The 58,326-nt window shown below is 34.3% G+C and overlaps 2 protein-coding genes across 10 annotated transcripts; both read left to right on the forward strand.

The window, feature by feature from the left end:
* The first annotated feature begins 21,246 nt into the window (after nucleotides 1–21,246).
* LOC108329395 (diphthine--ammonia ligase) lies at nucleotides 21,247–28,763 on the forward strand. 2 transcript variants are annotated; one of them, XM_017563572.2, is made up of 12 exons: nucleotides 21,247–21,412; nucleotides 21,496–21,567; nucleotides 22,055–22,134; nucleotides 23,402–23,627; nucleotides 23,749–23,781; nucleotides 24,166–24,248; nucleotides 24,388–24,460; nucleotides 24,758–25,091; nucleotides 25,199–25,530; nucleotides 26,360–26,697; nucleotides 27,502–27,859; nucleotides 28,232–28,763. In XM_017563572.2, exons 1-12 carry the CDS (start codon nucleotides 21,335–21,337, stop codon nucleotides 28,448–28,450), a joined length of 2,226 nt encoding a protein of 741 aa, XP_017419061.2. In that variant the 5' UTR covers nucleotides 21,247–21,334; the 3' UTR covers nucleotides 28,451–28,763. The 2 variants fall into 2 exon arrangements, with proteins under 2 accessions (XP_017419061.2, XP_052729354.1); XM_052873394.1 differs by lacking the exons at nucleotides 24,388–24,460; nucleotides 24,758–25,091 and having other exon boundaries at nucleotides 24,166–24,202.
* A 14,692-nt stretch (nucleotides 28,764–43,455) lies between these two features.
* LOC108329332 (probable inactive leucine-rich repeat receptor-like protein kinase At3g03770) lies at nucleotides 43,456–49,011 on the forward strand. 8 transcript variants are annotated; one of them, XM_052873178.1, is made up of 9 exons: nucleotides 43,691–44,197; nucleotides 44,379–45,813; nucleotides 46,725–46,858; nucleotides 47,093–47,333; nucleotides 47,438–47,640; nucleotides 47,762–47,814; nucleotides 48,070–48,181; nucleotides 48,302–48,581; nucleotides 48,838–49,011. In XM_052873178.1, exons 2-8 carry the CDS (start codon nucleotides 44,478–44,480, stop codon nucleotides 48,566–48,568), a joined length of 2,346 nt encoding a protein of 781 aa, XP_052729138.1. In that variant the 5' UTR covers nucleotides 43,691–44,197; nucleotides 44,379–44,477; the 3' UTR covers nucleotides 48,569–48,581; nucleotides 48,838–49,011. The 8 variants fall into 8 exon arrangements, with proteins under 8 accessions (XP_052729142.1, XP_052729143.1, XP_052729138.1 ...); XM_052873182.1 differs by lacking the exons at nucleotides 43,691–44,197; nucleotides 48,838–49,011 and adding an exon at nucleotides 43,456–43,684 and having other exon boundaries at nucleotides 48,302–48,757; XM_052873183.1 differs by lacking the exons at nucleotides 43,691–44,197; nucleotides 48,838–49,011 and adding an exon at nucleotides 43,456–43,665 and having other exon boundaries at nucleotides 48,302–48,757.
* The last annotated feature ends 9,315 nt before the right edge of the window (nucleotides 49,012–58,326 follow it).

The raw sequence follows: 58,326 nt of genomic DNA on the forward strand, positions 1-58,326 counted from the left end.
TTAAAATAATTATAATGTTATGTCTAATTAAATGTATATGTTTTCTAAAAGAAAGTAAGATTTTTTATGGAGTATAGATCTCATTTAGAAAATGGTCATGAGTAGTAACTATTTTTAAGAATATTATGTTAATTAAGTTTCATCAATGCATAAAAATTTCAATTATAAATATATTTTATGTTAATTGAGTTTCATTTATAAAAATCATCTTTTTGTACACTTTTTTTAAAATTTCCTTTGTTTTCTCACTCACTTTTTGAACTCCTTTTTCATTTGTATGACGATACATTAATGAATTCACAACAAAGAGATCTATACTTTTGATCGATCAAAATTTAAAACAAAGTAAGTTCACTTTTTTATATATATTTGAGTTAGTTTAACAATTTGATGCACACGTAGTTCTAAGATCATGCACGTGACTCAAAATAGTTTAAAGTTAATTTGTATTTAGTTGTGATCATTATGATATGCTTAGATCTATGATCTGATGTATGTGTAGGTAGTTAGAGAATTATGTGAGAACTAGAGCTTTAGAAGCTGCTTTGAGTGAGGAGTTTTCCATATTAGGTAATGGAAACTAGTTTAGATTTAAATATTACTACTATGTGATGAGATTGAATTATGTGATGGTGAAATACGATGCTTTATCATGTTCAAATCTAATTTAAATTGAGTTTCTATATATTGATTTTAGTATGTATTCTGAGTTGTTTTTACATTTATGGTAATTTTGATTGGTCGTGTAACCTGGTTAGTTTTATCTTAGGCATTGATATATTTATAATTTGTGCGTTTTCATCTAAAAAACGAGTGAAATATTTGGATAGATTGGTTGGGAGGATGATTGTCAGATCTGGCTTTATAGAATTATACAGACTCTAAGCATGTGTCTCATTGAGCAAGAATGCAAAATCTACATTCTAGAGAGCTTTAGTCTCCTTAACTCATTGGATGAGCTACAACTCATTAGGCGAGCTCATCAGGAGTAGTGTCATGTCAGGCCGTAGGCTCGCCGGGAGAGTAAAGGAATGATTGAGCGAAAATAAAATGAGTGAAAACGTGAAAGCAAGGTGTGTGCTTGGTCATTGGACAAGAAGAACTTTTGTTGGGCAATTTTTTTAGGGAATTTAGTTCTAGTGCTCCCTCATTAGGCGAGGATGCACTTCACTAAGTGGGAATTTTATGTAAAAAAGAAGGGCTCTAATGATACATTTTTGCTAGGTGAATAATGTAGTCATTAAACGAGTCTCACTCTAGTATGGACTCGTGATAATGCTAATTCTTACCATTATCTAAGCATATTTTAGTAGCAAAATCAACTCCTTTCTAACTTGTAACTTGCTTAATCCTCTTCTTTTGTCTCGTTTTCTAAATAAATATGTTTTAGGCTACATTGGTGTAACTTCATCACTAATCCCATTATTTTGTAGCTAAAACTATGCTTGGAAGAATCTCCAACAATGTAGAGAACTGAATCAACCACAAAAGCAAGCAAATCTGTAGAAAAAACTAGAAAAAGAAGCAGTGCAGCAGAGTTAGGTCCAGGCCCCATTTTTCCATGGGCGCTTGAGCGCCAGTGCACCAGCTGCTGAGTTTGACTGACGCGCGCCCGAGCGCCCACTTTTTAGGGTCGCTTGAGCGTCATTTTTGCTAACATGGCAGATTTGCTCTATTTAACTCAAAAACGTGAAGAGCTTCAGGTCTTTGGTTCTTTGGAGGTGCGATTCTTCTGCTAGAGCTCACACTACAAAAAAGTAGGGTATTACCGAAGGCCATAAGCCCTCGGAAAATGGCACAGGCCGTCGATAATGGGTGTTTACCGGGCTTATCGACGGCCAAAAATCCTTCGGTAAATCCCTTGTCGCTAACAATTACCGAGGGCTTCCGCCCTTCGGTAATTACCGAGGGCCAAAAGCCTTCGGCAATCACCAAGGGTCAGAAGCCTTCGGTAATTACCGAAGGGAAGAAGCCCTCGGTAATTTCCGAAGGGCGAAAGCCCTCGGTAATGGCCAGACAATGGTATTTACCGAAGGGCAGAAGCCTTCGGTAATGACCTGCTGTGGGCATTTACCGAAGGGCAAAAGCCTTCGGTAAAATGCAGAGCAGTTTTCAGAGAAATGGTATTTCTTGTGCAACCCACACCTGTATATCAAATTTCAATTACAAACAGACCTGCATATCAGTTTTCAAGCACATACAAACATCCATAATGTGCATCTCAAAGATGCAATCAATTATCAATATCCATTGAACATCAATTAATCCATAGAACATCCATTAATGTATAAATTATGTAATTATAGTTCAAATATAAAACAATGTAACAAAAGGATGTTCTAACATCCAAAGTCTGGAAGTAGATCTAAGTAACACTGAAATGATATCAAGTCTAAAATGTTCTAATATCTAAATGTTTGTCTAACAAAGTAATAAGAAAATAAAACTAATAATGTACATAACTATCATCAGAATGATCTTCATCATCCTGCTCTTCTACTGATGGCTGGACTGGTGTGGGTTGGACTGATGAGGGTTGGACTGATGAGGGTTGGGCTGATGTGGGCTGATGAGTGGCAGCAGGTGATGAGGAGGGTCGTGACTGGGTCGGAGGGATATTTTGTACGTCTTGTGAGGTTTGAGGCAAGACTCTCATGACCAGGGCCTTAAAGTTTGTAAACTCTGCTCTGAGATCAGTGATCTCCTGGTCACGTTGATGGAGTTCCTGCCTGAGTTGAAGAACGACCTCGTCAGGAGTACTGGTGGAAGAAGAAGGCTGGTGCTTCAGAGTACCTCCTCTGGATTCTGTATAGTTTGCAGCAAGCTGTCCTGCACCATATACTCGTCCTTTTTTCTTCCCACCAACGATGTCGATCCAGCACTGTGTCCTACGGATGTCATCATCTGCATTACTGGCATCATCCGGTGTAGGAGCTGACTCATGTTCAGATCTAACCTGTGAAAGTCTCATAGAAAAGTCTTCCTGTTGAAACATTAAAAGCAATGTCAGGGAACGATAGTATAACATAAATGAACAATTCGTAATAGTAATAGTGTTATTTGCTTACATGAGTCTTCCGAGATCTTTCATCAACAAATTGATTAGTTCCCTTCCGAACATGAGTCTGTGCAAAGACCTCATCAACATGCATCGCCCGTCCTAGAGCCTGTGCCTATAACATAATTAAGAATTACAAGCGTACATATGAAATAGAATATATATAACTTATGTATGAAAGAAAAAGTTATGTAAAGAGATTATACCATACGAATGGCATGCTCATGAATGGTGATCGACCCACCAGTATGCAGGGTGCCACCCCTTTCAGACGCTCTATTCCGCTGGGCTTTGGCACACTTATTGCGGAACTCTACTGTATTCCAATGGGCCAGTAAAGAGTTCCAAATTTATTCACCAAGCCAGTTAGGGCGTTGTCCTGCATTGCGGGCATCCCTAAACATCTCTGACAGCCGATGAGATGCTTTCATGTGGAAATTTCTGTGTATTTGACTTTCATGTTCAGGTTTCCACTGAACCTTCATCTGTAACATTAAAGAAAACAAACATTGATTACAAAACATAGTAAAATAAGACGGACATTAGTGTAATAGATTGCTCACCTGAAAGCGCTGCCAGATTGGCTTTCTGTCGTCATGAGGTATTGCTCCCCAAGTAGGCCATGGACTTAAAAACTGTTGCTTAATTGAACGTGTGATGGCCTGGGATGCAACCCTAGATGGAATAAACCTGCATAACAAAAGTCATTTCAATTACAATATAGTTTAAAGATCAAATGATATCAACAGATTATAAACTTACCCTTTACCATAGGGCTCAATCCATGGTCGATCATGGAGGGGCGGGTCAATATCTTCAGCATCACCACTTGAATCTGGATCAGCAAGTGGTGTGCCAGTCTCAGAAGGAGGTACAGAAGATGAGGAAGGTATAGAAGTAGGGTCAGGGAGAGGAGTGGGGGTAATAATAATAGGGGGAGGAGCGGGGGGTGGCAATAACAGGAGGAGGAAGAGGGTCTGCTGCAGGGATAGTAGAAGGGTGTGCTGCAGGAGGAGGAGAAGGGTCTAGTGCACGAGTAGTAGAAGGGTGTGCTGCAGGAGGAGGAGAAGGGGCTGCTGCAGGTGTAGGAGGCTGTATAATAGGGGTAGGAGGAGGCCCCACAGATGATGTACTACCTGCAGCAGTGGTAGGTAGTCTAGCAGGCACCCTAAGTACATACTTTGGTGCCTGCCGTTGCCTCTTTGTAGGCCTTGCAACCCCTTTTCCTTTATCAGGACGCTCTGAACCTTGTCCTGTCATTACTGCATTCAAATGGTTACAAATAAAGCGAAAAGATATAAATAAATAAAGAAGGATCAATTGTTTTTAAAGTCAATGTATAAGTAATTGCATACAACTTTAAGATGGTATTTTAGATAACGGTAATGAAATGATAGTCCAATTTGCTACAAAAGATGTTGAACATTCAATCATCGTCATCATGATCATCATCTTCATCTTCATCTTCAGCATCGTGTTCTTCTTCTTGTTCTTCTTCTTCATCGTCATCATCATCATCATCTTCTTCTTCTTCATCTTCTTCTTCTTCTTCTTCTTCTTCTTCCTCTTGTTCTTCATCACCTTGTATTGTTGCTTCTAATTCATCTCCATCACCATCAGGGTCGACCAATGCGGTTATACGTTCAACTTCGATAATTTCTTGTGGTTGTGACATTTGGTCAAGTTGGTAGGCTACATCTTCCTCAACTTCATTTGAGTCTATGCGACCTCTAGGCTTCGTTTTTATTGCTACGGCCCAACCACGCTTGTCAATATTGCAAAATGGTGGATATGGCACATAATAAACCTGTCTGACATTAGATGGTAGAATGAAAGGATCAAAAGGCCCATATCTTAATCTCTGGTTCAGTTCGACAATATTAAAGCGTGGATCGACTCTAGTACCAGCTCTAGAAGGATCAAACCATTCACAATAAAAAAGTACCACTCTGTTTGGAGAAGTAGTGTTGTTGTACTCTAACTCATATATTTTATGAATGATGCCGTAGAAATCATCATAAGACCCCTCTGTTAGGCCCTTGACATACACACCACAATTTGATGTTTTCTTTCCTTTAGACCATTCATGTGTATGGAATTTGTAACCATTGATGAAGTAAGTGTGCCATTCTTTGACACATCTCATTGGCCAATTGGAGAGATGTCTTAACTCTTGAACCGTGAGAGTTAATGCCTGATTAAAAACCTACAAAGGTACTAACAAAATTATAAAAGCAATAGTCAAATTAACCTTGCTCTAAACGTAGGAAAAACTACGGACCTGATTTCTAAACCAATGGGGAAACTCTGAGTGTATTCTAGCAGAAGTATTTCCTTCTGCGACTTGCTCAGCCACAACAAATGAGCTGGTACAAATGAAATTCATTAGTGTATAACAATTAAACCGTTTGATAGATTAGAGATGGATGATGACATACTCAAGGTACGGCTTGACTTCACTGCAATTGATCAAGACATGGACATGAGCAGAGTTGAATTCAGCATCAGTTAACCAATGAGTGAATTCTTTCCCTGCGTGACGGCCTGATTGTCGGAAAACTGATAATGCACCTTCACGTGGTTCAACTTGCCATTGCATTTCATTTCTGACATGAGTGGGGGACAACATGAAGTTCTTGAAATAATGTGAACAAAAATAAGTTGTCTCTCTGTGCAAGTAAGCTGCACAAATTGAGCCTTCCACTCTAGCTTTATTTTTAACTGAGCGTTTGGATTCTCCCATAAACCTTTCAAAGGGATACATCCACCTGTACTGCACGGGTCCCCCAAGCCAAGCTTCATATGCAAGATGAATTGGAATGTGCTCCATTGAATCAAAGAATGCAGGAGGGAATATTCTTTCCAATTTGCAGAGAATAATCGGGATATTTTCATCCATCTTTTTAAGGGAATCTTCCTTTAGTGTCGTGCAACACAAATCTTTAAAGAAGTTACTGATTTCTATCAGTGGATTTAACACGTGCATTGGCAAACAACTGAACGCAAGAGGGATGAAAGTCTCCATGAATACATGACAATCATGACTCTTCAACCCTTGAATGGTACCGTTCTGAACATTGGCACATCTGGACAAGTTAGAAGCATATCCATCTGGCATTCTAAGCTCCTTGATCCATCCACACACTATTCTTGTCTCGTCTTTTGACATGGTGTAATTTGCTTTTGGTTTAAATAATCGGCCGTTACCTTGTGCCTTCAACTCTAAGTCTTTTCGTCCACAATACAAAGGTAAATCTTTTCTTGCTTTCTCATTATCTTTTGTCTTACCTTTAACATTCATAATTGTGTTGAAGACATTGTCAAAGAAATTTTTTTCTATGTGCATAACATCGATGTTGTGTCTTAGCAAGTTGTCCTTCCAATAGGGAAGTTCCCAGAATATGCTTCTTTTAGTCCAATTATGCCATTCCCCAAACCCTTCTAGCCTATTCTGACCAGATTCAGTCACTTTTGGATAGTCTTTCACTCTTCTCCACACGTGTGATGCAGTCAACTTTGGCGGGGGCATATCCGTTTCAACTTGTCCTTTGCGAAATGCCTTTTTGTTTCTTCTAAAGGGGTGATCAATGGGCAAAAACCGTCGATGGCAGTCAAACCAACTACTTTTTCGGCCATGACTCAATTGGAATGACTTTGTATGTTCCATGCAATGTGGACAAGCTAATCGACCATGTGTGCTCCAACCAGATAACATGGCGTACGCTGGGAAGTCATTAATAGTCCACATCAAGGCTGCCCTCATAACGAAATTTTGTCTCCTTGAAACGTCATACGTCCAAACACCATTCCATAACTTCTTCAAATCATCAATCAAAGGCTCCAAGTAAACATCAATCAATGATTTGGGATTAGATGGACCTGGTATTATACACGATAAAAACATGTAAGGCTTTGTCATGCACATCTCAGGTGGTAGATTGTATGGGGTAACTATCACGGGCCAACATGAATACGGTGATGCAGACGCCTGAATGTACGGGGTAAACCCATCAGAGCATAGACCAAGTCTGACGTTACGCGGTTCACTAACAAAGGATGGATGTTTACGATTGAAGTGCTTCCAAGCTTCACCATCAGAAGGATGACGCAAAAGTCCCGGAGTTTTGTTACCATCATGCCATGTCATGTGTTCTGCTGTTTGCATTGAAGTAAACAATCTTTGTAATCTTGGAATTATAGGTAAGTAGAACATGGACTTTAATGGAATTGGTTTTTTTTGCCTCCGTCCAGCATGCATTGTCTGATATCGAGGTGAGCCACAAAACTTGCATTCCACCAACAATGCATCATTTTTGCCATTGTCATTGTCATAGAATAACATACATCCATTAACACAACAATCAATCTTCTTGACATCCAATCCCAACTTTGAAACACATTTTTTGGCTTGGTAATAATTCTTCGGCATTAAATTGTTTGGTGGTGTCAAATCTAACATAAGTTTTGTATAGAAGTCCACTGCTTGAATGGGAACGTTCCAATTAGATTTCCCAGCCATGAGTCTAATGCACACTGACAATTTTGACTCAGATGAACCTTCAAATACAGGTAGATTTGCCTGTGTCAGTAAATTGTAAAACCTCTGCGTCGTTTCATTTGGAGGCTCTTCATCATGACTATCGTCTGCTTCTTCAGCATGGTGACGAAGAGCATTGTCGACCATCTCTTGCATATAGGCAAATTGATCTATCTCAGATGTATGTACAATAGTATTCGAACCTGATGCAAGCCGTTTTTCAGCTGCAGTGGAGGTCGAAGGAATTTCTTCACCATGAAATGTCCAAACCGTGTAGTTAGGCATGAACCCTTTTTGGTAAAGGTGAACTTTGACGACTTCATCTTTCAAAATCATTGTACATTCGCACTTGATGCATGGACATCGAATCCCTCTATCAAGGGCATAATATTGATATCGTCAGGCCGTCTCCATGAACTCTTCAACTCCGATGACAAAAGATTCCTTCAAACCTCTCCTTCCACTATAACAACGGTCGTACATCCATGCACGATGGTTGGGAAATTGGGCCATGTTCTGTGACAAGGCAAACAAATAAAAACTTAGCCAAAATAGCAACACTCCATGTGACATAAGTAATAAACCTATTACTACTAAAGTCAAACATGGAAGGCAATTTCAACACTATTGTCATAAGCATTCAATAAGGGCATCCAAAGAGAAGTCCTCAGTATTGAAATGCCCCTGACATCCTAAGTGATTGTAAATAAAATTTGGGGGAGTCAATATTTTGACATAACTAAAGTTCTCTTTTATAGAGTACTTTCATATATTTTGTCAATTGTAAGTGGTTGAGGTAGTGTTACCCTTCTCATTCTAGTGAGAATTTTTTTAACACCATAGGACTTTAAATGACTAATTAAATTAATCAATTCGTAGCCTAATAAATCAACATACAATATATACGAACATACAATATATACATCAACATACAACATATAGATGAACAGTCACTGATGGTCTAAATGCAGGTTTGCACTTTTACTGTATTTTAGATACTAGTTTTAGGTTCAAAGTTGTCAAATTATGAGTTTAAGCTACTACTTTTAGCTACTTCATCTATTATCTATTCGGAATTAATAATAGCTATATTATGAGCATGGATTTATCACTTTCCAAAACTCCTAAAAGTTGAAAGAGAATTCATCATTACAAACTACACTTTTAATATATGAAGCAACTTCAATAAGTTGCTTCTGTCAGAGATGTTATAAATGGTAAAAACCCATATGTAGTTGCATCTTTAATTATTACCCATATTGTTCATAATATGCACTTCCATTTTCAATTATAATATGGTAGTTAGTGACAGCAAACGCTGCATCTAGAGCATTTCCTAGATTATATATATTTCAGTGCCTACTTCGTTTATAAACTTTTCTTAATTTCCTATTCAATCTTTGGCCATCTAAGTTGTGAAATTGAAGTCTAAAATTTTGTGTTGTTTAGTAACCATTTATGGTGAGTTTATGATATACTTTGGTGCTAATCAGGTGTTCCTTAATGTTGTTTTAAACTTAGAATCATCCAAGCATATTACAGGTTCTTTGTACTTTAATGTTCTATTTCACATAAGCTTTTAATTCTAACCTTGTTCTTAGTTGTTTTGTGTAGTTGTGTTTGCATACATATAGGTTCTGCTGTACTCACACCAAAACTAGGCTCTATCTATCACATATGTAGGATACTAATTGAAAGAGAAAGAAACAGAAAACAAAGAGGGAATAACAACCATACACAAGATAGAAATAGGGAAATGAGAGAAAGCAGGACATCAAAGACTTGTCAATTTTCGTGCTGATGTTATTCTTTGCTAATTGGCAGTTTAAAGAAGTCCTAAATGTTGTTTTAAACGTGTTAGAACAATCAAATTGAAGTTGGATTCATCTATGTGTAAAATAGCAGATTCCATCCTCAATTTTTACTGAAATTGGGAAGTAGAAGGGTGAATATGCGAAACAGTTTGTTTTGAACCCGATTACAGTTATAGTCAAGTTTCCATTCATGAATTAAAGTTGTTGAATGTATTACTACAGTCTTAGAATTAAGTGTCCAGGAATTCAGTTTTAAAACCACCAATCTTGGGTCAATTGTTTTGGTGCACAACTGAAAAACAGAAACTGATTTGCTATTTTGTCATCCAAATGCAATATGGATTGTACCAAGTCCTGGTTGTTTGCTTTCATGTGAAAATAAATTATCAAAATAATTAATGGAAGGTTTTTGAGTAATCAAAAATCAATAACATGAAAACTGATTTTCATTGAGGCAATTCATGAAACAGTTTTGAAAAAACTTGGTTTCAATCTGAATTAGGATGTTCTTGCTTTCCTAATTTGTTCTACAACCATTCCTAAGGTCTAATTGTGTGCCTCCTTCATTTGTACACCCTTTTTCATTGCTTTAAACATCTTTGGCTTCCTCAGGCTGAATTTGAAAACCAATTTATGTTGTATATTCTGGTGCAGTTAACTAATTTGTTTGGTGATTATTTTGGTTGATTTCAAGGGTGTTGTGAACTATAATTGGAGCACTGAAGTTGGACAACCTTTCCCTACCAAGGTAGCATCTTAGGAAGTGGAGAGGAACCTGAATTTTAGAATTCAAGTGTTTTATCAATAATGCAAAAGTGTCAAAATTGGCAACTCCTATAGCCAAATTTTTAGATACAACCCAAACAGTTGAGTGATGGTGAGAATTAGTGTATATCATCGAAAAGAAATTCTACACTGTATTTCAAGTGCTGAAACAGTTCAGAATTCTACACTGTATTTCAAGTGCTGAAAAATCCATTTTTCCTAATGTGAGTGCATTATACAGGACAGAAAACACTAATTTTTTGGAGCATTGTGTGGCTAACTTGGCCTCATATCTTTGGCAATAACAAAGACTGTTATGTGGACAATTTTTAAACAGGTAACAGACCTTTCTGATTTTAAAAGAGAAAACAGTTTACACTGAAGGCAACTTCCTTTCATTCTAGTCAAGTTGCTTTGATGTACAAGACATTACTAAACTGAAAAGGGTAACTTAAACCTACACATTCTATGATCTTACAAACATGGTAAGATGTCTCATGTGGCTAATTCTGACTGATTACAACAATGGAAGAGGCCATTGTACATGCTTTATTTTGTCAACTTCATCATGCACATATAAAAGAACCAAAACCTATATCTTACATATATGGCAATCAGTTTCAAACCATTCACAACAAACTTTGACAAACCTCAATGTTTACAGTATCATAAAACTTCAATCAACATAACTTAAGGTTCAAACTCATGAAATTTCAATCATGCAATTTAAGTTGAGGTCCCCATACCTTTGCCTTTGCTTTCCTTTCCTAGTTAAGTCTTCTCCGTAGACTCTCTTCCTCCCTTTGTAGCCACAATCCAAACTCTTTTAAAAGCTCACCCTAACACAAGAAATGGAACCTTTTTAATCATTTGACATTTACTATGATCAAAAGTTAAAGAACTCTCTCAACCATATAAAAACAAAGCATGGAAATTAACACAGGAGATAAGGCAGCTGCATTTGGTTTTGGACATCTCACTCATATCATATCTCGTACTAAAACATCACCAATCACCACCAAAATAAAGATTCAAAGTAAGTCAGGGACATCAACAAAACCAATTCAGACTTTAGACAATGTAGTTATTACCTTCTAATCTTATCAAAATCATTTTAGAGTTTACACAATTCAAACAAAACCACTTGTTTCATAAATTAAGCAGTTCAGTAGTTTTAAGTATGGCACTATATATTGTATCAGCACCTTCAGAAGTTCACTGAACTGAAGTAGTGGTACCATTGAGTTAGAGAGCCACAACAGTGAGGTTAGAAGATGCAGAATTAAAATTACAAATTACATCAGCAAGTTTGGTATATGATAAACAACTGATTTAATAACATAAGTCATGCAGATTTCAAATTACTCACAAAGGCAATGTTCCAAACCTAATTTTACTTCATATATTCAACTCAACCATCCAAATTTTGATTCATAAATTGAAACAGGTTGCAAACCAGGTATTTGACTCAAACATACCACTAAAAAATTGCTCAAATAAGCACAATGACAGTATACATGGCTACCAATGGTCTAAATGCTACAACAAAAAATTTAACACTTTAAAGATTGACCAAATATAAAGCACATCGCCCAACTGCTATACCAGCAATTTTGAGCTATTTCTGAAGGTGCAACCAAGCTTTTACTTTAGAAAAAAATAGCTTAAATGGTATGAACTAAGTAATGGGTAAAATCACAGTCAAGAAACCGGTTGGATTGTCACTAAATGGTTCAAATTATAACACCTTATGGGATGAACCAGGAAGGTGAATTTGATGATGTGAATTACACACCCCAGCTCTGTATAAACATATCATTGCTAATTTCTGTGTGCTTACTATTGATGAATCACTTAGATGCACCAAACCAAAATTTGACTCAACAGAATACTTGGATTGAGAACAAAACAAGTAATATAACATGACTTTGGACAGAACTGGACAAATTTCAAAATAAAATTCCTCAAATCAGAATGAACTGACTAAAAATGGGCAAACCAAAGCAAATCAGGGTTGGCACACAAGAATAGACATAATCAGAACCTAAGAAATCAAAATTCCATGTTCAAATGATGAACAAAAGCAATGCAACAGTTAAGGAAACAGAGTTCACAAATTCCAAAATAGAAGAACCAGACACTAAGTTGGACTGAGTAGCTCCATGGTTGTTAATACCACATGATGTCACGTCCAGTCAAAGATCCTTGGGTGCCAGGCTTCATAGATCACAACTCTTATTGATTGTGCATTACTTTATTAGTGATGGGCTACTGGTTGTCTATTGGGCTTCAGCCCAAGTCATCACTTTTTAGAGAACTTGCCTAGACAATTAACTGAATTCAACAAATGTTTCTCTCTTTACAAATGGACTACAAATAGATAGGCTAGCACTTATGGTACAAAAGATACGTAACAACTAAACTTTGGTATTGTGGCATGTGTGCAGGGGATTTCTATAAGCTCTAGTAAGGAGAGTACTTCGAATAGAGGGTACCTTAATTGCTAGACACAAAGGGAGATGACAGAAAATTATAGCTCAAACCACGGTGGCTAATATTACTTGACTGTCATATGCAGAGATTTCTACACCAGCAAAATCAGACTTGTACTCCACCATTTCAAATGATAATAAAACTAGTTAAGCTACTTTTTGAAAGGACTCTAATTTGGCTCCTAGTAGGTCCAATTGTTAACTAATTAATCACATCCTTTAATTAAATAAAACACTTTAATAATTTGTGGAAGAGAAATAACAAAATAAGGATAACATGGTCTTTCCTCTAATATTTTGTCCACAAATCATTTACTTAATCATATAACTTCCAATTCACAAACATTAAGTCCTTTGCTCTTTTGCTCTTTAACCTATACTGCATTTCCTCATTATTTAGTCTAACCACACCTAATTATTTGATTTTTTATACATTATGTCTACCATTTTTCAATTTTTAACATCAACTCAACAGGATCTTATTCACAAATTTTTTCATTGTTTATTTAAAGATTTCTAATTACATTTCAGAATCTAAGTCATACCAAGAGAAGACTTAGTACTCTGGAAAGCTTATTAAAAGGGAGGCCATATGATAGCAACCACGACCCTACACATACAGGGGTTATTAAATTGGAATACAATTTATTGACCAAATCTGTCTTTGGTGTCAACTAATTCCTACGTATATTCATGCTCACAAGGCCAAGATTTTAAAGAAAACATAAATGAAGTAAACCTTGGTTTTCCTTATGAAAATATCTGAAAAAATACAGACTAAGGAGACTCCTTCACACAACTGAACCAACTAATAAGAATGACAAATGAGGAAGGTCACCAGACATGTTTCAGTGGAGACAAAACCAAGGACAAAGTTATACCAAACTTCAACCATGTACGAAATTATTACTCCAATCCATGCTTACTTAAGGCAGAAAACACAAACAATGAAATGTAAAATCTTCCTCTTCAACTTCAATTTATTCATAGCGGTTCCATCATATAAGCATAATAAAACAAAATTCCTCACAGTAGTAAACTATTCTACACATCTACGAGAATCGCTTCATCCAATCTAATTGTAAAAATAAACATAAGGCTTACACAGACACAGAGAACATACCTCGACGCAATGGTCTCCCAACAGCCTCCCTTGACGAACACAAGCACCCTCCTGACAGCAACGCCCACACACCGTGATCTTAACGGACCACCCACCTGACGGCAACGCCAACGCACTGGTGGAAGAAACACTCCAACACCACTACACTGGAGGTTCGACAACTGAAACCTAGGAACACAATGCCACCGGACGGAAGGGATACGGAGAGGGAGAGGGAGACAAACGTTAAACAGAAGTGAGAGGGAGACAATGGGAAGCACAATGGGGCGAGAAATTTCAATTACAACAGAGAGGGAAAGAATGGGAAACAAGACGAGAAGGTAAGGGTATAGGGTTCTGTCTAACAAAATTAGGGACGACCTTTGTTTAAGAGGTCGAGCCACTTACCGAAGGTCACTAACCCTTCGGTAATTCTCTTTTGACCTTCGGTAACTATATTTCACTATGTCCGTCTGTAATGATCATTTTGGCCGTCGGAAATACATTTTTACCGAAGGCCTACAGGCCTTCGGTATTAAGCCGCCGGTATTAAGCCAAAATCTGGTAGTGTCATGGAGGTCGTGAGGAGCTCTTGGGAACATCTCCTCCTCTTCCTTTGGGTCTCCTTCTTCTTCCATCACCATCTTTGTAAGATCTAGGGTTCTCCATGGAAGTGGAGAACCAGATTCATCTTGTTAGGGATTATTGTAGCCTATGAATTCTTGTGTAATGAATGATTGATTTGATTATATATATGTCTTTTCTATCAATTGCTAGTATTCTTATTTCCAATCTTAAAGCTTGCATGCAATAGGAATGTTCATGACTTGAATTTGGGGTTTCATGGATTATGGTGACGTAAGATAAAACCTTGAACTGAAACAAGAGTCCTTGTGGTCATTGATTCTAGGGATGAAAGATGATTCACATGTTGTCTTAAGATCCTAGCTCTTTAATGCGGGTTTCCTTGTTAGATTTTCCAAGGGATTGGAGTTTAATAGGAAAAACCTAGGCTCTTCCACCTAAAAGATTAGGGCTAGAGTGTTCTTGTGCATTGACTTTAGTAAATTGATGGAGAGGAGATGAAATTGGGTAAGCACAAGAGTGAAATAGGTGAAAACTAACCTTAGCAATGTCATTTCATACCATTTCTAGTATTGTCCATATCTAAGTGCCTTTAATGACCAAAGTCCAACCATTGTATATTTATGAATTTATCTTATTGCACATATATGTAAATGAACGTTGTTCTATTTAGTCTATATAAGTTGTTAATCACACAATTCTTTAGTATTACGAGTCTCTTGGGAAAACGATACATGGTCTTACCATGGTTTATTACTTGAAGCGATTCAGTGCACTTGCCGAAATCACCCAACAACTCGTTAAGCGAGACATGCATTTGCTAAATGAAAATATGTATTATAACCTTGTAAAGTCAGTCTTAAATTCATGTATTATATGGTGCTAATTGGTACAATTTATGTGGATTGGGAATGTAGTGATTATTAAGGTGAGAATACTATTACATGGTAGTGTGAGAAGTATATTGACGACAAATTTCATAATGATATTATTTTGACTCTACTAGTATTAAAATCATGAAGAGGAACATACTTAGTTGTGAGAGTCGAGATATATTCTTATTTGGAGATTCGATAAGAGATTGGATCTCGTATATATATAATTTACCTTATCATACTTTTTGGTCAAGATGCCATCTGTCCATGTGATATGATTTCAAATACAAGAGAAGCAAATATTTAGAGATTTAATGTTAGCATCACCGTGATATAACTATAACTTCTAATTGGTAGGAGTGAATGAATGATGATAGGTGAGTCAGACTAGTTGTGTATAAATGAGTGAGGTGGACTAAGCCATGATAAGCTTTATATATTTTATGTTTTTTTATTATGATGTGTGAATTGAGAAAGAATGAGTTTTTTTATTATTAAATGATGTTTAACTTATAAGTAATACAATTTAAATTTATTCTAGCTTACCTTGTTATGTATTGTGTTGTGGTTCGTTCACCTACTATGATATTGTATTATACGTCAGCATATGATAGTGTAAGTGGGAAAAATGAATAATGATGAGATTGCAAAAGGTTGAATAGTGAATAATTATTACTTTAATATATAATTTTTGTATTGTATAAATCCTTCTAAGAAGGATTAATTATATATATCCTTCTAAGAAGGATTAATTATATATTGAAAGTTTTAACTTGAGTTTTCTTATGGAAGATTGTAAATACATTTTATATACTTATGTTTGTTTAGGTTTTTTTTATCAATTATATAATACTATAATTAGTAAAGTAATCTTACTAAATTGAAGTGTTATGTGTCTTTTAGTAAAAAAACATTTTCATAAAAATGTGTTTATATATATATATATATATATATATATATATAAATATATATATATATAAATATATATATATATATATATATAAATATATATATATATATATATATATATATATATATATATATATATAAATATATATATATATATATATATATATATATATATATATATATATATATATATATATATATATATATATATAAGTGATACAAATCTCACCTTAACCGATTGGACTACCCATTAGTGTATAATCTAATGCATGTGATGTATATACCTGAGCTAGAGAGAAGCGTGTTTGAAGTTCTACATCAATTAAAAATAAAATCAATTTACAATATATAAATGAATACAAACATCACTTTACAGGCCGATTTTATTATGAAATTAAATTAGACTTAAATGCACCTCTTAAAATATATATATATATATATATATATATATATAGTGATCATCTCATATTAAATTACTATTACTACAAATTCATTTATTTATATAACATCTTATTTTTAAATTTATCTAATTATAATTTCCTTTTTAATATTTCATATTGAAAATACAAATATTTTTTTAACATTATTTTTTAATAATATTATGTTTTCTTAATTATATTTTTAAAAGAATATTTAAGCAACTTATTATTTAACAAAATATAAAGACAAAATTGATATCAATTTAATTTCAAAGGAGAGATAAATATGGACATTTTCCTTCAAAAATAAAAACAAAAGCCAATATAAACTTTTCCTCAAAAGCCAATATAAATATGGACATTTGTGACATCTATAATGAAAACTAATTCATGATTAGTTAGTAGAGTGACATGTCTTTAAGGAGCACCTCAACTGTTGATACTATGGAAGATTCTCTTTATTTAACTTCTTTAAAATTTCTTTTATTTTCTTGGACTTTGTTCATGTTGTTACTATCCAATATTGTTTTAATATAAAAAAGGTTTAATAGGTTCGGAGGTCTCTATTTATGCAAATTTGTATCAATTGGGTCCTCGTATTATGAAAGTTTTCAATTGGATCCCTGTTTTGGTAAAATTTGAGTCAATAAAGCCCTTGCCGTTAAATGCTATGGATGGCGTTAATTTTCTTCTAATGTGACATACTGAGGTGTCCTTTAATTACGAGGTGGCACGACATCAGAAGAGTCTTGTTGACCAGCTTTGACTGATTCATAACGTGACTAGTGAAGACCTGCCACATGTCAACCCCTTTCCCACCCAAAATTAGGGTTTCAGATAGTGGAAAGGAGGAAACCTAGAAACCCTAGCCGTTAGCCACCTTGAAGCCACCACCGTCAACCTTCAAATCGCCGCTATCCACCATCGCAGAAACGTGAATCGTATCAGCCACCAGAATCGCGATTCCTTCGTCCTCCGCTGTAACACCCAAATAATTTAAAGGGTATTACTGATAGTAGAGACTAAATTAATTTGATATCTCATATAAACAATCAAACTTTATTTCAATTACTCAAAAGTACAATACCAAACTTACAAACTTTAAACAATATAGTCTTCACCATTGAAATTTCAACTTATAAGTTTTACACAACATAATCTTCCCAATACAAATTTATTCTTTTTACAAAAATCCCTGAAAGTTTTTCCCCGCATCTCTCTCATCTCTAAGCGTTTTCAACCGCATCTGCAACATTATCTAATCACATATAACATGAGTTATATGATCATAGTACAAACAAATAAGGGTAAGCCAACCATATCATAAAATCATTAAACTTGTAATAAAAATATTATGATCATGTATTTTTGCAATTGATAAAATATCATTATTCCGAGGTCATTAATTCATCATTATCAAAATCATCTTTCTCATTTCCATAAATCTTACAAGTGTACCATGCTTACTCATGAAGCCTTATGGTCAGACCGCTCTCTGCCTGCTTCCTTAAGCCTCACTTATATACTATGTCTTACTTTCTGAAGCCTTATGGTCAGACCCCTCTCTGCCTGCTTCTATAAAACTTACGAATCATATGTTTATGTCAAAGCCTTATGGTCAGACCACTTTCTACCTGCTTTCATAAACCTCAGGTGTTACTTTGCTCATACCAAACTCTCATGGTATAACTCGAACATACTACTCCCGGTAGTAAACATCATTTCATAAGTAATGATTTCTCATATTCACTCCAACATTTCATAAAACCAACAATTCATACCCTCTTATCCACCTAACTCAATCATGTTCATTCTTTAATCATGAATTCATAATAACCCGTTTTGGTATCAATAAATTAAACATATTGCCAGATATCATGCTTCATATTATAAACTCATTTTACCCATAACGAGTATAACTCAACATATTTTCACCAAACAAAGATCATGGATCAACCAAAATATATCAACATATCTTAGGAACTACATATTAAAGTTTGGGCTCAATGTAATGATAAATAAAATATATATGAAATTTTTTACCATGATAATATTATGCATCTACAATCAACTTGTTTTATTTTATTTTCATCCTAGTATAGATTTTTCTTTACCCCAATTGGTCACCGGAGAGGACCCAGATGTCTGAACGCATCAAACTCACCTTCGACGCCAGCACATATGACTAGTCACAACTGACTGGACCAGGCCAGGGCTGCTCTATGATCAGGGATGTGCCAACTCAGGTTTTTAAGGTTCCTCTATCCTACCAACAAAGGGAGGCCCTCAATAATTAACAATTTATTTATTTATCTACCTTGTTCTCTTATGCTCTAAATCTAATATGCCAAATTTTAATATTTTTACTTCCTCTCACAACAACCTCAAACAGTATCTGTATATCTATTTAATAACCATATACAAACTATTACAGAACCCTTACTCCAGACCTTCCAACAAGATCAATTTCAGCCAACAAGCTCATTCAAAACAGATTAAATTCATCACATCACAACATGTACAATTTAACAGTTTCAGTTATAACACTCAATATAATAAAAGTCATAAAACAGTATCGCAAGAGAACACCAGTTCAACATTCGTATATTTATAAATTCATACAAAAATAATTAGTTGCTCTTACCATCAAAATAATATTAATATAAAAATTCAGGGGAAACAAGAAGTTGAATCTGGCAGAGCCGGTTTGACAACTTCTCATCCTTCCAGAAAGATGCAATAAAAAGAATAGATAAAACAATAAAATTTCTGGGGAAACAAGAAGTTGAATCTGGCAGAGCCGGTTAGACAACTTCACATCCTTCCAAAAATACAATATAAATAAGAAATAACAGGTATGGGGAAACAAGAAGTTGAATCTGGCAGAGCCGGTTAGACAACTTCTCATCCTTCTAGAAATACAATAAAAAGATATAAGAAACAACAAAAGCTTTGGCGAAACAAGAAGTTGAATCTGGCAGAGCCGGTTAGACAACTTCTCGTCCTTCCAAAAATACAATATAAAGATATAAGAAACAACCATAGCTTTGGGGAAACAAGAAGTTGAATCTGGCAGAGCCGGTTAGACAACTTCTCGTCCTTCCAAAAAAATACAAAAGAAACAAATAAATATTCTCATTCAAAATTCAAGACCATACAGCAACAAAATACTACATATTCAAGATTTAGGATTAGAGACAAGCAAAGTCTAAGAGTGGCTTCCCTTACCTCTATTACAGACTTAATCTCCTCGCTCTCTGAAAACTTCCAGAATATCCCCTTTGCAATTAGAAATTCTTCCAACTCTCTTCTCTCAACATTTTTCTAAGTTCTTTGGTGTAAATTTTCAGCCTCCCCCCTTGGCTATTTATAGTAAAAAAATTTACTATTCATTTTTACTATTCATTTTTTTTTATTCATTTTACTATTACAAAAATAATTTTTTATTTGCAAATTGGTGAATTCTGATATCAAAGCTACGTGTAACACTTATCCTTTCCAAAAATAATTTTTTTTTACTATTCACAATTTACTATTCACTAATTATTTTTTTTTATCTAGTATCTAACTTACAAATATTTTCAAGGATCTTACATCCGCCACCAAGCGTGATTCGATCTCCTTCCTCGCAAGCTTCGCCGCAACCTCCCCTAAACCAGAGATGCAAGCCTCTCCGAATCGCGGCTTTTTTTTCGCATCTCGCAGCTGCTTCGCCAAACCTTAGCGCCACAAAACCGCCGTGAAGACGCTGTCATGATCGCAACCACTAACCTTCATCACCCTCGCACCTGTCAGAGAAAACACGCAGAAACCCAATCACAGAGAAAATCAAAATCGCGCAGCTGTTCGAAAGCCATGGCGCGAATCATCTTCTCCTTCGTTCATCTCCACCTGTAACCACAATCAGACCTGCAAACAAACCCAGAAACAGAAGAGAGCCATCTCCATTCGGAAATTCTGGTGCGAGAAGCGGAGAAAGCATTTTCCCATTCTAACGGCGCGTAGGCAGAGGCACAAGGAGAAGCCCTTTCCCATGGTGGCGGTGAAGACTGGTGCCACGATTATGATTGCGGCGGCTTCTGCGAAGATGCAAAGACGCCAATGGTGGCCGGTGAGGCTCGAGTTGGCGACGCTAGTACGGCGGTGGTTGACGGCACGGTGGTTGAAGGGAATTATTGAAGAAGAACGATGATACCTCGTCATTTATTTTAAATATTTTTTAAACTTAAAATCAAATAAATCCACATCATTATGCCACCTCGTAATTAAATCACACCTCAACATGCCACATTGCAAGAAAATTAACGTCATCCATAGCATTTAACGGCAAAGGCTTTATTGATTCAAAATTTATCAAAACAGGGACCCAATTGAAAACGTTCATAATACGAGGACCCAGTTGATACAAATCTGCATAAATAGAGACTTCCGAACCTATTAAACCTATAAAAAAATGAAAGCCACACACTACACTTTCTATTTTTAGTAAACTTAGGTTTTTGAGAAAACTATAATTTATTCCAACATATTTTTTTTTATTACGTCTAAAGTCAACGCAACGAAAGCGTATTTAATCCTTATAATTATAATTAAATTTAAGTAGTTTCTTTTTTATAAGAATTATTTACTAATAGTCATTTTTTTAAAGTAATTTATTTTTAAGCTTAAATAAACTATTAGGAAGCAGAAAAAAAAGCAAACGCAGCGTTTTAGTGCTGCTCTGTTCGTTCAGTGGAGCCCTAAAACGACACACTTCAGTGGTGTAAGCGGCGACGACGATGAAGGTGGTGGCGCTAGTTAGCGGCGGCAAAGACAGTTGCTATGCCATGATGAAAGCTATTCACTATGGCCACGAGGTTTTTTTTTTCCTATTTTCCCCAAACATTTTTCATTTTTATCTATTTGATGTATTTATCTGTTCTAATTGGTGTTACAATAGATTGTTGCATTGGCCAATTTGATGCCGCTTGATGATTCTGTGGACGAGCTCGATAGTTACATGTACCAAACTGTATGTTTCTTTTCCATTTTCCTTTTTTGTTATTTCCATTGCTCAGTTTTCTAACTTTATAGTAACTTTTATTTTGGGTTGAAATTGAAAAGAAAACGGACTTCTTTTTTATACGCGTTTTGTAACTGAAGAAGCAATGAGATAACAGATAGTGTTAGCATTGCTGTTACATTAGGGTTTTCTTAAACTAAGCAAATTGAATGAGATTAGGAATTATTCTATTTTTCCTCGTAACATTAGAATTTAAAATTTCATTTGGTCCTTTGTAATTCAAGCTGTCTTTTGGATAGGAATTACTTTCCTCATAATTTTTTGTTATTTCTTCTCACTTTGGTATTACATGATTTTTTTAAAAAAATGTCAAGTGGTGAACTTAATTGTTAGAGAGTCACCATCTTAGACCTCTGCTTGTATCTAGTTATTTACTGGAAAGTGTTGTTTCCATTCATGTATGAAATGAAAATGGACTGCTCAATGTTTTCCACAGGTTGGACATCAAATTATTGTCAGGTATGCTGAATGCATGGGATTGCCATTGTTCAGGAGGCGAATACAAGGCTCCTCAAGGCAAGTCTTCTAATTATAAATCTTTTGATACAGCCAATTATTTTATTTAAGGGAAATCAGTAGGTTGGGTTAGCTTAGTTAATTAAAGGTAATTAAACTCCTATTGACATTCTATAGTTATCAATACCAAATAGCTGTGTGGAGTGACTGACCCCAAATCTGCAACATCGTGATACAAGTACTGGGCAGATGGTGATATTCGGAAGTTTCAAGATGAATACTAAATAATTTGAACTATAAATACTTAAATGCTCAAAACTAAAAGGTATCCAAAAGGGGAAACATAATAATCATTAATGACTGAAATTCATAATTTGAAGCTAAACATAAGTAAATAATAACAGAAGTCATGGAATAAAGAAACTTTAAGCCTCTGAGAAAGAGACCTCTGATGAATCCTATGCTTCAAATGTAGACTGAAATCTGAAAAAATCCCCCCAAAAAACGGTTCAGCATATACACAAGCATAGGGGTAAAGAGGGGATTTCCCTCTACCCACCATATTCACTGAAATGACTGTGGTTTCCTGGGTAGCTACCACAAATGCTCTGCTACAAGTTTGGAATAATGTCCCGAGGCTACTCTGCCGCCAAAATGCATTGTTGACAACAATGAGGCACCCACACTTTAATCTGCTTTAGGTATTTGTATCCGATACCAATAGTCTCTGATATTTGAACACTTTCCTTAAATGTATAGGTGAAGTATTCCAGGATTGTAAAAATTTATGAAATTTAATACAAGTACATGAGACAGAGCAACATAAAAACAATGTTCCTTGGTGAACTGAAAGTGGAACTTGTTGATAATTTCAAGAAAGGAGTGAGATTGATGGTATTATTCCTATTCATAGACAATAAGAAGTAATTTATGATCACAATAGGTTATAAACCTTTTTGTTTATAAATGTCTAAATTTTTTAGTTTGGATTTGCAGAATTTCAAATATATATTTATTAATTTTATAATTTTATATACATATCTATATATGTATCTTAAATGTATCCTATCCTATATATTTTCAGATTAATTATACCATTGTACCTTTTGAGCATTCAAACTAGCATTTCTACCCAGTAGGTTCTTGATAATCTGCTAGAATAATTCCCCACTCTCCCACCCTTTTCTATCTTGATTAATTTCCTCAACAGTTATGTTTTCTAATGACTGTTTTTTGGTTAACCTTTTAAGCTATGACCTATACCGTTGTTAAACCATCTTAACTTGTAACGTTTGGTATAAACCTTCTTGTGATAATTTCTTAATAGGCATCAGGAGCTTGGTTACAAAGAAACTCAAGGTGATGAAGTCGAAGACCTGTTCACTTTGTTACGTGAAGTGAAAAGGAAGATACCCTCAGTTACTGCAGTGTCTTCTGGAGCCATTGCATCTGACTATCAGAGATTGCGGGTGGAAAGTGTTTGTTCAAGGTTAGGCCTTGTTTCTTTGGCATACTTATGGAAACAAGATCAGTCATTGCTTCTCCAGGAAATGGTAAACAGTGTTTTGGACTATTGTCACCATAATTGATAGCATACATGTATGTGATTGTGTAGTAGGATTTTAATATTCTCCATTGTTCATATAATTCTAACTCCAATTTGGTTCTGGCCAGATTACAAGTGGAATTGTAGCTGTAACCGTGAAGGTATAACTTGTTTAACTTTGTTTCTAATGCTTATTGCTTTATGTGGTTTTTCTTTTTCATTTGTAAAATGGGAGGGGATTCCTTTGCTCTTACTCCTCTGTGTTTCTTACTTACTATTTGTGCAGAGTAATCAAATTGTGCTTTATTGAGCATCATGTCATTCTAATATCAATTGATGGCATGAATGCTAATGTAATGATTTCATGCAATCTTAAAAATAATGAGGTTTGTTTGAATATATTGTGGTGAGTTACATGTTGCCAAAAATGAAAAGTTTTACATCTGAAAACATTTTCTTCAAGTCAAGAAATATGTTAAACTTGTTTTTGTAATGTACTAGAATAATTGATAGTTCTAAATTTAATGTTTCATCTATGCTTGAAGGTAGCTGCCATGGGTTTGGATCCTGCAAAGCACTTGGGTAAAGAATTAGCCTTCTTAACTGCTTATTTACATAAATTGAAAGAGTATGTCAGAAGTTATTCTCCCTCCTTTTTCTTTGTGTATTATCTGTTTAAATACTTTTAAAGTTTCTAGAGTAAATGACTCTACGATCTTTTCATGTATTTATTTCACCCTATCCTTTATTGTAACTTCTTTTTCCAGATTATATGGAATCAATGTTTGTGGTGAAGGAGGGGAATATGAAACATTAACTCTTGATTGTCCTCTCTTCTTTGTAAGTTCATACAACCACTTTTTGTGGTTTATTGGTTTCACGCTTTAATTTTTGCACCAACTTCTGAATTGACCATTGTCCATTTGATCTTTAGTTGGCATGTGTCAAACTGGTCTCAATTTTCACTCGTACATTTTGGTTTCAGTTTTGTGGTTCTACCAAATATTGTTCTGGAGAATCTTGTGTATTTGATTTTCCTTCATTCATTTGATGTCAGTTTTATGGTTCTACCAAATACTGGTTTCAATTTATTATCAATATTTTTCTTCTGTTTTCTATATTCATTACATTTTTCAGAATGCTCGCATTGTGCTTGATGAACATCAAGTTGTGATGCACTCTTCCGATGCCATAGCTCCTGTTGGAATCCTTCATCCCTTGGCATTTCATTTGGAAAATAAAGCTGATGTTCAGCATTTAAAATCGCAAGACAACTTACATGACATTTGTACACAGAAACTAGGATCTGTGTATGAAGTACACGACAGTCTAGAAGGATGTGAGGCCACATACAAGCCTCTAGATTATAGAGCCGACACAATGGATGACATAGAACATAAATTTAACATCTCAAGAACAAATAACAAGGGCACATTCTCTTTAAGTTTCTGGTTGCAAGATTCATGCAATGGTCATAGATCTCTACTTTTTCTATTGTTTTTAAATCAATTTGTTTTTCCTCTTACTTTCACAATATTCTGTTCTTTGACCCAACTTTGTCTTATTTCCTTAGTGCAGGTTTGCAAGAAGACTTGAGGATTGTCTTAGGGAAAATTGAATCACAGTTATTGGGCCTTGGTTTTGGATGGGAAAATGTCCTCTATATTCACCTTTATATTGATGACATGAATAAGTTCTCTGAGGCAAATGAGACGTATGTAAATTTTATAAGACATGAGAAATGTCCATTTGGCGTTCCGTCTCGTAGTACTGTTCAAGTGCCGCTTATAGAATCAGGTTTCAGCAGCGCATACATAGAAGTTCTAGTATCAAACAATAAAAGTAAAAAGGTTTTGCATGTGCAGAGTATTTCCTGTTGGGCACCTAGTTGCATTGGGCCATACAGCCAGGTATACCACATTGTTCTCAGCAGCAGCCAATTATTTATCATCAGAACAAGTAGTTTGTACATGTTATCTGTATCCTGTTTATGGAAGTTGACTTGGGATGGGACACAACAGAAAGCAGTTCAATTTGGGGCTGAATGCTGCTTATTTAAGATTAAAGTGATTTTAGTGTATGTTTAATGTGACAAAACTCAAACAGGAATTGGGCAGTTAGTTTTGTTAAAATTAATGTCAAACTTTATGCTATTGGCCCAAGAGTATCATGCTGTTTTCATACCAAGTTATTTGGTCCGCCTAAAGGGAGTTAACTTTTAATTCGAAAGATTAAGCGTATAGAAAAAGATTTCATTCCTTTCTATTGTTCTTATAAGTGTGAAATGCATTTATTCATTTATATATATATATATATATATAAATAACAATTTGCAGAACTCTGTCTAATTTCTATAAGCTTGCTCTTAAAGTTTCCCAAGTTAAAAATAGCTTAATCTTGATTTTTTTTAACTAATTTTACTTGGTACCTAAATATTTGGACCAATACCTTTGTTTTTTAGCTGTAGTATCTGATTAATAACTATAAGCTGTTTTGAGCACAAAATTAACTAATCCAAAATCAAATTAATACTTTAGTTGCTTGAACTTTATTTCTACTTTATTCAATCTGTCTTGACTTGAGAGTGGGATTCATTTCTAGGTGCCCTTATTAAAAAGGGATGGTAATCATCTAATTGAATAGTGCTAGTTCTGCTTGTTTGCTAACCTCGTAAAGTGTCCATATTTTAACATTTTATTATACACATACCATTATCACATTTCAAATGTTTTCTTTCAGGCAACCTTGCATGAGGGTATACTTCACATGGCTGGTCAATTAGGGCTTGATCCTCCTACAATGAATCTTTGCCAGGGAGGCCCTGATGTTGAACTGGAACAAGCACTAAAAAACAGTGAAGCGGTGGCAAAATGCTATAATTGTTCAGTATCAACTTCTGCAATTGTTTTTGTTATTTATTGTTCTAAACGTGTTTCATCATCAGAGAGACTCAATATTCAGGAGAAACAAGAAACAATTCTTAGGCAGATGAAGATCTCCCATCTGCAGGAAGCAGACACCTACAAAGAATTGGATCCCTTGTTCCTATATGTTCTTGTTCCTGATCTACCTAAAAGGTACTGCAGGGTATACATTAAGTCATCTTTTTCTTAACTGTGCTTGTTTAAGCAATAAACCTTTGCGCTTTCATGGATCTGCAACTAGAGAAGGACAACCATTTATATATTTAGAACCTATAATTTGCTATTCTTTTTCGTTTTTTTTAAAGAAGTTCTCTCATACTCTATTTATATTAGGTTTCATTGTTTTAAGGATGTTAAAATTTCATATCAATTAGAGATATGACTATTATAGTACACAAACAAGTGCAAATCTCACATTGTAAACCGGTTTTGTAAGGTTAAAGTGGGATTAAAGTCCACTTTCTAAGATGACACCAAGATCTTAGCAAAGTTTATTGGATTTATTATGTCACCTACTCTATTGGGTCACTATTGTATCACTCACTAATATCTAATTCCATGTCAAGATGTCTAATCCTTGATGTGTGTGTGTGTATGAAAGGTCCCACATTATAGTATATAAATGAGTGCAAATCTTATCTTATTAGTTGGTTTTGTGAGTTAGAGTAGAATTGAAGTCTCCTTTCTACGAAATGATGCACTCTTTTATAACATTGTTTTCTACATAACCACAACTCAAATAAAGTTGCCCATATTAGTAGAGTCTTGGTTTCTTTGAACATGGAACATTGTCTTGTCTTTTATTTGGATTATCTTTCGTTTTTCATATTTTGTGGTTAGGATATTAGGATTTAGAAAGGATTTTATTGAACCCTTGTTTATTATTATTATTATATTATTTATTATAAATTCTCACAAGATTTATGTCCATGGGCATCTGCAATTTTTACTTTCCAGAGCATGCGTAGAAGTAAAGCCTATTCTTTATGTTGAGGATGGAACAGATACAGTACCTGAGGCATTAACAGAAAGATCTAGATCAGAGACACCATCACATTATTGGGGTTTCCAGCCAGAAAATTGGCATGATTCTTGCATTCAGAAATGCGTGGTTTCTGGAAAGATATGTGCCATTATACTGAATATTACAAGTGAGCTGGCAACGAAGATATGTTTTGATTCCCAGCCTACTGATAATGTGAATAATGGTCAATATTCTCTTCCTAAGGCATATATGGAGAAGATATCAAAGTTCTGCATTTATCTTCTGGACAAAGTTATGACTGATAATGACTTCACCTGGGAAGATATAATGGTTAGTATATTTCTTAAAATATTACACCTGATCAATTCTATTCTTCCTTTGTCTGGATTTTAATTTAGTTATGCAGTCTGTAAGAAACCCATTTCTTGTTTTCTTTACAATTTTAATCAATAACTTCCACCTTGGATTGTCCTGGTTTTGTTAAACCTTGGGGATGGAGATGAAGCACAACATTTTAAGTGCCTTTCTTTAATTAACACCCTTTCTAGATCCAGATATTTTATGCATCTCCTTGTCCATCATGTTCATTTGTGTTAAAAAGGTATCCACGCAATTTGCCTGAAATTATAATTATTTGAAGAAAAAAAATTAAGAAGGCCAGCGCTTCTTGCACTTTTCAAATTCTCGTTTCATCTTATGCAGAGTTTGAGGTTCTACATCCGGGAAAGCCTTCAAATGTCAGCGCAGCTATTACAACCTATGTTCTGCAATGCACTTTTTGAACTTTCGGAAATGAGTCACAATAACTTCAAAAATGGAGAGGAGCCAATCTTCAACATAGTTCCTGTCATAGGTGCTGGGAAATCTGCCTCATCCATGGACGATGTAGTAACCTGCGAATTATTGGCTCGGAAATACTGAGTATATCTATACTTTCTGAAAATACTCTGAAATGACTGGTTGTAGGGGTGGTTCAGTTACTGTGCACTTCACTAGCTGATATACAATGTTTTATTTTTTAAATACAAAATTGATTCGCTTTTTCTAAAGCCAAAACAAAGACAGTTTCATTGAAATAGGTTTTGTCGATGACTTGGTGTATAAAGAGTTGGGAAGTTATGTTCATCATTCCCAATATTAAATTTTGGAGCCGCTATTTTAATTTAAAGAATTACATTGTATTGTGCATTTTTTAAGCTGTGTGGAAGGTATATGGAGGGTTGTGGAAGTATAATTTCAACAAAGTGTAATCTTGGCAGTTGCTTTAATAAAAGGGTTAAATATGTTTTTGATCTCTTAACTTTTAGTGAAAATTGGAATTAGTCCCTCTTCAAAACTTTGAATTAATTTAGTTCTCAAATTTTAGAAATGTATGAATTTAATCCTTTAACCAAATTTTGTTAACTTTATTTGATGTTTTAAACGTATTTTTCAGTTAACATTGAAGCAAACATGTGTCAAATGGTATAAACAACTTAAATGCTATCATGAAACACATTTGAAACATCAAATAAACCTAACAAAATTTAGTTAAAAGGATTAAATTCACACATTTTTAAAGTTTGGGAACTAAATTAGACCAAAGTTTTAAAGAGGGATTAATTTCAAATTTCACTAAAAGTTAAGGGATCAAAAACATATTTAACCCTTAATAAAATTACAGTCACATTTTTGTTTGTTAATCTCACAGGTAAAGTTATTTTTCCATTGAGAATATACATTTTTGTTTGTTAATCTCACACCATATATTTTGAAAATATATTATATAAATATATTAAATAATATTTAAAATCAATTTTAGACCTCTAAAAGTATCTTGAAAATACATTCCAGAAAGAGGATATTCTCATAACGAGTAGTTGGAAGTGAATCTGCTGGCTCTTTTTGGTACCATCCTCTGTTAAGCATTAAAAATATCATTTAATGATAGTATATTAAAATTATTTTAAAACATTAAAATTAGTATTTCAAGTGGCATGCTAATAAAAGTGTAGGTGGATTATACCTTCCTTATGATTCGGAGTATGTTCACTTTATTGATATGCGATTTTAAGATCTATACGATAACCCTACTAAGTGTCTATTTAAATTTAGAGGACTTCAGGCCAAAAAATAATTGGTAATTTATTTTTCAACATCATTATTGAATGAATGAACAAAGATATCCCTTTAAAGCAGAGTTTAGTGGGCCTTAAAAAACGTCAACACCCTTCATTTAGTATACATTCTCTTAAATAATTTAAGTCTATCTAATTGAAAACAACATGGATTTAACAAAAATCCTGATATATATATATATATATATATATATATATATATATATATATATATATATATATATATACATTATATTTTGTTCTTCAATCATACATCTTCTTGAATAGTATGATTTTCAATATATTTATCATAAAATCTGCACATTTATAATATATGGGCATTTTGATTTAATGAGAGTGTAAATGCTAAATGTGAAATGGATATAAAAGAAGAAAAGAGCGATGCAAAGAGTTAAAAAGAAAAAGAAAAACATAATATAAATATTTATACAAGAAAATAAATAAAAAACAAACTCATTGTGCTAACAACATAATTAATATATTTGAACATTTCCCTTCTCAAATTGGAAAACATGTGTCAAACATTTAATGGATTGAAAAATAAAAAAGAATAGTCCACAAACATAAAAGGTTTGGGATGCTTTCATGTACTATATATTGCACGATGTAATTATCTATTTTAGTGTGTTTAATTATTTTATGAAGTATGAGGATAGAAGTACATACAACCCTTTCTTGGATTCAATTGCACCAATCATCAATGAATGACAATCCTGTATAAAACATGAGAAATGGGTAGAAATAACTTTACAAGACAAAGACATGGTGAGCTCAGAAACAAAAATCTAGTTGAATTGAAACTCTAGAATATCAATAAGATGAAAATTTGAAGAAAATGCTACTGTGTTGGATAAAATAGCCAATATAATGATGTCATTTAGGAGTTTAACACCTGAGATATATTTTTTAAGGCTTGAAAAACTTAAATTATGATATACATGATGAATTACCGCAGTATCAAATATATCCAAGTTTGACTCTTGGATGTGTGAAACAACACAAATAATACTTACACACTTAAAATGATTTGATACATACAAATATAATCATGAGTGGTCTTTGAATCCTTGGATGTATGTTGTTGGCCAATATAGCTTCCTTATGTTCTTGAGTGAAATTCAAAAAATATGACACATGTGATTCAAAGTAGAGTATCATGGTGTGTCCTTCAAACTTAGTTATAACGTTGTGAGTTAGAGATGTGTTTCAGTAGTGTAGGATCGAGGATCGGTCTTCCTGTCATAACTTATTCCGTATCACGATCGTTCATGCTTCTCGAAGAAAGCTCTTCAAAATGATTGGTGGTTGACATGCAAAAGTCATTCTGACGCTCAAGCCAAATATGTTTCTTAAGAGGGTCTTAATGAATTGAATTATATCAAAAGTGTCTTCCCCTCGACATCAAACCTATATTTATAGAGTTTGATGTAATCAAACCTATTAATTGACCATTATTAACTATTAATGTACCTGTTAACCACCTGTTAATGACTGTTACGCTATTAATTAGTCTTTAACTACCTTCAACGACTGTCTGCACCGATCGGTCACGCCCTATCGGTTAACAGTTCGTCGGAACGTGATGTCGGTCGACACACCATATAGTACAAGATGAATTTTTTTTTATAATGAGGAGGAAAATCATGTTTCTTGTAAGACACATATATGGTGTAATCATTTTGTGACAAAGTGAATAAATTTTTATTTATTATCATGTATCTCTAAGGTCTTTTCCTGTAATAAAACCACAAATTACTCCCTACTTTCCTTGTTTTCTTTAGCCAAAAAAAAACCTCACTTACTGACATTGGCTATCATTTTGAAATTTGCATTTGGATTTGAAATTGCCTTTCTTTGTGAATTTAACAAAGAAACACTTATAGTCGGTAAGGGATCCATTAATATGATTTGAGATATAAAATTAACATATAGATCATTGAATGCTTTGAGGAACCTAATAGCGTAATTATTTTATTGATTGTGAAATAAAATTGTAAGAACATTTAAATGTGATTTGAGTTGTTAGATATATTAGATTATTAGATTATTAGATATTTTAAATATTTTATATTTATCTTTTATTTTCAGTTACTTATCTTATGTTATTTTGTTATTATTTTTTATTTGTATTTTGGACTTAACTTTTATTTCTTTTATTATAGATAAAGTATCTTATGTGTATTTTCTATACATAGAGAGATCAATCTCATACATAGCTTTTCACTATATTCAATATAGTATCTAGAGTCTAAAGTTCTTTTGAAAAAACTTTGTCGCCCCTGTCCATTACAATTGTCCTCGCTGTTAGAGCCATCATTGTGTTTGACATCGTCACTGTTGTCGTTCTTCAGTTTTGACTGGTGACCACACAATTTTGATTGTCCCAGTCAAGAGACCCCAACATCGTCGAGATCGCCACCATCGGAGTATAGACGCACTTCTACGCACCGATCAAAGTTTTACACGTGCATTGTCATCTTTGGTGATGATCACCATTTCTAGATTCACTGTTGTCTCATCTCTCTGGATTTGGCCTTGTTGCGTTTATTAGACCACTTTGAATTTTTAGGGTTTGTTCCTTCCCTCCTCCATGGCTTCTTCTGATTCCTCTTGTGCCACCGTTGTATATGATCGTCAATCTATACTAACTATGTCAATGTGCATTTGTATGTTAATAAATTAAACGTCACTAATTATGCGACTTAGGCATCATACATTGAACTTTGGCTTGAGAGTCAGGGGTATACTAATCATACTACTGTCGAGGTTCCCCGTTGGAAGAAAATTGATGCTCACTTATGCATTGTCCTTAAGGGTACATTCGCTCTTTTTTAAAACAAATGTTTCATGCCTACAACAAATGTTTTTAAGTATGGGAATATGCCAAATTATTATAACCAATGATACTCAACGTCTTTATGGTGTTTGTCATTATCTTTTCAATGTTGTTGCTCCTTGGAATCAAGACTCTATGGTTGATTATTTGGGTAAGATTCATTATATTTTTCATGAATTTAATGTGTTATTACCTCATGACTCTACTCTTTCCCAAGAAATAGAGAACCGATCAAAGTTCTTCATAGTTTTGGCATTACACGGGCTTGCTAATAAATACTCCTATGTCTGTGATCAAATTTTGGGTTCACTTGTTGTATCCAATTTGACTTCTACTTGTTCCACTGTTTTGTGTGTACTAAGTCAACTCATCAATGATACACTTGCTTCTTTTGATGATTCCTCTACATTGGCATCTCAACATGATCATGACAATTGCTCTCACAAACCCAAAAAAGGACGTTACAAGTGTGACCAGTGTGGCAAGTTAGGCCACAAATTTAATAGGTGTTATGCATTACATGGACATCCTCCTCAATCTGCAGTTGTTGTTCAAACTGACCCTCCCTCACAATCACCTATTGCAAAGCCTCCTTCATTTGATACCACAGATAATTATATGAATGAAAATATAGGATACAAGCATGATGATTGTTAAATATTAGATTTATTTGTGATTGAGATTGATAGATTTGGGGTATGCAAAACTGTTTAGAGGTTGAATTGATAAAGAAAAACAAATGTTAGAATTGTGAAACTTTGAAAAGAAGAAAAATAAATTTGTTCTGGTTGTTATTGAGTAACGTGGCAAAGTACAATACAAATGGTATTGAGAGGATTATGTTATGGTTGAATCTATTTATCCATAAAAGTTGGGTTTTGAGTAGTTTGATGTATTTGAATTACTTTGGAAGGTCTGAATTGATTTGAAAACCATTATTAGATAGTTTGAAAGGCTAAAAAGCTTTAGAATGGCTTGTATGCACTAAAATTTGAAAGATTGATGGATAGAATTTTAGTATGGTTGTATGTATTGAAATAATATGTTACTCTAGATCAAACTAAGATGGTTCAATAAAAGTGTTTTGTAACCAATGGAATCTGTAAATTTAGGGATTTTGAGCTAGTTCCTTTCTTATTTTTGTTTGCACATCTGGGTGCAAATATCTAACCTTTGGGTGCCACTTTAAACATTTTAGAAAAACCATCCCCTGACTTGCTACTATTGGGCGTGACTTTGGTGTTGTTGGACGTCGTAGTTGTTATGGCGTGGGCACTAAATGGCAGCAATAAGGTGTTGGGTAATTTACATAATGAGATTTTTATTTTATAATGTTGGGTAGAGGATCTTTGCGTTGTGCGATTTGTGATGATGATTGCTTGAGAATATTGGAATTCATGAACTATATTTGGTTTAGTTTGGTAGTGTGAGATATGAGTTTAAGTACTTATTTTCAAGGGAAAATATTACTTTGTGTGTCAAAGTATATAGAAAGGGGATTTTGTGAGTGAGACTATCTTAACTCTACTAGAATCTAACTCCCATAGAGAAGAATATCTAGGTAGTGAGAGCCGAAGGAGGCTTCACAAAGTAGACGATATGATATGAAAGAGGATCACATTCATTGAGTCAATGAAGTTAACCCTATCATGACTTGGTGAATAATATGGGATTTTAGATACAATTATAATATGGATATTTTAGAAGTAACTGTGTTGATGCTGAGTCTCACGAGTTTATTCAATACATCAGTCTTCCAGAAGCAAAACCTAGATTCATTTTTATTGTTTGAGCTGTGTTGGGTTTATAGTTGTTTAAACCATTAGGTTGAATCATGTGGATTGATACCTAGTATTTGATTAGATGAATGTGAAGTGTTTGTGTTTTGGGTTGATTTATATAATGAATATTTTGTTGGTTGAATTATGTGGAGGGATGACGAAACTTAAGCTAAGGGTTGATGATATCTTCGATAGAAGTATAAAATAATTTTTAAGTGTATACCCTTTTAAAATATCTTAAGTTTTTCTTGTGCATTAACTTACCCTTACTTTTCTTGTTTTGTGTTTGTTTGGTTTTATCTTTTTGAATTGATTATATGATAATACATGAGCAGAAGAATGAACAAGTGGTTGTAGTAGCACAAGAGTTGGGAAAGATCAATGAAAGCCTAGAGGAGTAGTTAAACCAAGTTGTTAAAATAGAATGACTCAATTTCTCACACCAAGAGTGGGGGGGTGGGGGTGGTGAATTGGTGAAGTGTAAAAAACAAAAGCTTTTAAAATCTTTTCCACAAAAAATGATGCCTTTATACTTTTCTTGAATCGCAAGGTAAAAGATTTTCAATGCAGCGAAAACTTAATCGAATAAGTACAAAAAGTAATCGATTGAATAAAAGAGAGTAGGGATCAGAAAATTCAAACACTGCGTTTTTATACTGGTTCGGCCAACCTGCCTACATCTAGTGTCCTTCCAACCACGAGAAGCAAATGCACTATAATGATCAAGGTTTTTACAACAAGGTTTCTATAGAAGACCTCACGTCAAAAATGTAAAACACCTATCTAACCCTCTAATCAAAATATAGGCAATACACAACAAGACTAGCAGCAAGAATCCCCTCTCTTGCCGTCTAAACCCTTTGAGGCACCCTCAAAGTCAAGAACACACACGTTCTTCTTCCTGTAGTCACAACAGGGAACTCAAACCAATCTTCAAGAGATTGTAGAATTTGATCACGCAGTAACACCCAAATGTGCATATTGATCAGTCTTTGAAACACAACATCTTACTCTTCAAGAAATCACAAGTTGTTGATCACCACAGTCAATCTTGTTTCTTGGAGCTTTTCCTCTCTTTCTATAAGATCACAACTTTCTGTAAAGGATATGAAATTGTTAGAATCACAAAAGTTCTTACAGAATTCAAATTTGCATCAATTTATAGTATAACACATATCAGACGCATTTTAATCAATTGAGCTACTAACATAATCGAATATAACAATCAATTATAACAGATTTAGCACTAGTCAAACAAATGATTGAATGTACAATTAATGCAATCGACTATCATTTAGTGCGTGGTCAACATATTTAAAATATGACCATTATGTTAGTTGTTACAAACATTTAACAGATTTTCAAAACATCAACTAACTTATTCGAATATAGAGAGCATGCATTAGATTAAGTGAAATCTTTTTGCACAGTTTTGAAAACTTTTCTCTTTGAAAAATCTCATAGCACACTTCAAAAAAGATTGTGCAAACACACAAGTTTTAATCGATTCACCCCATAATGTAATCGACTTAAAATTGTTGTTTTGCCACACATTTAAAGTTCAACCATATTGCTTGTGATTTTTCTTTTCCAAAAGCATATGTCATGAATACACATATAAAATCACATATTTAACACAGTAATATGCAATGAACAACACAAACATGTTCTCAGATGTGCTTTAAAAGATTTAACACATTAAGGAAAAGCATATAACATGTAAACATAGAACATGTAACACATAATACACATGTGTTATTAATTATGTGTTGTCATCATAAAAAACTCAGATATCACTAAGATTGTGGGTTAAGCTAAACCTGTGCTCCCCCTATCAAGAATCTCAACACAAGTGATGATGTATATATTAATTTTGGGAAATTGTATAAATTATGGTCCAATTGTATATATTGTTATAAATTTTGGGATGTTACAGGTTACATCACCTTGTTTTGTGTTTTCCTTATTACATTCTATAATGTGTATCACTCGAGTAACATATTGAGCAACTTGAGCTCGAGTTAGACCTTAAAACCATCATTGTGTGGTTGGAATTAGGGTGGAATGGAAGAGTAATGATGTGGTGGTTGATATGGTGGTTGTGGGTGAAGAAGATGGATGAGAGTAGAGGGGAGGCTATGGTAAATGAAGGAAGGAAAATGAGAAGGGTTAGGGTATTGATGTGCACACAAACTTGTCAAAATGTGGACACATACATGGTAACGTCACTTGCCACATTAACAAATCTTTAACTTTATTTGATCACACTGACTACATCCATTCATTAATAAAGTTTGAGAATAAAAATGATTCAAAGTTTATGACATGAACTATCACATAAAAGTTAAGAAACAACAAACATATTTAACTAAAAAAACGAATATTCTTGAAATTATAAAATTCTAAAAATATCAACTTTTGTAGTAATGATTTTTCAAATTTTACCATATTTCAAAAGCTATGCTTTGAAGAGTTGTGGAATTCACCGAATGAGGAATCGAAGAAAGAATCATGTTGTTACATTGATCTAAAGTTGGAAAAAAGAAAATAACTTTATGTTGTGTTTGGATGAGATATCTTAGAAGGGTAATTCATTTATTTGAATAATTTTAAATTCTTCACACTAAAATAACTTGTTTGTATAAAGTAATTAGAAAGAAATTAAACTTTAAGAAATTTTGGAATGTATTTCAAATAAAATAAAATAGAAGAAATACCCTAAAAAAATTTAAGAAATTTGAAATTTCACTCCACTTTTGAAGGTTGAACCGTGGGTGTAGGCTGAAATCTCAATTTAGTCGACTCAGGCTAAAAACTCAGTTGAGTCAATTTAGATTGAAGACTCAACAAAGTTGGCTTGGATTGAAAGTTGAATCAATTTGGTTCGGGTCGAAGGTCTTGTTGAGTCGGCCTAGGTGAAAGTCATGTTGAGTCTGCTCAGGCCGAAGATCAAGTCGAAGGCTGAGTGGGTAGGGATTAGGCCGAAGGTTGAGTTAAATCGAACACAAGCTCAAGATCGAGCCTGAATCGAAAGTCGTGCCTAGTTAGCAAGATTTAAGATCGTATAGAGTCAGTCTGGACCAAAGGTTAACCAAAGTCGTTTGAACCAAATGTTAAGCCGAGACAATCAGGCTGAAGGTTGAGCTAACTCAACTCATACAGAAAGGTAGAAATGAGTTATCCACATAATTTTAAAATAAAATTTTGTATTAGATTACTTTATCCAAAAACAAATTTAAATATTTCAATTAGTTCATCCAAACAAACTAAGAGATAAATTCAATTTTAAGTAATTCATATATTATAAATTTCAATTTCTTGGTTGAAATTCAAAGTGTTAAAGTTTGGCAAAATCACCATTTACGAATCCATCATCGTTCTACGAAGAGCCATGACCAAAATTTTGACCAAGAATAAAAATATATAGTGTCTTTCAGTGGAACAAAAACAATAATGATTAAAATTATATAGTTTCCTTTCATGCAACATACATTGACAACATCCATACTGAAAATAAATCTATATGATATCAAGAATGAAAAAAAAAAGTTAAGACAAAATAAATCATTGATACCAATACTAATAAATATGAAAGAAGTAAAAAAGAACAAAGTGATAACAAGAATTAAAAAAATAAAACAATAGAATACAAACATTTATATAAGAAAAAAAAGTAATTAATTAACTAGTTAAAAACACACTTAACCAATTCTAAAACTTCCAACACACAGACTAAATAATTTGTTCTCATATTCCAATTTTTTCTTGTTTAATTTATGCTAAGGACCCACATTAACCTAACACTAATGTTGAGATTTATGATCCTATCCATCTTTTGGGTCCATTAAACACAATAACATACATCTTATTCCTTTGGAATTCCCTTCAAAATCACACTGCAGCGACCCCAATTATGAAAGGTTTGAATTGAACATTGATCCTCTTAAATTCATGGGAAATGATTCTCTATCTTTTCTGAAAGCAAAAGGAAAACAAAGGATGAAAAAGGAAGAGAATGAGAAAATGATATTCCCACCCTCTTACAAATCTCTTTCTTCCTTCATTCTGTCGCTTCTTATGGTGGGTCCTCCTACCTCCTACAATTCTTTTATCTACAATAATGCTTTTTCTGTTCAACTTCTATTCTCATTCTTCCAATGTTTCTTTTCAAGCAAACACCGACAAAATAATTCTAACATTATTCATTTAATCACTTCACATCTTTTCCTTCTTTCTCATTCATTTTTTGTTGCTACCACCAAGAACTTAGTTTGCTCAATTTTACTTCCAAAATAAATAATCACTCTATCAACAATGCTTTGTATAGGTATGTATTATGAATTAACATATTATTGTAATTATTTCCTCTAGAGAAACTTATGTGCATTACAAAATTTTCCTCATTATTCTGTTACGACTTAAATTGATATTATTTATATGTGATCCATGGATTGAAATTATAACATTTTCTATTTAATTAAACCAATCTTACTGTATATCATTGAAGAATTTTAATGGGTTTTAAAATATTTTAAAGATAGAGTGTGAAAAAAATAAAAGGAAAATAAAGTTTTCACAAATTATATATTGATAACAAAGGACTTGGGTTGAGGCCAGCAAGCTGTGTTTTCATTAGACCCTCATATTTCGACAAAAATCTAACTCAAAATTCCAACATAGAAAGAAAAAATATATATTTTTATGAAGTTAAACACAACTTGAATAAATAAATAAATAAATAAATCTGCAATTGGGGCAGACAAGTATGGCTGTTGACACAAGAAAATAGTAATAATAATATATAATATACCTTGTTTAATGCATGTGCTAATATTTTTTTTAGAAAAAAAATTGATCCTTTTCTTCTTTCATTTTTATTATTATGTATAGTTGTAGATCAGGCTGTGACCACTAATGTCTCTGATATACTTAAAAGTACAGTTCAAATGGCAAGATCATGGAAATGTGAGAAGGTGTCTCTTGTTTTTTAAAGCTAGAATCTTTGAGTTAGGTGGTATTGTACATATGAATGTGATATGATAATGCAAAGTACAACCTTTGCTTTTTTGCTATTTCGTTAAATTACGTCAGATTTTGTTTCTCCCTCCCACATGAAATTTCATAGTTATATGCTCCAACATCGTAGTGTAAACGGCACCACATTAACCCTCACATTAGTCATTATAAAGTAATTTAAGTCTAACTCGATGAGATTTTAACATCATTTTTAATAAATGTGAGATTGTCTTTTTTTAATATAGATTTAATAGCATTTTTGTCTTATGTTTATAGAAATGAATAATGTTTTCTTTTTTCACTTATTATGATCTCTGTATTTTTTTAAAAGATTTAATAGAATTTTTTATATTATATCAATATTAACATTCTTAAGAAGAAGATGAATTAACATCTAAAATACCATCACCTATATTGTTTATCTATTTGTTCAATCACAGAGACAAATGAAAGGAATCACTTTAATTATGATTTCAAAACGATCGTCTTTTTTAAAAAATGTAGAGATTACATTAAGTTAAAAATAAATAGAATAAAAACATTGAATTATTATTAAAAATATAGAAAAAAATACTATTAAACCTTTAAGATATTTACTCATGCATAGTACTATTGAAATTTACGCATTGTAACTATAATAAACTTTTTAATATATTTAGAATAAATAATTAGAAAATGAATTTTAAATTTAACTTATCTATATCTATATATTAAGAAATTTGTCATATTACGCTCATATATGTTCCTTATAAAATGGACTTGTAAAATAAATTGATGTAATTAATGTATAAAATTAGGAGATTATTTGTGGGTGGATGGTGGATTTTGACGTTTATTGAATAATAATTTCCAAATTGGAGAAAGTAGCCATGTTATTCTTTCAACTCTTGTTTAATTATGGATTTAGTGTGTGACATGTCACATGTATGTACCCTCTATCAAGTTATCTCAATTATTGTAGAGGTTGAGGGGTTCTTGCAATTTCACTTCTTCACACTGACTAATTTTGGTTATAGAATTATCATTATTTTTGCTGGGACATGAAGATTGTTGCTCAATCTCACTCGTTTGGAGATAATTGAAAAAAAAGTATTAAATTTTCGACACCAAAAATTTGCTCTATTTTTTTTCTTTATAAGAGCATATTTTGTTCTTGATATTATGAATTACATAATTTTTAATCCTAAATAAATAGAAAGAAAACAAGAAAATGTTAAAAAGGAAGTAATAACTTTATCTTCGGTGAATAACTTTAGAACATGAATGAACAATGAAGTTATCTAAACCCTAAATAAATATCCGGTTATCCAATTTTTTAGAATTAATAAAGTCAAAGCAGACCCATTTATTCTTAAGAATATTTGTGGTCTGCTATTGCGTGGTTGGTTTGATAGAATAAAGGAGAATTTAAATTTAAATTGTGTAAGGAAAATTTTCTATGCATATATGAGAGAGACTAAATCTTATTATATTAAATAGAAAATTAGGTTTCAAACCTGACATGTTACCTGTTACCTGAATCATTGTATTTGTATCTATTTAACCTCAGTTCAACTAACAAATCAAGACATTGTTGAACTAATGGTTACTTCAATGATTTCTTTTTCTGATACACACAATAATTGGGAAGTAATTATTATTCCAATGTTCGATTAAACTCTTTAGGTTCAATTTAGTTGACAACCGAATTACACCGGCCATGACATTAACTCACTTTCTTTCTTTCTTTTTTTAGTTCTGGTGAGTAATATGGTATTGGAAAAGCCATTATACTTGTAAAATTCCTAAATTATACCGCAGCATTTGCTAATTGAAAAAATAATTTTAAAATGTAAAAAGAACACATGAATTTGACTAAATGACAATATATGATGGTTTTTGTTTTGGGTATATGGTTGAAGTTCCTCACTCAAAGCACTCCAAATTGTCTTGAAGACTGGACAAGCTCTCTACTAGTTCTCCATCCTCCCTCGCTCTACCTCCTTGTCGAAATCGTGCGGTTGGATATCTGTCAAAGACACTCCGACGCTTAAGTTAGTAATCTAACCGATCCGTTAGTTGAGCAAGTAATGCATATAATCTGCATCGTGATCCTAAAGTCATACCTGAGACCTTTATTTATACTAGTTATGGTGGGCCTTTACCTTTCACTGGCCTAATGACGGCTCAATCACACCTTAATTTGCATTAGAGTTTTAATGAGTTATTATCGTTTATAATCTAAACATGTGGTTGGACTGGATGGTCGGCCTGACCTGGTGGTACCCAGGAGACCGTACGGTACACAAGCCCCCAAGTTCGAGCATGACGTTGATTATGCGAAGGGGTTATGCACATGTCACTCTTGATAAAAACAAATTCTTCGATTGGTTTTGTCTCTATGTCCTTTTTGTTTGTTGATTAAGATGATTGATTTGAAGACTAAGCAGGTCGTGCCTTGGTCGACCGAGCTGGATAGGCTACTGATCTTGCTTAAGTGACATGTCGTGGAGATCTACGATCATTAAATTTTAGTGAGGCTAATCGGGACTCCACTGGTGAAGATCCACGGTCGTCGGGCGGGATTCCTTTGGTCAAGATCCACGTTGCCGACCTTCGGTGAGGCCGGTCGGGATTCCTTTAAGGTATGACCGAACGGTTGAGGCTGAACACTTGAGGCCAAATTTGGTTAAGTACCTGTGAGGCCATGGGGGCCCGAGAAGTTGAGGCCAAGGTATGGCCGAACAATTGAGGCTAACATTTGAGGCCAAATTTGACTAAGTACCTGTGAGGCCGAATGACTGAATACTTGTGAGGTTGAATAACCGAATACATAATGCCAAATGGCTGAGGCCGAATGACCGAGCAGTTGGGACCGAATGGCCGAGCAGTCAAGGCCGAATGGGCGAATACATGTTTTGCCAAAATTTTGTATTAAGATTTTATTTCAAAATTAATTTTATATTCACATTAGTTAAAATAATTATTAATTATTATTATCTCTCTTAATTATATTTTGATTTTTTAATAATACTATTTATTTTATATTAACACTGTTTTAAAGTAATTACAAATGATTTATTATTATTCTTATGTATTTTATACTATATTTTAATAGTACTTATAAACTCAAAATATTTTATAATAGTACAAATAATATTTAACATTTTAAAAAAATTTATATTAAGGTTATTAAATATAAAATATAATAAAAAAATCTGGTCAGAATATATGCTCACGGCAACCGATTTCCACCACTGGAAAAAAAAACTATTTCAAGATTTCAAATTGGGAATTGATCAGAGAGACACGGTTTCTGATCATATAAAAAATGTTTGATGTTGCAAAAAAATTTGGGAGTGGTGATTAGGTTAATCTTTTTTTAATTAGGTTTATTCTGAAAATAGTTCAAAGAGTTGATAATGTATTTATTTTCTTATGTCAATTATTATTTTAAAATAGACTCAAATCTAATTAACTCAAAGTAATAATTAAGAAAATCCATTGGCTCTTTGTTAACTAGGAAGAACCATGTAGGCCCGGAACTATTAATTACCTAAAACATCTAACTTTGCTTCTTTTTTCTTTTATATAAATATTGTTCTTTCTTCAAATTTGTTTATAGAGATGAAATTTAAATAGTGTTTCATTCATTAACTTATAATTCATTTTTTGTTAAATAGTCACCACCTTTTGTTAAATTGAATCATTCTCCTATGTCATGAATCATGAGACATACTTACATTATACTTTTTTATTTTATTTCAATTTTAAGAAAACACACACATATATATAATGCAAACATCTCTTAGGAAAAAAAAAATTCTTTTGATTAATCATTATTAGATCTGTAATGTTTTTTATCATGCCAAGCCATCTTTTTTAAGTAGCAAAAAAGAGTTAGCGTATCTTTATACAAGATATTCTGAACACTAAAGTTTGTTAAGAAATAGCAATCACATGATCTAATCACGCATCAGAAACTCTTTAGGTGACATTGGTCTTGATCATGCATGTTCCTTCCTTTTCCTTGAAGATCTTGCATCCTTTGCTGACATAGATTTGCCAACTTTTCAGATGAGACTCTTGCTTTGAAGGTTTAAGATCCAAGTTCCAACCATAGACACATAAATGAAGGTAGGTTGGTGTGAGAGAGAGAGAAGAAGAACCCAAAAGGCAAAAGCAACAGCAGAAATAAATAAGGGGGGACCATGTCATAAAGTTGGAGAGAGAAAACAAAGGCTCATCTCTCCCTGAAAGTAACACCTTACGTTACTGAACTCTGAGCCAAAACTAAAGGCTCCTTCTTCAGCCAATTTCCCACTCATAATGATGGGAAAAGTACAAAAACTAGCTCCTTCAAGGAAATCTGCTGGAGTCCACATGCTCAAGTTAAACCCTTAAAAGGTTAAAGAATCATATCACAGTTAAGAATAAAGGCTTCCCTCATTTACAAGAATCTTTCTTTTGCTTCCGCCACACAGAGAAAGATAAAAGAAAAAACCTTTTTCTTTCGACCAAAAACAAGAAATTATCAGTTCATTTATTATGATCCATAACCATGAAATGTCACCTTGTCAGAGAGCAGTGAGTTTTGGTCTTTTTCATTTATTTTCAATTATCAGTTCTTGTCACTACAGCGTTGTCCTGCTCTCAGAAGAGAAGAAATGGTTTCCAGTTTCCAGGCTTTACTTGTATTTGGAGACTTACTCCTGAATTGTATGGTTGAAAAAGTTTTGGATTTTGTTCAATTGGGTGGCCTCTGCAAGTTCTGAAGGCATACAAGTTTTTGTTTTCTCTTCATTTCCCAACTTTTCTTTCCTCCCTCTCTCTCTCTCTCTGAGTATTTTGGTTTTGGTTAGAACTCGTTGATGTGTGCTGTGTTCTACAGCAGGTGAAGCTTTTTCTGCATGTTGAATTATGTCTAAACTTTTCTCAGGTGGTTATACTTTTTGAGTTTGCGTGAAACAATGATTTTCTTTGAGAATTTGCCTTTGGATTTACTTGAAACTTAGAGTTCATGCATTCAATACATGGTAAAATTTGATTATTTTGATTCAGAAGATTCTTGCATTTTTGTTTTTGTCTATTTATATTAACACGTTTTCTTGTAATTGCAGGGTTTATGCATGTACCCCCAAAGCTTCAATTTTGAGAGAATTTGAATCCTTTTGAGAATATAACCAAAACTCTCTCATTCACTGCATGACTTGTGTCTAATGGCAAATATACACCATCCCTCAGTGCTTTTGGTGTTAGTTACTTTTGTACTTTCTATCTGTTACTCAGAGCAATTACAGTCCTCTCACTCTCAGACTCTTCTCAGAATTCAGCAGCTATTGAACTTTCCTGCTGCTTTGAGCAACTGGAACAACGACACAGATTTTTGTAACACAGATTCAAACTCTTCCCTCTCTGTAGTGTGCTATGAAGACACCATAACACAGCTTCACATAATAGGTGAAAGAAGAGATTCGCCTCTCCCTAGAAATTTCTCAATAAATTCCTTTGTCACAACACTGGTAAGGCTTCCCAGTTTGAAAGTTCTCACATTGGTTTCTCTGGGTATTTGGGGTCCTTTGCCTGGTAAGATAGCTCGTTTGTCATCCCTGGAAATACTCAACATGAGTTCCAATTTTCTCTATGGTTCCATTCCTCAGGAACTTTCTTCACTGAAAAATCTCCAAACACTCATTTTTGACAACAACATGCTGGCTGAAACATTTCCTCCTTGGCTTGATTCACTTCCGGCCTTAACTGTGCTAAGTTTCAAGAATAATTTGTTCAATGGATCTCTTCCGAATTCTCTTGGCAATGTGGAGAATCTGAGAGCTCTTTCACTTTCTCATAATCACTTGTATGGGGTGCTGCCTGATTTTAGTCGTTTGAAGAATCTTCAAGTGCTTGAGTTGGATGACAATGCCTTTGGACCTCAGTTTCCTCAACTTGGTAACAAGTTGGTTACACTAGTGCTAAGAAACAATAGGTTCAGGGATGGTATTCCTGCTGAATTGAGCTCATACTATCAGCTTAAACGTTTGGATATATCATCAAATGCATTTGTGGGGCCATTTCAACCAGGATTGTTGTCACTTCCTTCTATTACTTGTCTGAATATTTCTGGTAACAAATTAACTGGGATGCTTTTTGAGAATCTGTCTTGTAATTCAGAGCTTGATGTAGTGGATTTATCCTCAAATCTTTTGACTGGGAGCTTACCTAAATGTTTAGTGTCAAATTCCAGTGATAGCACTTTCCTGTATGCTAGAAATTGTCTAGACAGTGCGAATCAAAATCAGCAGCCGCAGCCTTTTTGCCACACTGAGGCCCTAGCTGTGGGAATATTACCTGAGAGAAAGAAGCACAGACAAGTATCTAAGGTAGTTCTTTCCCTAGGCATAGTAGGTGGTACTCTTGGAGGAGTAGCACTTGTTTTGCTAATTTTCTTTATTGTTAGAAGAGGAAATGCTAGAATCAAAATGAAGAACCCGCCAACAAGATTAATATCAGAAAATGCTGCTTCTGGTTACACTTCTAAGTTGCTTTCTGATGCAAGTAAATCTCTCTCTCTCTCTCTCTCTCTCTCTCTCTCTCTCTCTCACACACACACACACACACACACACACACACACACAGTATACTGTGTGCATGATCAAACCACCTTGTTCCATTTTATACATTTTTCATCCATATGCAGACTCAGATATTTGCTAGTCTAATGTGTAGCCATTTTTATCACTAATAACAACAAGATTCTTTTGATGTCTGAGAAAAATTAAATACTAAAGTTAGATGATCACTCAAACAATCTTATTAAAAAAAACTAAGGTTCCTAAAACAAGAAGTTAAATTAGTGTACCCATATACATACCTAAACTGTTATTTAGAGGAAAATTAGTAGGATCTTTTTCCTTATATATGTTTGCACTCTATCTTGAGTCATCTTCAGGTATTCCCTGTTCTACTTTCCCAACAAGGTCTGCTCCAACATCAGCTGCTTTTTGTATATATTCCACCACCCAGCTGAACAAAAATAGTGCTAAAAACGAGGCACCGGTTGTTAGGAATCAAGAACAGAAATGGGAAAGAAAGAAAAGAACAACATTTTTTACTGAATAGGATGAAAAAACAGATTTCCAGCTAAAGCATCCCTGTACCTTGATTGACAAAAAATGGTTTTATATATTAAAATCTAGTATTAACATGTGTTGGTAAATAAATATGATAACTGCTTCCCACTTTAAAATAATAGAAACAAGGACTTTATACATGTTTAAATTCAATAAAAGAAACATATGTTTATTTGCAGCCAAACAAGTAATAACAATAGTTCTTTATCAGTGATGTCCACTTAATAATTGGAAAATATTTCTTGAGAGTGTGACATGAAAGAATGTACAGTTTTCTGTATTCCATATTAAGGATAAATTGATAAACATGTCTTTTTTTTATTTCTGTACTTAAAGGGTATATATCTCAAACAAAGAAGTTGGGAGCAGTTGGCCTGCCAAGTTATCGAAGTTTCTCATTGGAAGAGATTGAGGCAGCTACAAACTACTTTGACACTGCTTCTTTAATGGGTGAAGATTCTTATGGGAAGGTATGCTACAATGTCTCAAATTATTTTTGCATACTATATTCATACAAAATCAGTGGTTTAACTTCCTTTCATTGACTGTGGTACACTAGCCAGCATCACAAACATAATTTGACTATGCAGTCACGATTCACTTAACTATGTAGTATCAAGTTGTCAGTTATAATTAAGCTGCAACTCTCTAAGCATTTATGTGATGAGTGTTTCATTTTGAAATGGTGTATTTTGATGTCTTAGATGTACAGAGGTCAGCTGAAGAATGGTTCGGTTGTTGCTATTCGATGTGTAGAAATGACAAAGAAATACAGCACTCAAAACTTTGTGAACCACATAGAGCTGATATCAAAACTCAGGCATCGTCATTTAGTCAGCGCTATTGGACACTGCTTTGAATGTTCTCTGGATGATTCGAGTGTCAACAAAATGTTTCTTGTCTTTGAATATGTACCAAATGGCACGCTCAGGGATTGGATCTGTGGTAATTGACACTCAAACATTTTGCATGATCATGACAGTAATGTCTTTTTTGTTATTCTCCATCCTCTTCAGAATTGTGGTATTGATGCCTCATAATTTTGGCAGATGAAAATGTTAGAAAATGCTTGAGTTGGACCCAACGCATTGGAGCTGCAATTGGAGTGGCAAAGGGAATCCAGTTTTTGCATACAGGGATAGTCCCTGGTGTATATTCCAACGATCTCAAGATAGAAGATGTTTTGATGGATCAGAATCTTGTTGCGAAAATCAGCAGTTATCATCTGCCTTTGTTATCTAACATGGGGAAGGTAAGAAGAAAACAATATTGACATTTTACAGTTTTTTAGTGAGGAAGAAAATCATTACTAAGTTTCATCTTGATGAAAAAAAACCTCAGTTGCACTTATTCACCTTAACTTATCCTTCCAGGTTCGACATGGAAATTCTTCAAGCGGATTGAAACACTCTAGCAACAATAAAAGGTGATGATAGATAGAAAGTTAATCAGGTTGTGTAACATGTTAGAAAAACAGAACTTATCATACAATAATTTTGTATACCATATGAGATAATTTGACATGTCTCAATGTAGAAAAAATACTTTTGATCCTATTTCCAAATAAGATCATGTTAGGCATCATTATGAACTTTGACATCTCAGTTATGCTGATTACACAAACTTGTATGTATATGTAAGTAAGAAAGAGAGGTTTTTAATGATTTGTGCTGTTTTGTAGTGTAAAGCATGAAGATAAGTCTGATACATACGACCTTGGAGTGATACTACTCGAACTCATTCTAGGAAGGCAAATAAAGACAGCAAATGATGCAGACGCTTTTAGAGATCTGGTAAATACAGGGACACTGATTCATTTTCTTTTATCTGCTTTCTTTTTCATAATTCACATTGAATAAAAAGCATCTAGAATTCTACTATGATATGCTTGTTTTAATTGCATGATGAGGCAGTTGCAAGCAAGCTTAGGAGCAGATGAAGAGGGTAGGAGGAGTGTGGTTGATACAGCAATTCGCAAGGCATGCTTGGATCAATCATTGAAGACAATGATGGAGATATGTGTGAGGTGTATGGTTAAAGAGCCAGAAGATAGGCCCTCTATAGAGGATGTTCTGTGGAACTTGCAGTTTGCATCTCAAGTGCAGGATGCATGGAGAGGGGATTCACAAAGTAGTGAAGGCTCACCAGGCTCAGAATCTCGAGGACTTTCCTTTCAGTAGATTCAATTCACAGGTTTTTCACTTTTTACTGTTTTGTATATTTCACTATAAGCCTAAAAGGTTCATGGTTGCAGATACTGCAACATCAGAATAGTATTATAAGGTCTTATGTTCTAACTCCTTTGCCCCAAAATCTGAGTATAGTTTCTAATGAAAAACTATGGTATATCAAAGCTTGCACTATTGTAATTTTTAAGGTTTTTTTTATTTTTTTTATGTTCACACTTACACAATTTATGGCGATGACTTTCGATTTTTGTTCCATGTAGGTCCTACCATCAAAGTAATCATAAGCAATAAAGTCCTACTGCATTAAAAGAGAAACTGTGATGTATGAATTACACGACATTATAAGAAAATTGTCACGACATGAGAATTATGTAAGTTAGTTGATATAAAATTATTGGAAGTAGGGTATATTAACAACAATTTTTTCATTAATATTTTTCTTTTTTACTCTGTATTCTTTAACGAGTAGTCTAGACTAATTTAATGTTTTCATAGCGGATTCCTTCCAGACAAATGGAAGTGTCAAAAAGGAAAAAGTATTATATTTCACGGCACAATCTTTACAGCCTCATTTAGTTGTAGGAATGTGTCTTGCTTTTCAAAATTCATCAGCTTTTCCTTTTTATTTAAACTTGTATTTTACAAGTAATAAGTTTGAAGTTAATAATGCAAATGATTATTGGGGAGATATTTTTCATAGACAAAAAAGAGAATGAAATGATAAAAAATAAATGGAGTGAGCATTTATACAAAATGCTTTAAGATCATGTAATAGTCTGAAAGTCACGCTAAAACCTTGTTAAGGTAAAGATGATTTATTGAAGACTAGACTCAAGTATGAATATGAATCAGACAGTTTCTTTAACATACGCAATTAACAAACATGCCTAGTTAGATGAAATCGTTAAGTTTATATAAGTTCAAAATACGAATAGACACATGCTTAAATCGCTGTATGAGTTTTATTGAAGATTAGATTAGCCATATATAAGTGCAAGATACAAGAAGCGTTAGATACTATGTCAAGTAATATCTTAAGACTATATCTTCATATTCATGGAACAACATCTATTCAAAAGTAATGTCTCACAATTTTCAAAGTGGATTTTAAGATTTATGTAACTCACTTTCTAAGAAATTATTGTGAAAATGTTTAAAGAATAATACTGTATTATTTCAAAGAATAGAATCATATATATATATATATATATATATATATATATATATATATATATATATATATATATATATATATATATATATATATATATATATATATATATATATATATATATATATATATATATATATATATATAAGGGTTTTATAATTCCTTATCTATTAAAGTAATGACAATGGCATAAATTTGTACAAAATATAATAATGTCTAAATTATAATCAACACAATATTTGATTATTTAATATTTATTAATGGAATATTTAACATATTTTAACAATTATGTTATGTTAAAAAAGAAATTGAAGTTAAGTTAAATTAAGAGAAAAATGAATTTGTTGGAATAAGATGTATCTTTAATATGAAAGACTTTTGATGTTAACAAAATATTATTAGACGACAAAAGTTATTGATTAGACAAAACGAGGTTTATACCAGATAAGGAAAAAATATAAGTGATATATGAATGATTTTTAACAATTGTGATAAGTTTAATTGCGATTCTATAAGTTGGAAGCTTAACAACATGTACTAGATGAGTAAATGTACCATATGTGTCATTGTAAATGAGGTCACTATAGACTAATGTACGAAATTCATAATATTGAGTAGACTACTCAAATACCAAAAGCCTAAAATCAATTGACTACACAAGTGCGTTGACCAGACAAGTCAAAGTCTAAGATGAATGAAAACACTATATTACAACACACATCAAACGAACTTAAATGACCTTGATCACTTTTGCTAAGTTGTTTCTTTTTTATATAATTATTGAAAGAATATTTGAAAGAATATTTTTACTGTATTATTTGAAATCAAAATTTTATTTAAAAGGATTAAGAATGTTAAGTCTTGTGAAAGAAATTTTTTTTGAATCAAACAATCAAATTATATTTGAATATGGAAATAATCTATTTAACTGATCAAATTGATATTGATTTCAAATAGAAATTATTATGATTGTAACGAGACATTCTAGAATGGTGTTCCATAAAGTTTCTTTTAACAAGAATATTTTCAGCGTTGAAGAGAAGATAAATATTCAAATTCAAATCAAGCTTGTGCTTAATCAAGAATGGAAAAAAAATACTCTTAGTGAAAAGATATTTGAATAATTGAAGAATGACACTTAAGAATTGCATTGAAGAAATTATCAAGGCATTCCTTATAAAGAGAAATCATTAAGATTCTATTGAAATTACCAAAGTTCAAATATCCTCGATGGCTATCTCTTCAACATCTATCTAAAGGATGCGAAGCTGAATAAGAAAAGATTGAATGATTGAAAAAGGATACCCAAATGTTAAACATAAGTGAGTCAAATCTTAAAAATGAGAATTGTGTGATAAAATTGGATTGTGTGATAAACCTTGTAATATTCTTCACAAAGTGAAGTTTTATCCTGTGCGCTTTGATTGTACCATCTTACTTTGAGAGTTGTTCTTGTTATTTCAATAGAGAGTTTCTAATCTTAGGAGAGGTTAACAAGGAGATTGTTGGGTCTGTAATGCAACCCAATTATACCAGGAAATATACTAGTATTTAGTAGTATAACAAGTGTCGTATCCATAAGAATTTGGTAGAAAATACTATGTTCTGACTATTTGATCGTTTAATGTAAAGTAACAAAGATTTTGGCGTGTAGAAAACATATTTTATTAGTGAAATAAGTGTGAAATGCATTGGAAACAGTTTGGATGCTAAGTGAGTGACTTTCAGATGATAAAACTGTTTTTGATTTTGACTTCACTTTACCCTCTCTTGTATCAAATCTATAATTAAATATGGTGTTGTTAATGATCAAGTCCTGGGAGTTCTCTTAGGTGTAACTCTAGGTCCATTCCTGACACCTAGAGCCTAGAATTATCATCCTTCAATATGATTCCTTAGTAACTATTTGAAAGGATCACCTACAATAAGATTAAGAATTTATCTCCAAGTGTAACCCTAGATCCATTCCTAGCATCTAGAAGCATATAAGAAAACTAATTGGACCATAACTTGAGACTAATTCCCACCGAATCTCAAGCCAATGATGTAAGATGAGTGATAAGTTTATCCAACGTTAAGCATAAATCATTTAACAAACTTTGAATAAAAAGAAAACATATAGTATGGAATAGAAAGAACCGATCTAATAGTTATACTTTTTTTTATTCCCACGTCGAGCTTCATCTTCTCTTTTCGAGAGAACCTATAACCCTCACCCATATTCTCTATTCATTTTCTTCTATCTTCTCTCTTCTCACATTGAACTTTGTCTTCTTTCTTCACTATTAGTATCCCCATCACACTCCAGAATTCCCCCACATTGATTTCGAACATTGTCGCACTCAAACGTTGGCAGAATTTCGTTGTTTACCCTTGCTCAGGTCGTCTTTGGTGCTTGTGATAGGAAGGTGATGCTTTTGTTTTCGTAGCCATTGCTAGTGGTAGTAAGGTGGGTCTTTGGTTTCTTCTTCCCCTAACCTTAGGGTTTAGGGTTCTAGTGGTAGGGAGGTGTGTAAAATTTTTCCATTCTTTAGAAAAAATTTGTTCTATGTAAGTGTTTGTAAATTCATGATATTATTGCTTTAGGAAAAATGTTACCCTGATTTCATGTGTGTGCTTTCTCTTTTTTGTATTGTGCTCTCTAATTGAATGGAGGAGGAAGAATGAAGGATGGCGAATGAATGTAAGATGTTGTGTAAGGGAGATGAATGGAGGATTTTTTTTTTCACTTCAATGCCATATATTAGATCATTTGTTTTATAAACGATCTAACTTATTAGATCTGTAGTTTCTTGATCTGGTATAAAATCAATCTAATATGCTCTAAACAACGATATAGAAAGTAATTTTTGTACTAGTGAAGACAAGTAGTTCTAGAGAGAGAGATAGAGGGTTCCAGAGAGAGTGTTCCAAAGAGAGAAAGAGAGAGAGAAGGGGAGAGAGGGAGCTTCTGTATACATTTATGTAATCAAGATTTTGTTTAAAAATAAGATCAAATATTTGTAAATGGATATTGTATAAGTTTTTTCGGTAATAATGAAAAAAGTTTGGTTACATAGAATCGAAGTGTGTTTAAACTTTTGAACCATATATGTTTCCTTCATTTTTTTTCTTTCTCTCGCATGAGTGAACCCCTTAGTACCGGTAAGGTACTTTTCATATGGCACCTAGTTTTGGGATACTCTACTCGTCAACTTGTTTTGACCTTTGACCCGTGTCGATTCAAATTGATTATACGATCTAGTCAACTCAAGTTGACCTTTGACCCAAGGCGACCTACGTTCAGGCAGACTCATGTTGACCTTCGGTTAGACTTATTTGCCTTAACCTTCGAGTCTAATCGAATCAACTCGACCTTCATCTCAAACCACTCAACTTGATTCTTTAGCGCAACCAACTTAACTCCACCTTTAATCGGAACTGACATGGGTCGATCTTTGCCTAGGGTGACTCAAGTTGATCTTCGACCCGGGTCAAGTTTTCACAACCTTCAACATTAATAAGCTCAAGTTAACCTTCAGTTGTGCCTGACTCAACTCGACTATTCGGCATGATTGACTTAGGTTGACCTTTGACCGGGTCAACTCTACTTGACCTTCGGCTTAGGCGACTCCACTCTACCTTCAAACTAAGCCAACTCAACTTGACCATTGGTCCTTTGACATGGACCCACTTGACTCGACCTTCAACCTAAATCGGTTTGACTAACCTTTTGTGTTGATTTGGCTCGACCTTCAACTCGGTTCGTCTCAGCTTGATTATTGACTTGATTGACTTAGCTTGACCCATTCGCATCATGGAAGAGAGAGAACAAAGAAGGAGAAGGTTGCGTCGACTCTGATATAACGGTGGCCGGTGTCACCAACGACATCTTGAGCGACATAAGGTTGTTGGGGTCTTGTAGATTGGAAGTAGCCTATGTAAGAGGAAGAAAATGAGGAATTTGAATGGGAAAGGATGTGTCACATGTACACAGTGTAAATGCTAGACATTAAAAAAAATTAATTTCGTTGAGTGGAAGAAACTATATTCAATCATTTCTAAAGTTATGGGATTAAACAAAATCAAAGTTTCAAACATATATTAATTCCTACTTTGCATATTATAATTGAAGGTAAAAAATATTAACTTTTTTTTCTATTTACCACTCTTAACCATTTAGTAAGCTTGTAGTAAAAGACTATAATAATGTATTTCAAAATTCATATAGTTTAATAATATTTGACATATATCTAGAAATTAATATGTAGGCATATTTTAAATAATGTATTATCCATCAAAATAATATTACATTAAAATGTGAATTAGCTTTTAACTTGGAATCTCCTAAACTTGATCAACTTTTGAAACTCTCAATGTAACTGTTAGATGTTAAGTTGTGTGTTTCTGTTAATTGGGCTTAGCCCATTCTGTATTTAGGGTTTAACCCTTATCTTACATTATAAATAAACTACCCTATGTGTATGCTAAACACATAAGGGAGATTTCCCCTAATCTTCTTCATTATATTTAACATGGTATCAAAGCTATGCTTAGAGCCTATCCTAGCATTATTGGTTGTTTGTTGGGCATATTGTTCCACCCATTATCGGGCCGCTATTGGACCACCCATTAATGTCTAATCTCACGCTCGAGATGTATATACCTCGGCGTGAGGGGGTGTGTTGGAAGTCCCACATCGACTAGAGATAAGGCCAAATTAAAGTATATAAGTGGGTGCAGACCTCACCTTACGAGCCGGTTTTGTGAGGATGAGTTAGGCCTCAAGTCCACTTCTAACATGGTATCAGAGCACAGGAATAGTTCCAGTCAACTCCACGGTCTCCGGCACCCATCACTGCCGCTGTTGTCGCAGTCGCCACCGCCACCGCCGCCGCCACCATCGCCGCCGCCGCCGCCGCCGGAGTTCTAGAATCGACTGGTGACCACACCATCGGAAGCGTCTCGGCCGGGCGACCACCATCGTACGAAGAACGCGGCGAACGGACCTCTCACGCGCCTCCACGCGCCGCCGCAAGAGTCGCCGCTGCCGTCGCGCATGCCGGCGCGTCGCCGGAGCTTTCTGCCGCCGATCAGCACCGCCGTGATCGCCTCCTCGCCCTCTTTCTGGATCTGTGGTCGTTGCGTCAATCGGAGCATTTTGAATTTTTAGGGTTTCTCCCTCTCCATGGCTGCCCAACTTGATGATCAGAGTCGGTCTCGCCAACCCGGTAACGGACGTCCAAAATGTGACCACTGTGGCAAGCTAGGCCACAAAATTGATAGATGTTATGCACTTCATGGACGTCCTCTTCGACCTATAGCAATGGCTAATTCTGATCCACCTCCCCAATCACCGTCTGCAGACCATCCTACTTCATCAAATACCATAAATAACCCTTTACTCTTTCAGGAATTTCTTAGATGGTATGAGGACCGTCAGCACTCTAGTTCCACTACATCTACTTCTGTTACACGCACAGGTACTCCTTTTGTCAGTCTGACTCACTCTCTCGGATCTTGGGTCCTTGACTCAGGTGCCACCGATCATATCACTGGTAACAAGTCCTTGTTTTCTTCCTTGTCATGTCCGGTTAATTTACCCTCGGTAACGATGGCTGATGGGTCTCGAGTCTCATCTCATGGTATTGGTACTGTTCATATTTTTCCGTCCATATCCATTGATAATGTACTTTATGTCCCCGGGTCTCCTTTTAACTTATTGTCCGTAAGTCGTCTAACTCGTTCCCTCAATTGTGTTATTTCATTTACCAAAGATTCTGTTTGGTTGCAGGACCGGAGTTCGAAACACATGATTGGCACAGGATGTGAGTCTCATGGCCTATATCATCTCAGCCCTTCTCCACATGCTGGCGTAATCATGGAGTCACCATCCCTTCTTCATGCTCAGTTAGGTCATCCTAGTCTTGCCAAACTGCAGCAACTTGTTCCGAGTCTGTCCAAATTATCAAGTTTGTCGTGTGAGTCTTGTCAGTTAGGTAAACATACTCGTAGTTCCTTTCCTCGTAGTGTTTCACAACGAGCGTCATCCCCCTTTTCATTGGTTCATTCTGATATTTGGGGACCTAGTCGTGTTAAGTCAACTTTAGGATTTCAATATTTTGTTACCTTTATTGATGACTATTCCAGATGTACTTGGTTGTTTCTCATGAAGAATCGTTCTGAGTTGTTTTCTATTTTTCAAACTTTTTTCAATGAAATAAAAACTCAGTTTGGGGTTTCTATTCGCACTTTACGTAGTGATAATGGCCGTGAATACCTTTCTCAACAGTTTAAACATTTTATGGCTTCTCATGGCATTCTTCACCAAACCTCATGTGCTTATACCCCTCAACAAAATGGGGTGGCTGAGCGCAAGAATAGACACCTTATTGAAACAACTCGTACCCTTCTCATTCATGGTCAAGTACCCTCACGTTTTTGGGGTGATGCTGTTCTCACGGCATGTTATCTTATCAACCGCATGCCATCTTCCGTCCTAGCAAACAAAATCCCTCATTCTATATTATTCCCTCAAGACCCTCTACATCCATTACCTCTTAGAGTTTTTGGGTCTACATGTTTTGTTCATGATTTTAGTCCTGGTCTTGATAAGTTATCTCCTAGGTCTCACAAATGTGTCTTCTTAGGATTTCCACGGTCACAAAAGGGCTATAAGTGTTTTTCCCCTTCCCTCAATCGTCATTTTATCTCTGCTGATGTTACTTTTGATGAATCTTCTTTTTACTTTACACATTTATCTTCTAGTTTTGTACCTCTCCCTGTTACTGTTGATATTCCTCTTATCTGTGATCCTCCTGGTGATGCTCCACTCATTTTGTCTCCTTCTTTAGACTCTCATTCACCATAGGATCGTCCTTCACCACCACCCCTTCAGGTTTATAGTCGCCGCAATTGTCTCCCTCATGACTCACTTCCAGTGCCGCCTCTTGTGTCTCCTCCGGCTCCAGCAACTGAGTCTGACTTGCCTATTGCCCTCCGTAAAGGTATACGCTCTACCCGTAACCCTTCCCCTCATTATACTGTTCTTAGTTACCACAGATTATCTCCATCTTTTTACACTTGTCTCTCATCCATTTCTTCTGTGTCAATTCCTAAATCTGTGGGTGATGCCTTAAGTCATCCTGGCTGGCGTCAAGCTATGCTGGATGAATTAAGTGCTTTACAGAAAAGTGGAACTTGGGAGCTTGTCCAATTACCATCTGGAAAGTCTGTTGTTGGTTGCAGGTGGGTGTATGCTATCAAGGTTGGCCCTGATGGCACAATTGATCGTCTGAAAGCTCGACTGGTTGCCAAAGGCTACACACAGATTTTTGGTTTGGATTATGGTGATACTTTTTCTCCAGTGGCAAAAATGACCTATGTTCGCCTATTCATTGCCATGGCCGCTCTTCGACAATGGCCTCTTTACCAACTTGATGTCAAAAATGCTTTCCTAAATGGTGATTTGCATGAAGAAATTTATATGGAGCAACCACCTGGCTTTGTTGCTCAGGGGGAGTCATCTGGATTGGTATGTCGTCTTCGCAAATCCTTATATGGCCTAAAACAATCTCCTCGGGCCTGGTTTGGTAAATTCAGCTGTGTTGTTCAACAATTTGGTATGTCTCGCAGTGAAGCGGATCATTCAGTGTTCTATCGCCACTCAAGTGCTGGATGTATTTACTTAATAGTGTATGTTGATGATATTGTTCTCACAGGAAGTGACTATCTCGGCATCTCTCAGATGAAACAACACCTTTGTCATCATTTTCAAACCAAAGATCTTGGCAAACTCTGATACTTTTTGGGTATTGAAGTAGCACAATCCAATGATGGTATTGTCATATCTCAGAGGATGTATGCGTTAGACATCTTGGAGGAAACAGGGTTAATGAATTGTAAATTTGTTGAGACACCTATGAACCCTAACATCAAACTCTTACCAAATCAGGGGGAGCCTTTCTCAGATCCTAAACGGTACAGAAGATTAGTTGGTAAATTAAACTATCTTACTGTTACGCGTCCTGACATTTCCTTCGCAGTTAGTGTGGTGAGTCAATTTCTAAACTCCCCATGTGAAGACCATTGGGATGCAGTTGTTCGCATACTGAAGTATATTAAAAGATCACCTGGAAAAGGCTTGCTATATGGCCCTAACAACGATACAAAAATCGTTTGCTATTTAGATGCTGATTGGGCTGGTTCCCCTTCTGATAGGAGGTCTACTTCTGGATATTGTGTCTCTATTGGTGGCAACCTGATATCTTGGAAAAGTAAGAAGCAAAGTGTTGTGGCAAGGTCCAGCGCAGAAGCAGAATATAGAGCTATGGCATCTGCTACTTGCGAGCTTGTGTGGCTTAAACAATTACTTAATGAATTGAAATTTGGAGATGCCACTCACATGACACTTATATGTGATAATCAAGTTGCTCTTCATATTAGCTCTAACCCTGTCTTCCATGAGAGAACCAATCACATTGAAGTTGATTGTCATTTTATTAGAGAAAAAATCATATCCGGAGATATCAAGACTGAGTTCGTTAACTCAAGCAACCAGTTGGCAGACATATTCACCAAGTCCTTACGAGGACCTAGA

The sequence above is a fragment of the Vigna angularis genome, chromosome 2 (assembly GCF_016808095.1).
Source record: "Vigna angularis cultivar LongXiaoDou No.4 chromosome 2, ASM1680809v1, whole genome shotgun sequence".
In the NCBI taxonomy this organism is placed as follows: Eukaryota; Viridiplantae; Streptophyta; class Magnoliopsida; order Fabales; family Fabaceae; genus Vigna; species Vigna angularis.

Coding starts and splice junctions, on each gene's coding strand:
- LOC108329395 (XM_017563572.2), top strand. CDS start 21,335: ATGAAGGTGGTGGCGCTAGTTAGCGGCGGCAAAGACAGTTGCTATGCC. Junction 21,413..21,495: donor CTATTCACTATGGCCACGAG/GTTTTTTTTTTC, acceptor GTGTTACAATAG/ATTGTTGCATTGGCCAATTT. Junction 23,628..23,748: donor CATTGCTTCTCCAGGAAATG/GTAAACAGTGTT, acceptor GGTTCTGGCCAG/ATTACAAGTGGAATTGTAGC.
- LOC108329332 (XM_052873182.1), top strand. CDS start 44,478: ATGGCAAATATACACCATCCCTCAGTGCTTTTGGTGTTAGTTACTTTT. Junction 47,334..47,437: donor GCTCAGGGATTGGATCTGTG/GTAATTGACACT, acceptor TAATTTTGGCAG/ATGAAAATGTTAGAAAATGC. Junction 47,641..47,761: donor TGTTATCTAACATGGGGAAG/GTAAGAAGAAAA, acceptor TTATCCTTCCAG/GTTCGACATGGAAATTCTTC.